Genomic DNA, 72,089 nt, shown 5'->3' on the forward strand with positions numbered 1-72,089 from the left:
TTTAAGCAGAGCTGCACATCATGCTGCATTGCATAAACCTCCTGAAACAGTAAAGGAAAAAATAGGAGTTTAACTTGGAGTCTGATGCAAGAGTACACCAGTAGGAAGCCAGACACACAATAATGGATGTAGAAGGTAAATATGCATGTTTATCAGGAACATTGAGAAATACACCTGCTAAAACATTAATGGCAATGTTCAACTGGGGCTCTGGTGGAGAAATACATCCATATAAAACCATTCACATAATGATGGATGTAAAAAAAGAATGTCACAACCTGTATGTGTGCACTTATATCTTGACAAATACACCTGCTGTAACAGTGACTCAGTAGTTCAGTCTGTTAAATGCTGTGCAATTAGTAACTTTTGCCACACACAGTCCTGGGTTCAAATCCAGTGGTGTGTAGCATATACATTACATTATTGTGAAGCCAGCAATTAATGACTGAGTCATGCACTCTTTATCCACACAATGTATTCCAAATTAAATATCTGCTTTTCACTGATGGAAGTCATAGACCTGCAGATAGGAACACACTTCACATATCCCTATAGCAACTCTATAAGTGCATAAAGTGTCAGATCATGCATTAATATGCATTCACAGAGGATTTTACTCAGATAATGCAAATGAGGCCCACTAATATCAGAGTACAGCACACAATCCTTTCATAATCACATTACAGATTAGTTCAGCTGTACAACTAACATACACATATGAAGCCCCTGCTAGTAAGAAGGACTGCCAGCATACATGTTCCAAATGAGTCCCACACTGTAACACATGGCCTGAAAGTTGCCCAAATGGTTGACATAATGTTATATTTACCTCTTATGCTGCTCAAAGACACAAACAATTTGCCTAGTATTCTGTTAGTGATACTGTTGCTTAATATACTTACCTTAAACACATGCCTTAATTTGGGTGGAAGTGGTACCCTCACTTTGGCTCTGCCTCTACAACAAGGCTAACACAGCTCCCACAGTTACTCTTACAGCTTGCTGTCCACTAAAGTATTCACACTCACTGCCTATGCCTATTGCCTGCAGTAGGAGCTGCAGCCTGTAGCACACACATCTGTATGTAAAAGTAGCTGTTACAGACCTGCCCTCTGTGATGACATAGTCTCTTAACCCCAGTAATATCTAGCACAACATATCAGAAAGAGCTACTAATCTACATGAAGGTCCTATATCTTGTGTAGTTGTTGCATGCCATTGGCTGATTATACTGTAGATCAGCTGTGTTGGCTGCAATTAGCATTTTAGAACCACAGATTGGTTAAGAGGCAATCACCTGGTAATGAGAAGCATGTTAAAAATGGGAATCAGCCCGTGTAAGACTTTCTTCAGACAGGAAATATATTGCCAGAAACTTTATATGTCTGCACATATCAACAGAGGAGTATTATACTCCATCAGGTATATAACCTTTCTGTTTACAACATGATGCATATGTGTGAATATACTTAAGGGGAATGGGGATTATGACATTAAGCTTTTCTCATTGCTGTGATAATGACATGTAATTGCTCTCCAGATTTGTTACACCTAAAGAGGATGTACAATACAGCAAGAGTGGAATACATTTTTTGTCAATGTGGAACACTGGTCTTGTGGGACTGTCCCTTTATAGTGGTTGTAATAGCACAATGCTATTTGTTTGGCACTGTTGTTTTGACATATTATCAGGAGGGTTGCCCCTAGGGGACACACTACAATGGATTTCAGTGTGGGGTGTATGACCATACAGCAGTATCTGTCATGATACACAAGGGAATAGGTGACTATCACTAGTATCTTAGTTGCATCTACACGCTTAGTATGTTTGCACACTGTGGAATATGACATGTTTGATCAAGCAGTAGATACTGACAGACATTATGTTCTTTGTGTATCTCTACATTATGTACTTCCACATATGTGATACTGACATGTGTTCCCATTTTGTTGTCTTTCAGGAAACATGTATCCTGGATGCCATGCTCCTCTCATGGATGCAGAGAATCATATAATACTGGAGGGCCTCCATCAACACTATGAACTCCTATTGTCCAGGGGGAAGCAAAACAAGGAATAGCAGGCAGCTTTGTGGATTGACCTTGTCCATGATGTGAATGCCACAGGTAATCAGAGCAGGATATATGAGCAGGTTCGACACCATGCAACAGACATGATTAATGCTGCATGCAGAAATGCAGCAGATGTAGCTTGGGATCAGGGTGTCACTGGTGGAAGTCCTGCAGCAGAGCAACCACTCTCAACCACGGAGGAATTCCTGGCAAATATAGCAACACACAACAGCTCACAGGCATCCATTACCCATCCATTGTTGATGTGGGTGCCACAGTTTCCATGCCAGTGGAGTGTAAAGGTAAGCTTACTTAGATCAGCATTGGAATAGTGTCGCATTCAGTTTGTCAAGGTGTACATACTTTTATGTGGGTGTCATGTCATTGTTCTTTGAGGGGAGAGGTTTAACTGCAGTTTGAATGTCATGCTCTGATTTTGACCACCATAACAGTTAACACAGCAGCTACTGTAAATGTGAGATATATGGACTTAATTACCTTGTTACAGTGCAACATGCAGTGGTACTTACATTACCTCCCCCTCAACTTTTCAAAGGTCCCTCAGGTATCAGTCAAGGCCATGGTCCTGCTCCTGGTAAGCATGACACTGTTTTGTTATAGATGTAGATTTACAGCAATGTATTCCCTAAAGTGTCATCACAGGCGTGCGGCATGGATTGCTGTACTGTCAGCATGATTGTCAACTGCACAGATATTTTCTGACTGTACACACATTAGAATCATACCTATGCCTTGTAGGTTTGACCACACTGATAGATGTGACAGTATTGTTAGGACATTACATATTGTCGTATGTGTTAACTGTACAGAGTCTTCACAAATGTCAACAGTGTACCTCATTGTTGCTGATGAGATTGCTGTGTAAAGAGGTTTTATTTACAAGTAACTACAGCTTTTTGTGGGAAAAATAATGTCGTGATGTCCTGCTATATGAGATAGGTTTTAAACAGGTCTGTATTAGTGACAACAGTGTATAGAGCTTTACATATATTGCAACATAGTACTATAGAGCATAATAGTGCAGGTATTAAGGTACTACTTTTTGCTTTCATATCACAGGTGACCGGGGCAGGGTTGGTCTCTGCCCTCAACACAATCTGATATCAGTGTCTCTTCCTACTCTGATGATGATGGTGGCCAGAGTGAGGCACAGCTGGGCATTTCAGAGGCTGAATTTGACCCAAAGATTGACATCCCTATTCTGTCCTCATTGTCACCAGACACTGTCAGTATGCCTACACATACACAGTCTCCAGAGGCCACAGATATTGGACAGTCAGAAGGTGGGGACATTGAACAGGAAAGTGTGGCAATTATGACTCCAGTAAGTGTAGACACTGTTCATAGCCAGAGAGCTGGCGAGGTTCCACACAGGCAGATTGATAGGGGTGCTCGTAGGATACCTGCTGCCCTTCCACTACCTGTTGCAGTTGTCACATCACGGGTCACTCGAAAGGAACTCCAGACATCTGCTCATGGTTATGGATACAGCACAGTCTGACATTTGTGACTACCTCAACTGCATTGGTGACATCCTGGATCGGTTCACTTATGCAGTGGAAAAAAGGTGGTCTGAGACAGCTCATAGAATATCTATCTTGGAACGCACATTCTCTGTGCTGGAATGTCTGGTTGGAGTTGAGTGTCAGACTCATGGACATAGATCAGCAACCCCATCTGCTGAGAGTCCTCATGGCCATGCAGAGTTATGGTCCCATAGTGGCAATACATCCAGCGTTCCAGAGGGGAGTGTGCTGTCCACACCAAGACATGGCAAGCCATGAACTCATGGACCTGGTTGTTCCTGTGGAGGGCATAGTCCCAGTAGACAGCAGTCACTGTCAGGTACTAACACCACTTCTGACCTTGGCCATGGAGGTGCCAGTCCAACTCCTGGCAGAGCCAGTTCCTGTGTTTGGGGGCAGAGACGGTGAACTGTTAACCCTACCATGCACAGTTCAAAGCTGTCCAACATACACACATGTAAGGCTAGCACTGAGCTTGACTGTGTTCACGTACACACTCACACACCACTGTCGAATTCAGGTCACCTGCAGACACACACGGCACATTTCCATGGTCCATCTTGCCTGATTCCTTTCCTGCCTCATACACATGCTTTCAACCTATTGTGTCCACCTAGGCCTCCTGCACTCCCACACAACACCCTGTGCAAGTGATGATATCTGTGCCATTTTCCCATCATCCTCATCATCAATGCAAGGAAATGAAGCTATGTGACTGATGCACAAAGTAACTATATAAATTAATGTGTATTTGTGTAATGCAGTGTTGCTTTGCCATGTCATTTGTACTGGTTACTGACAGATACTGTATGCTGGCATTTGTAATGAGTAAGCCACATAATTTTTTGTACCTTATGTTGTGTGATGTTGTATTGGCTGTATACTTATCCAATGAAAGGTGTGTCATGGACCTGTTTATGTTTGAGTTTCAGGAGTCTGTAGGGGACTCCTATGGATACACAGCAGCAATAAACCCATAGACGTCACAGCAAAGGATGGAATGTCAGCACAGAGGAAATATGTCTTCAGCAAGGTACAGCGCTATAGGTACATGGCTCCATAGGTTCACATGTGTATAACAGACAATCAAGGACAATGGCCTCATTCAGGCTACTCATGCATCCCTAATCTATGAAAAGGTCTGATGCCCTTGATAAGTGTTATCAGGGTTCAGGAGCTAACACATCTACAAGGTGTGATGATGGAGATGACCAGTCTACAAATTTCCTGTGTCCATTTCAGACATTTGTCCTACATCAGTTATGATTGTCTTGTTCTGAATCCCATTGTGTAACTTGCACATGATGTGTGTTACAGCAGATGTGTGCTTTACATGCATAGGGGACCTGTTACATATAGGGTGTAGTATCTGCATTACATACCTGTCTCTCCAGTATGTACTATTTATACCACAGTGAAAGTGTAGGTGTGTAGGACAGGTAAGACGTGTCAGTCTTGTCTTGGATATGTGGGAGTAGTGGGATCTGACATCTTCCTGTATGGCAGCCATATACATCCCCTCCAAAGTTTGTAGGACACAGACTACACATATACAGTCTTGACACATACCGCATAGGACATCTTATCTACTATGTGTATTGGTTTACCATGGAACCTGTGTCACTGCTACAGTTTTAAGATATACCTGTGTAGTGGCATAGCAAAGGTGCCATTGCACTCAGTGATAGGTGTGATGAGTGCCAAATACAGTATAACAGTGACAGTCTGGGATTTACTTGCCATACCTTTCTGTATAGGTTGTACAAAATTGAATGGATCCCCACATCTTACCAACCAGTGAAAGTCAAAGGCTATATTACTCTCTCTGTCCATAACTCCATGAGTAATGGCTCAACTGTGTGTGGTGTGCAGACACTACTTTGTTTTCCAGGGGTGTGTGACTTTCCAAAGGATAGTATTGTGCAGTTGACATTTACTATTTGTCAGTGGCTCTGTCAACAACTGAATGTGTATCACAGGCCATCCTGGATAATTGTTGGTTATGTGTGGGATTCAGTGACAGCTCCTAGTATGCAATCACCTGGTAATGTAGTCAGTCAGAGGTCACTAACAGTGACTGTGACTGCACAGAAGGGAATGGCTAAAAGCAGTACTCCATTAATGATGTCTGGGGAAATCCATTGGTGACTCGTGTCATTGCAAAGTAAGTCTCCCAATGCTATCTTTCCATATTATGATTATCAGACACTTGCCTATCCACCTGCTGACATATTACTCTATAAATAACCTACACAGTTTTCAGCAAAGCCTGCTGGCCTAATATTGTCAAACACCTTGTCAGGCCATGGTAGGTGGAGTGAGTCATATTCCCCTCATTCATTGCATAGTTTAACACGCAGTGAGGTTCACTGGTTAGGGTAGGTAGGCATGGTCTGGCCTTGAGCAAAACAAACAGTGCTTGGTCCAGTGTCAGTAGGTGTACGACATTGTTACTGTCCGTATCCATACTAACTCCTTTCATGGCATTTCATGTCACACAACTCAGAGATCTGAGGACACTGCTTGGCACTGTATGCTAGTTGTCCTTTATGCAACTAAGTATTGAAGTTACTTTCATCATGTTCCAAGAAGAGAGTCATCTAATGTGCCTGTACAGAGCACAAACATCTTTGGGAAGTGTAATATGTATACCCTGTGAAGGTAAAGTGGGGGTTTTACACAGGTATTCTGCAGTTGGACACTAGACAAGCAGTGTGAACTGGAAGGACATGATTACCTTGTGAAGACTGTGGAAAGCAGGAGAGTGCATGGAATTGCTTGTGCCTGGCAGCTACTAATGCTGGTCTCACCAAAACCACTCTCACATAGGATAACATGCTTAAATACATTGTCATCACACTCAAAACATTACTATGAAGCTTATGATGAGAAGCAGGACACAGCCTGTTTGTTCATCCACATAATTGTCCCACATCCTGAAAAGCTCTATAAGCTTTACATACCCTTCTCCAGGTAGATGCCTTGATTAGCAACCTGGACACTCAGTTGGCTTTTGCACGTATTATGCCTTCTGCTCCAGGGTTGGTGGTATGTCACAGGGAAAATTACAAGATGTTGATTGGGAGCACTGCTGCAGCATCACAGTATAATGTGCAATGACCAGTGACATGGATGTTAAGACTTGCTGAAACAAGCAGCACAGTGGCAGTGATCCATCGTAGGTGACAATTTCACAGCAAGTCATGCATCCTGCCCTTCAAGAGATTAATGGTGGATATCTGCACGATATGGCTGTGAGGCCTTCTGCAGTGGACTGGCCACTTTTGGCCAATGTGTGTCCACCTGCCACATGTCCTAGTCATGTCATACTGTGAAGTTATGTAACCAAAATATGTCTATGTTCCCACATCATGTCACACAACAACCAGTGTGCTGTGTGGTTGCTAGACAGGCATCACACACTTGTGAGGCCAATGTAATGTCAGCAAAGTTGAACAAGTCCTCTATGTATGCAAGGCCATCCACATTTTCACTGCAAGGAGTGCCTGCAAACACTGCATATCAGGCTGTTAATCTCAAGGGTGTGGCAGCATGACCCTAACTTTGCAAGACATGCTGACATGTGGAAAGTGTCCCCACCCTTCTATTCCTGTGACACACAAACACAATGTGTGATAGATGTGACTGCATTTTAAACCTTGCTTCCATGATGTCTCCAACAGCAGTCATTACATATGGCAATCAGCATTTTGCCAACATGCACAGTTCATATCCTGCACTGCCTACACCCACATCACAAATACCTGCATGAGTGCAGCTGCTTACCAGACACATTCCCAAACAGCAGATACCTCAGAAAATCCTGTCTCTAGAGACCGCAGTACACATAATACTGCATGCACCACTCTTTCACCGGTCAAACACCTGAGGCAAAACACAAAATCACACCTTTTAGTCATAGGTGGTTACATTGTGAGACACATTGATATCTGTGTCAACAGGCTACATATGGGATCACAGTTAGCTGTCTGTGGGTTGACACAATATGTCATACCACACTTTGCCAAAAATCAAGGAATATCAGTTAATATAATGTTGACATCATAGTTCTTGCAGGTGTGTAGGACTAGGGATATACATCACCGGACTATATGCAGACACATGAATGAGCATAGCCAGTCTGTGTCTCTCATGGGTATACAATTACCTTTCAGTTGCAGTTGACCCTCACCTAGGATGATGGCTCTATACACACAGATATTGATGGAAGTCAATGATTGCCTTAGCATGTGGTGTCATTGTAAGGAGATCTACTACATGTCTGCCTGGGATGTCTTGGTCAACAGACATCAATGCTTCACCAGTGATGGTCTTCATCTCTCACCCCTGAGATTTGGAGTAGTGACAAAGACTGCTGACTCCCCCACAATGCAAGTGATATGCACTGTCTGGAGAGAAAACTTTGCAATGAGAACACCATCTTTATACATCATTGTTATGCTGCTACATGGTGGGAATGGCAACACTGAACCCCACTCTGTGGAAGGTGTCCCCAACTTGGAATATTCAGACATGTGTGCAGTCAAGGACATCTGGTTCAAGGCTGTGGACAGCACCACAGCCATACCAGACTACACATCCTTCCACATGTTCAGACCTCAAAATGACAGTGTGCAAGATAATGTAGGTGGTGTATGCATACTCATTAAGGATAGATACACATCCAGATTTAGTGAAACATTGTGATTTCCCAGAGATACTGCAGGTGTCATTCACTACTGGAAGGGCACATAATCAAGCAATGTCTGGCTGCAGGAGCATCCAGACACCCACTGTGTGTATTTGGATGTGTGTGTGTGTGTGTGTGTGTGTGTGTGTGTGTGTGTGTGTGTGTGTGTGTGTGTGTGTGTGTGTGTGTCTATCACAATATAACATTATACCATGGTTTGGGGTGGCATTAAGTGTCCCTAACTGTGTTGCTTAGTTATGCTGCAGCTCACTTGCCCAAAGATTAGTCCACATCTTTAACTGCAATGCCCTGGTGCAGTGCCATTACATCCCCACAGGGGGAACCAATGTAATGCATCATGTGTTTACCAATATGGGTAACCACTGCAGCCCCCCTCTCCCCAATGTGAGGTCCTCCTTGGTGGGATCTGACCACAGATCAGTCTCATTATAACTACCAGAACTAATTCCCCTTGCAGACATTATAGACATATATTTCAACAAAGCAAATACCTCCTGTGGGATTGTTTACATAGCTTGATTGCACCTCCCCCCTCAGATAGGACAGACAAGTATGCAGAGCTCTCCACCCTTGCATTATCCAAGCAGCATTACAACTGCATGGACTTAGTTGCACCTGACAGGAGGATCACAGGCTCCTCATTGCTCAACAAATTTGCCTGGTAGACAACTGCCATTAGCAGGTTGTACAATAAGAGGTGGACATTGCTATGTGAAAGTTGGGGTGAGGGTGCCCCCTAAAATGGAGGCACAACCTCCTCAGCTAAAACAAACATATAGCGTTGTTGTGATGTCATGTAGGCACAGTAAGTGACAAAATTAGCCCCACAGAGCAGAACCACAATACACAGTGTAGTTACATGTGTAATCTCAAAGGACAGGCCCAGACTGTCTGTGAACTCGTACATAATGATGCCACATATAATGGGTCTGTACACATAGGTAACCTGTAGTCCCACAAGTTCTGTGTCAACTTCACTCCCCTTTCCTGACCACATGTGCCACATGACATTCCTACAACCTGTCCCATACCTTCCATCCTTCCATATCTACAGAGCAGGTCATAACTGGCATCTCTATGGGGATACACAGCATCTATTGGACATGTTAACATCCCAGACTGTGTCCTAAATGGGATCTGACAAGGATTACTAACACCAATGGGAACACCTTGCAATCATACTGAAACTACTGGCTGCACTCCAGCTGACTGGATAACAGCAACTGTTATACGCTTGCATAGAGGTGGTGCATCCACTGACCACCAGAACTATAGACCTCTTTGCCTGAGTGTCCATATCTGTATGCCGGTATGTTCAATCACCATGGAGCTGATTAGCACACATATATGTGATCTACACACAGTTGACTGTACAAAGTACATTTTTTATTTTTTATATTTTTTCCTTTAACAGATTTGTTTGTTTTTCAGTTGAATTGTACAGGTTATAGGTTACATTAAAGGTGGGAACAGTTTTGAAATGATTTATTTTGGTCTCATTTTTATATCAGAAAAACCCGGAATTTTAACAGAGGTGTGTAAACTTTTTATATCCACTGTACCTATCTAATGGTACACACTACAGATCACAGTACATGATCCCTGCAACACACCTCATGTCTGCTATTATTATCTCTTAGGACATATTATGCTTGATGACATCAGCAGGCCTAGTTGTGGTCAGGCATTTGGAGGTCCACATCACCTGCTACAAATAAAATACTGCAAAATCCTTCTTCTTTCTACGTTAGTGAGGTGATCATATTTATGCTGTACAGACAGGCACACACACCAAGTGGCCTGGAGTAAGATTATAACCCTTACCTAGTCTTACACACTGTAGATCACAGTACTTATCACACATGCCACATCTTCAGTCTGATATTACAATGGCAGCTGGTAATCTTAAGGTAGATGACATCATCAGGCCTTGTAGAAGAGGGCAGTTTGGAAGCCAGCAGCAACTTCCAGGGCCAAAAAGTGCAGAACCATTGCAATTTGATAGCCATTGAGGGATTCTCAGTTGTTTTGCAGGGGGGATACACATCCACACACCAAGTGGCTTGGAGTGAGATTAGAACCCCTACTTATCTAGTCTTACCCACTGTAGATCACAGTACTTATTGCATGTGCCATGGCTGATGTCTGTTTTATATATGATTGCCAGCAAACTACTTGTGGATTAACTCATTCAATCCAATGGAGCTCAGGAAATTTGCACGGTAACTTCCAATGGTCAGAGCCTAAGCCTTTTGACAGAATTAAATTAAGTCTTCACATTTCAAATTAATGTTCATATCTCTGGAACCATAGGAGTTATGAAAGAAGTATAAATGGCAAACTCTTCAGCAGAAACCATTTTATAGTGGTAGTGATCTTTAAGTTCTAGGTCTTAAACCATATTTTATAAGTCACGGTAAACACAGTAACTATAACATTTGTATTATTTTGTAAACAATTTACAATATTTCAGCAACCACTTAAGTTACATACACACTGTCAGCAACATTGTATTCATCTAGCTGAGAGCTTTCATATGAGGCTGAGGAGTTCTATCTATGTTACCTGGTTGTTGAGATATTTAGAAAAATATGAAAATTGTATCCATATAAATTAATATCATAAAAACAACAGTTAATATCTATTTACCTGCACTAGACTGAGGTCAAATATTAATGCAGTTGAGTTTGCCATTGTGTAAGTTTTAAGATGAAATCTTTTAAAACCTTGTGTATAGCATCATTTTGGAACTATTGATGCAAATATAAACAAGCAATATTTGACACCTATAGGCATCAGTAGGAGTTCACTACAGATGCACCTAGAGGTGACACTCAGATGTAATGAGTTAAACAAAACTAGGCTTGTATTGAACAGCATCTGTGTCCTGCACATTGATATTGCTTCATACTGTTATCTGCATCTAGCATCCTAGCAGTCAGATAACTTTTATTTATCCTAGCTATGTGTCTACAGTTAACCAGTATGGCCATACATGGCTGTTTGCACTTGGATGGGCAAGCCTGTAGGCAGGAACAATTTGCCATTTCCATGAGTGCATATACAACATTATACATTATACCACCTGCTCATCTGTTGCTGTATGTGAAGTGACATCTGGCAGGCACAGGAGTCTGTAGGTAAGTGCATTATGTACTGTTGAGCTGTTAATTTGGATCCTTTGAGTAGCATTATAGATGTGTGAAAGAGCAGCTTTACGTACCATTATTAGGGCATGTAGGACAATACAGACTCCACACACATATTTATGTATATAACATGGATGTATATATAAATGTAGCAGTGTGTGTGTGTGTATGATATGTGTATGTGTTATGTAGATATATGGGGAGAGAGTGAAATGTATGTATGTGTATATATATATATATATATATATATATATATATATATATATATATATATATATATATATATATGTATATATATATATATGTATATATATATATATATATATATATATATATATATATATATGTATATATATATATATATATATATATATATGGGTCTACCTGAAAACACCGACACACAAAAACAATGACAACGAGATAACCGACACCACAAAACCGAAAGTTCAAAAACACGAAATTTCACATGCCTGACAAACCACAATCCCGGCAATCAACAAAACAAAACAAATACCTTTTCCGTAAAACACACACACAACACAAGCACACCAAAAACCTTACAAACTTACACTAAACCTTACATACACAACTATCTATGCACTAACCTTAACCCTAACCCTAAGGTCCGTCACTATCGCACACTCACCTAACCCCCACCCTAACCCTAACTCACTTAACCTGCCCCTAACCCTAAAGTCTGTCACTATCGCACACTTACCTTACCTGCACCCTACCTTAAAGTCTGTCACTATCGCACACTTACCTTACCCGCCCTCTGACCCTAACGTCTGTCACTATCACACACTTACCTTAACATGTCAGTGTTCTCAGCGTCGGGATTTTCAATCGTCGGTCATCTCCGTTGTCGATCTTCCGGTGTCGGTTATCTCATTGTTGGCGTTGTCAGCATTCGGTGTTTTCAGGTAGACCCATATATATATATATATATATATATATATACACACACATATATATATATATATATATATATATATATATATATATATATATATATACACACACACACACACATATATATATATATATATATATATATATATATATAGGTATATATTTGTAAATACATAGAGATAGATAGTCTATCCATGTGAGAGAGAGATACTGACAGACAGATATGTATCATATATGTATGCATGTATACACATATCCATACTTTGCAAGTCATTTTGATCAAGGGGCAACAGAATTACGCTCAGTTTAATTAGGTGTATGAGCATGCCCAGTGAGACTGATAGTAGTTATGAAGTGACTCCAGCCCTTACCTACCTGTACTCCAGTCTGGGATTTTGTGTGTTACAGACAATGGCATCTGTCCCTGTTTCTTCAGTACTGCACTTCACTCAAATTGTCAATGGCATTCTCCAGCTGTCTGATGTAATTAATATGTGACAGAGGTTCAAGATCTTACACCACACACAGACTGACAGTCTGTAAATACACCGACATAATAATACCTCACATCCAAAAGATGTGAATACTTCCAGATATGAAGCATCAACACTATTACCCATACTAACTTCCCTAGTTCAGTGAGTCACACAAGCTGCCAGACAGAGAGGAGTCATTCATCACACAATCAACAGCATACATATGTATGTTGTTATTCTTGCATTAAGTTAAACATACAATGTTCATAGGTTCATAGGTTCATAGGTTCAATGTATGATCGATTTCTATGTTACTGCCCTGAGGTTGCTTGGACTGGTGATATTACCGTTGATAACTTACTGTTAAAGCAGTTATATGGGAACACTGCTGTGTTGGGGGTGGGGGAACAATACCACATGTTCTTCTGGGCTACTCAGTAATCCAAATATCATGTAACCCCACTGTTTAATGTCTCCCTTGACTGATGTAGTGAATATTCCAACCACGAATATTAATGAATATTACGGAACACATACTAGTGGACTGGGTATCTGTAGTCCCATGTGGATGTTACTTCTATCCAAACAGCCCACTATATTTATTTGCATAAACTCAGCAGATCCATACATACAATATGTGTCATAGTAATCCTTACAAGTACTCTGTAGGTTAGGGACGTACCTTGTGAATGCAGCAGTTGACAGAACTGTAGTTCAGGGTTGACTCTGTCTGATGCAAGCAGTACACAGCCAAAACATAGATAGGTACAGATTGTGTGGGCTGCTTGGCAACAATTCTAATATATCTATGTCAGTAGGAGTAAGATGTCATCCCCTAGGTCCCTAGGTTGTCAGTGTATGTGCTATGCATTGTCTCTTAGCCAAAGCCAGGCCATACTGAGCATGCCTATGTTTGTCTACAGGGACATTAGTAGGGGGTTCCTCCTCCGAGTCCTCCTGTGACTGTGTCTGTGGTGACTTAGGCACTGGTGGGGTACTGTGTATCCATTTTCCTTTGCTGATCCTGCTGCAGCTGTTTCTGCAGGATCATAATGTGTAGAATAGAACATACTGTGAACATATGTGCACATGTAGCTAGAGAGTAATGCAGGGCTCCACGATATATATATATATATATATATATATATATATATATATATATATATAATGAGGCACCAGAACTGTGATATCAGAAGCCCAAATACATGCTCTATGATGTTCTTAGTTTTTGAATGTGCCTCAGTATGGTGTTCCTCCATGGGTGTGTGTGCGTTTCTAATGGTTGTCATCATCCACAGTTCCTGTGCATAGCCAGCATCTCCCAGAAAATGGCCATGTGGGTGTCCCCCTAGCAAACATCATGTACAGCTGTGATGCATACCAGATATGGGAGTCAGGATAACTGCCAGAGCTGCCAGCACACACATTCATGATAATCCCCTGGGCATTTCATACAACCTGGCAGTTGATGGAGTGGCATCCCTTGCAGCTGATGCATATTCTACCCTCTTCTCTGTTTAGTGCCTTGATGTGTACATGAGTGCAATCTATGGCACCCAGTACTTCAGGGTAGTGTGCTACATGCTAGAAGTGTTGTGTATTGCTGGCCTTTGCCTCAGCGGTGAGGGAAAAAGTGCTCACTGGCATGTGGTAGCATGGCATCCAGGAAATGGTGGAGTATCCTGGATGCAGATGCCTGTGAAACCCCCATCATGTCCCCATTTCATCTTTGGAAATACCAGTAGCTAGTATCCTAAGGGCTACACATACCTTTGCTTCCAATAGGATGGGTTCCTCTCTGTTGGCTCTGGGTCTGAGTTGAGGGCAGCAGAGCTCAGTGAGTTCTTGTAGTATGTCCCTGTCCACCCTACAGCGCTGTACAATCTCTAACTGATGTAGCTCCTGGAAGGTTACCCTGGGCCTGAACACTCTTCTCCTTCTATGTCTAGACCTATTGTCAACAGCAGCAACATTGACTTCAGCATCTAGCACATATGGATGTAGCAGACCTGCAGCAGCCTCTAGCATTATTTCAGCTAAAATTCCCAAGGCTGTACTCTACTGGTCCAGATATTGGGGAAAAATCAGAATATAGGGTATGCATAGTTTATACAGCTCTGCTGTAGGTGCAGAATGTGTGGTTGGCTAACTATGATGCATTCCACCTGCCTACAACATAATTAATTTAATTTAATTGCCCTATTTCAGTATGCAACACCATGCACAGTGCTGCAGCGTGCAGCATATCTTAAACAAGGGTCAAAACTAATTGAATACATCTGGTTTTGAGACATGCTCAGCAAGGCGGTGTGCCATGAGAACTTGCACCAAAGCTTAGAGCTTAGAATTCAGTGGACACCCCCCCTGCTGTCAGCTACATCTTGTGCAACCATCAACATGGGTCTAAGCCTTCAGAAAGGGGATATGCAGACACAATTGCTCCTTTCTGCTATTCAGGAACTCCACATCATTTGCATACATATCCATGCTCACAGCCTGGAAACTACATGCTTCATAGCTCTACCACATTAGCAGCAGCACCAATGCACCATTATAGGGACCCCACACAAGGTCCTGTAATATATTTCTGTCACATAATATTCATTTCTTTTTTTTTTTCTTCAATTTTCAATTTTTTTTTATTTTTCTATAAAGCATGTTTGCACACTGTGGTGCACAGTGCAAATATTCTGAGACTATTAAAATAATTAATTGAACTTATTTCCTTTAATTTTTATGACATACAGGATAATAGTTTCACTCATATGTGTATGTGGTATTACATTTTCAGGGGATTGCTGTCTATATATCTACAGTTTTACGCCCCCTTTTGTCTGTCTACACTCCTGTACGTAGAAGTTTTCTGCATACATTATGGACATTAGCACAGAGTCTGAACAGATGCCTATCTGCATGTTAGATTGCCCTTCCTGCTTCATCTGCATGAGATTTATCTGCTTTTGAGGCCATTTGCATGCCACGGATGTTCTGTGTTTGCGGGTGCATGAGCGCCGCTCAGCAGTGCTTACTGAATCTCAAAATGTTCACGTCCATGTAAGCAGCATGGTGCAATGCCTACACGGAAAAAAGTGTAGGCTTTATTAAATTTCCCCCTAGTTTGCCCATTATTCACATATATATTTCCCCATATTTATTTAATATCCATATAGAACCGGTCTTCCTTCTTATAGTTCAATGTACTTTTCACTATCTTTTTGCAATAAGTAATATAAAGCCTACACTAATGGCCTTTGCTGGTGATGTAGAGATTTGCCCAAAAGTCAGCATTCTATTGAAGCATTTCAAAATATTCTAATTACAAACTTGACATGAATACATCATCTATTTTTTCTTTTAAACCAAAACTATAGCTTAATTAATTACTTTCCAAAGTCTTGAATTAAGTTAAATGACACTTTGAAATATTTGGGTACATTTCTTTGTCATGACCCAAAAAGGTTTTACCAGATTAACGTAATGAAACTTTGAACAATAATTGAACAGGATATCCTCAGATGGAACAAATTAAAATTCCCTCTATTGTAAAAGGTGGCTATTATTAAAATGAATATACTACCTAGATTACTACTTCAATTTATTGCAACTAATATAATAATACGTAAAAATTCAAAGCCTTAAATGTAAATCTTTCTAAATTTCTTTGGGAACCCAAATTGATCCATATTAGCTATCAAAATTCGGTTTATCCCAAAGAGATTGGTGCTTTGTGTCTCCAGGATTTTAAACTCTATTACAACATAATAAATGCTAGTAGAATTATAGCAGTATCTGATTATTCTTCAATTAAAACAAAATGAAGCCCTGTCCAGGTAAAAATATAGTATAATCTAGTAAATGGTTACAAAATCAAGCCTAAGGCCCTACCCTTCCTCACTTAAGAAAATATGGATAGAATCCAACTAAATAACTGCCTAAAGTATGATGACTGTCTTGCAAAATATTATCAAATCACTAAATCTAACAAGTCCTTTTAACATTTCCAACCACTTCACTTCAATCCAAATCTTAAATTAAATAACTCTATGTTAAACCTGAACAATTACCTCTGAACCAGAGAAATTAAAGTATTAGATATTTTTTTTACTAATGACATCAGAATTGCATTAAACCTTCATAAAACCTATCTCATTATACTAAGATAGATTAAAGAAATGACCTCAACCCTATTACAAGATCCAAAAATAGATTATAATAATATAAATCTCTGTAAGGATTTGTGGAATATGTTCACACTTAAAAAGAAAATGCTAACAAATACATGTAAATTAATTACAGCTATTAAATATCAAGATAATATATTATACTCAGACTATTGGCCCAGATGCAACCTGCAATTCAATGTAACCAGAAATCTCAATCAATTCATCTTTCTTTAAAACTAATCCCTTAAAAAAAAACTCATGTATACCCAATCAATGATAGTTAATAATGCGTATTTAACTCCTGTCAAACTCAATAAATATTATTCCACATCTTCCTCTAACTGTCTATACTGTCAGGACCAAAGAGCTGACATTTTGCATATATTCTGGAGCTGTAAATGTTCATATACATTATGGTGCTCACTATGGGCCAGACTTGAAAAAATGGGGTACAAAAAGACTATTGTGTCTTGGGAATTCACTATTTTACACAGTCCTCCTATGGATCTATCTAAACAAAAGCTGCTTATCCTAATTACCGTTTTTTTCATTAAGCCATATATCTCACAAAACTGGCTTGACAGATCAAATGTATCATGGGATGGATTTAAACATATGGTAATTAAATATGTAACGGCTCATAAATTAATAGTTAGCAACCAAAGTTGTTGTTGTTGTTGTTGTGTCTTTTGGCTTATCCTGGTTAGGGGTCGCCACAGCAGAACTCCGGTCCGCTAATGTTTGGTAGTGGATTTTTACGTGCCGAGTTACCAGCCCTGATGCACAACCTTCAACGAAGGCACGCTCATTCATGCATGCCTCCACACAGATAACGCTCTAGCTGAGAATCGTAAATGCTGTTATTATGCACAGTTGTGGAAACACTTTTTGACCACATATTTGAATAATCTCAACTAGACACATCTACTGTACATGTTAAGCTGAGTTAACAAAGATAAGTTTTATTACTATAGTAAATTCTTGTTTTTTTTTTTCCTTTCATTTTAATCTCTGAGATCATACTGTTATGCACTTTTGAAGAAGGAACGGTCAGTACAATGCAGTTTAGTTTGAGGTGTCTTGAGTGAGGGAGGTAACTGGGAAAAGTTGTGGAGGTTGTAGGGGTGGTGTTATTATGGAGTTTGGCTGCAAGAGGCAGGACGGGACATGGTTGAAGTAGTTTGAAAAGAAGAGACCCTAGGAGTAGCTCAACTCTGTAGATACTTGTAGCCACTTGGTTTTGAGTGAATAGTGCAGTGGAATTCCTGAGGGGGACTGAAAATGAATCTGACAATTTTGTTTTCAGTAGACTGTAGAGTGGATGAGTTTTTTAAAGGCTGTAACTTTGATGGCAAGACTGTATATTGTTAATCTTGGCATGCTTCTGAGAGAGATCACAGTAACATGAATATTGAATCCATGTAGGCAGTAGTGTAGTGTCCTGTGGTTGTGGATTGTCCAGGGAATTCCTGGACAGATGTTATGTATAGGAGAAGAATCCCTGTAATGTGCCCTGCTACTCCGGAAATATGTGTGAATTTTAATATGTTTTGTTTTATTTTTGTATTTATTTAAAATTTTTTAATGCCGGTTTGTGTGGCACAGTGTGGAGCACAGTAAAGCCAAGCCCAAGCTGTGCTTACACATTCACAGCTGACACTTGCCAGACATCTAAAAATAGAAACTGGACATAATGATTTATTTTGCTTTCTTTTAATGCCCATTTGAGCTGCATGGCACAGTGTATAGCAGTCCCAAGCTGCACTTATACATGCACAGGTGACATCTGCCAGACATCTAAAAATAGAAACCGGATGGAATTAATTATGTGGTTTTGTCTGTGTGTTTTTATTTTATACCACAAATGGCCATTTACACTGAGCAGCATGGTGCTTAGCAAAGCTAACAGGTAGCTTAGTAGTGTATGTGAATGTATACTGGTTTTCTTATTATCCACATAGCTAAATAGGTCGAGTCATGGCCCAGAGAGTTGTATGTCCTGAGTTTGATTCCTCATCAGTCATACCTTTTTGCATTTATTGCTATAGAAATATGTGAGGTGACCTAAAGGGTGGTTTAATGTAAAAGGAAAAATCCAACAAGAAAAAACGCTGGCAATAAAACGGAAAGAAGTTTAATCCACAAATACTCCAGAAGCCAAAACGATGCAAATTTCAACCACTACTGAGCGCTTTCATCTCTTTACAACACAGAGACTTCTTCAGACTGATGGTTGAATGCAAGTACTGAATATAAATACAAATTCATAAAAAGCATCAATTAAGACATTCAATTTAAGAAAACTTGACAATAAAAATTTAAAAAGACACGTATCACCATAGTTCTAATATTTGAGTCCCTTTCTTTTTAAATATGTTATAAATTCCTCTCTATTGTTGAGACCTGGGGGAAAACATGCATTTAATCTGACCTGCCAGCAATATTCAAGCCACCCCAATTCTTCTTCATTTATCTTTTTGACATTAGGGTGTATTGAATCAATAACCAAACACTTAAAATTGACCTTACATTTGCTTTCTACATAATGTTTGGCCATAGCATTCTTAACATCACCTTTGCTTATGGCATAGTGATGTTCATAAATTCTCCTATATAATTCTCTTCCAGTTCTACCAATATAAAAGGAACTACATTCTAAACATACTAATAAATAAACTACATTTCTAGACTTGCAAATAAATCTTCCTGGAATTTGTATCAGAGTTTTGCCTATTAAAATTTCATAACTATTAATATATAAATATTGACAATATTTGCAATAAAAACACTTTAACATTCCTCTTTTTTCTTCAACAGCCCTATTTTTATTTAACTTTTTTTGAAAAAAGTCTTTAAAATTTTTTGCTCTTTTTTGCACAAATTTGGGTTCATCTCCTAACTTCTGTAATAAGTCACTATTACCTTTAAAAATTCCCCATTTTTTCTCACTATATTTTTGATCACATTTGAATCAGTACTATTTTGTACTGCTAATGCTGTAGTAAAATCTGTATAAGATCTTGCTTTTGACTGATCAATCTTAAAATTATTCCTTTTTATAACTTCATCTTTCATAACCTTTTCTACCATCTCTTGGGGATACCCTCTATTAATCATCTTATCACAGACATTTTCAACTTCAATATGAAAAATGTGATCATCATCCGTCAAATTGCTAATTCTATTTATTTGACCTTTGACGATATTCCATTTAGTGTTGTTAGGATGTAGACTTGAATAATGTAAATACATATTATTTTGGAATTCTTTTTTATAAATTTTAGAGACTAATTTTCTATTCTTTTTATATATCGTAAGATCCAAAAAATTAATTTTTTCTTTGCTGAAATTATGTGTAAATTTAATATAAGAACACACACTATTAATATATTCCGAAAATGTTTTTAGTTCTTCACAAGTTCCACCCCAAATAATTAAAATATCGTCAATAAATCTCAACATTTTGATTATATTTTGACATATCCACTTTCTAAAATATAGGCTGTTTCCCATCCTTGCATAAATAAATTGACATAGCTAGGGGCTAAAGCAGCACCCATAGCTACGCCATTTCCCTGTAAAAATAATTCATCATAGAATTCTAAATAATTATAACTTAAAACAAGATCTATCCTTTCCATTAGTAGACTTGCAGTACTAGTAGAAAATTCTCTAGACTTTAGTAATTCCATTCTAACCATTTCCATACCTTCCTTATTGGGGATCATCATATAAAGAGAATTAATATCAAGTGTTAGGAGTATATCAGATTCAGAGACATTAATATTGTTGAGTTTGTTCATACAATCATAGCTGTCTTTTATATATGTAATACCTTTTGGCACAATTTTTTGTAGATGTTTATCTACTAAAATCGACATACCCTCAGACTTACTATCCCTGCTGACAACAATTGGTCTTAATGGGGGAGAATCAATATTTTTATGGATTTTAGGTATTCCAAAGATCCTACTGATCTTAGGATTATTATTAGTTATATTCCTTTTCATTTTCTCATCTATTCTCCCAGTATAGAACCACTCTTCTATACATGATTCTATTAATGAAAAGCCTTTCTTAATTTCTGTTATACCAACTGATCTATAAAAGTTGGAATCTGATAACATTTCTTTCATCTTTTTTTCATAATCTTCCCTATCCATCAAAACCATTGCCCCCCCCCCTTTGTCAGCCTTAAATAAGTATATTGTCATCTTTTAGTAGGGCATCAAGACTTTCTTTTTCTTTTTTTGTTAAGTTATAATATTTAAACTTAGTGCCATCTTCTAACATTTCTAACATCTGTATCTCACACACATTGAGAAACATTTCCCTTGTGGTTGAAATTTGGATCGTTTTGGCATCTGGAGTATTTGTGGATTAAACTTCTTTCCGTTTTACTGCCAGCGTTTTTTCTTGTTGAATTTTTGCTTTCGTTTGAAGCGTGCTGCTTTTTTATAGTGTGTTAATGTAAAAGGAAATTTGTTACATTTGAAAAAGATATGTGGTTCTAAGCACAGCTTAAACATGGTTAATAGTTACTCCTTTTGACGCATTGCTAAGCTTCACTGAAACATGGTTGTGCAAGTTTAGATGATGCTCAGCTCTGCTAAGGAGGTTTGCACAATGCTAAGCAATGTGACGCTTTTTTGAATGTTGCAGTATGGCATGTAAGGGTGGGAAAACAGCCTATATTAAGGCCAATAGGCGGGAATTCTGCAGCATTCATTGGAGTGCTATTAACCTGTCAATATGCCTGGTGGTGTTAGTGATAAAGCGTGCTTTTGGGTGCAGAGGTGGGGTCTGCAGGAGTCTAGAGTGTTTGTTGGACTCTTGGTCCACAGCTATGAAACCTGGCAGTTGCAGGGTGATTACCAGGGCTTAGAATGTAAAGCTGAAACCTGGGATCAGTTGGCCAGGGATCTTACCAGTGCTACTGGTATCCCTTGAACTAGTGAGCAGTGTTGTCACCACTATGATGACCTGAAGTGAAGGAAGACCTTGGACACCTGGGTCCAAGAGGCTATGGCTGGGCATGCCCCAGAGATATGTAAGTATGTTTGGCTCTACTTTACTAAAATACAAGCTGAATCTGTGCAAAACTGGTATGCATAATGGTGTGCTTTTCTTCCAACAGCTGCAGCTGAATGAGCTCGCAACATCCAGTCTCATGCCGGGCTCCTGGCCATTATGCATCTTGAGTGTGCTAAGTACGGATATTTTCTGATAACTGTAGTGCAATAACAATAAACAATACTAATAACAATAAGCAATAAGGTGTAAAGCAGGATTGTGGTTTGGTAACTAACGTGTTGAAATAAGTGCAAGAGGGCTGTATTCACTGCATGTCTATTCTAATGTTACTGCAGTCAACTGTAAAACTGAAATAAATAAAGGATGCAAAGGTAATTGCCTGATAAATGTATTGCACAACCCACAGTATGGTTCAGGGCTGTCTGCAGCCCACTTTCAGTCATATAATGCTCTCTATTCCTCCCACTCTGGGAACAAGGTATATGAGTAAGGTAGCCCACGTTCTGGACAGATATCATGTGTATACTTTACAGAGTCTAAGGAGCAATAGCAATAAAGTGCAAAGCAGGATTGTAGTTTCATAAGAATGTCTTAAAATAAGTGCAGTAGGGTGATATTCATTGCATGTCTGTTCTAATGTCACTGCAGTCAATTGTTAAATAATGTGCACATGTCCCCTGCAGTCACAGCTTTTGGGTTCTACTCCCATGCCTCCCAAATAAGCCATGATGGCTGTCTAGTCTACTTAATATACACAAACATACCTCTCAAGTGTCATGATTTTTTGTAATGTCATTACACCTGCCCAATCTGTCTGGCGCATTATTAACAGATAAATGATTACCTGGAATGCAATGTATTTGCAAATCCATTTACAGAACATCTTGGTAGTTAAATATGTGTACATTATGTTCATAAGTTCATAAGTGTTTTCTAGGCTACTGGCCACAAGGGCCTTTTTAAGCTTAGCCATGCATCCCAAATCTCTGAGAACTTCTGATACCATCGATAAGTGTAAGCATGGGCCTGGGAGATAAACCATTAACAGTTTACATGTGTCCATTACAGACATAGGTGCCAAACCAGGCATTAATTTCTAGTTTCCCACTCAATTGTCCAAGTTGCACTTGAATTGGGTTAAGGAGGAACTCTGCTTCACATGGATGGGGAGCCTGTTCCATAGATGGGGTAGTCTCTGGGGTACATAACTATCTCTCCAGCAAGTTCTATTTTTATCACAGGCAAGGTTTAAGTCTTTAGAATGGGTAATTCTGGTGAAGCTTATTTTGTGGATATGCAAGAGGTCCATCAGAGTGGGGTCTGACAATGCCCTGTATGCCAGGCATAGATCTCCTCTCAAAAGCTTGTAGGAGACACAATACAGGGATAGGGCCTTGAGGTGGTCTGCATAAGACATTTTACTTACACCGTGTATTCTTTTAGTGAGGAACATCTTTGGATGTTCAACTGTTGGATATGCCTGCTTAGGTACATACCAAAGAGGGCATTGTACTCAGTGATAGGTCTGATGAATGCCAAATATAGTGGAACAATGACTTGTTTGGGCCTAGATGCCATACCTTTGCTTATAAGTTGCACAACATAGAATGATTTCCTCACCACTGTAGACATGTGATGTTCAAAGGCTAGATTACTATCTACATGTGTCTCTAAGTCCCTGAATACTGGGGCAACTATAAAGGGTGTGCTGTCAATATGATAGTTACCAGGGATGGATGACTTCCCAAAGGATACTATTATGCATTTTTTGGCATTTAGTTTTAGTTCATGGCTCTGACACCAGTTGTTTGTCTGTGTCAGCCCCTCCTGGAGAATATTTGTGTCAGTGTGAGATTCAGTGATAGCTCCTAATTTGCAATCATCTGCAAATTTAGTCAGTCAGAGACCACTGACATTGGCCTTGACTTCTGAGAAGTAAATGACAAAAAGGAGCAGTCCAAGAACTGATCCCTGAGGGACTCCACTTGTGACTGGCCTCTTTGTAGAGGTGGACTCCCCAATTTTGACTTCCTGAGTCCTGTCTGTGAGCCAGTTGGCTATCCACCGGGTAACATATGGGTTTGTACCTAACTTCTTGAGTTTGTCAACAATACCCGAGTGGGGTATTGTGTCAAATGCCTTGGCCAGGTCAAGGAAGGCAGTGCAAATGATTTTGCCATCATCTATTGCTTTGGTGAGCTTCTCAAAGTAGTCCACCAAGTTAAGTAGGCATGATTTGCCCATGACGAAACCAAACTGGGTTGGGTCCAGTGTCAGGAGGTTCACTATATCTCTGTTGATCATCTCCATGAGAATTCTTTCCATGGCTTTACATATAAGACTAGTGAGACTTATGGGTCTGTAGTTTCCAGGGTCTGTAGATCTCCTACCTTTGTGCAGAGGGATGACAGTTGCCTTTCTCCATTCATGAGGTATGAAACCTGTTTGGAGTCTACAGTTAAATAGTAATTCCATAGGCCCTGATAGGTCATATTTCATGCTATTTAGAAGGCATCCTGGGACATTGTCTGGGGCCATTGATGCAATGTTCTTGGTCTTACAAAGAGAGCATTAAGAACATGTTCCCTAGTAATAGTATGGGAAGTTATATTTGATGATATCTCCTGAGGGAAGGTTGAGGGGGAGAGAGGGGTAAAGTTGGAGCTGAATTTATTATCCAGGAGGTTTGCTATATCTTCTGGCTCAGTATAGGTGGCTCCATTTACAATGAGTTCTGCACACAATTGTGTATTGCCTTTGAGGTTGTGAACATAGCTAAAGAATGCTTTGCAGTTGTCCTTGGCCTGGGAGGCCAAACTTACCTCAAATTTGGCTTTGGTAGACTTTATTTGTCCTCTGAGTTGTTTATTTACTTTGATGAGAGTGCTTTTATCCTGCTGGTTGCTGCACCTCCTAAACTTTGCCATGATTGTCTTCCTTCTGTTATACAGCCTACTGATTTTGTGATTACACCAGGTTGGCTTGTTTTTGAGTTAGTTCTGTACTTCTTCCTGGTGGGTAAAGCTGCCTCTATGCAGCTATTAACATGCTTGTACAGGGTATCTGTGAGCAGTTCTGCATAGGCAGCAGTGTTCCCAGGGTTTATGGGGACTTGAAATTTGGCCAGGTTCTCACGTAATAGCTGGAGGTTCATAGGTTCATAGGTAGGTACTAGGCTATTGGCCCAAGGGCCTACATAGGCCTAGCCAGCAAGGTTCCATAGCTTACGCCAGCCAAGAAAGTTATTTTTCTGTGCCACTGTCCAGCAGAGACACAGAAGTGATCCCCGGGGTGTATTTCCTATTTCCCATCCACTCATCAAGATTTTTCTTGAAGAGTGTTAATGAAGAACTTTGCTTGACATAGATGGGTAGCTTGTTCCAGAGTATAGGAAGTCTCTGGGACAGGAATCTATCCCTCCAGCGTGTCCTGTTTATTGTGGTGACAAGGTTTAGGTCCCTAGAGCATGTTTCTTGGACAGATTGGGATTTCTTTAGGTGTAGCATGTCCAACAGCTCTGGGTTTGACATAGCTTTATATGTTAGGCAGAGATCACCTCGGAGGAGGCAATATGCTACGGAGTAAAGCTGGAGTTTTTTGAGGTGGTCAGTGTAGGGCATTTGTTTTAGGCCAGTAATCCTCTTTGTGAGGTACTTCTGTGGCCTTTCCTGCTGCCGTAGATGTCTTGTGAGGTACATTCCAAAAGGGGCGTTGTACTCTATAATGGGTCTAATGAGTGATGAGTAGAGGGGAACAATGACCTCTTTTTTCCTGGATGAGAACCCTTTTATGATGAGGTGTGCCACATAGAAGGACTTCCTGACTACTGTGCGGATGTGACTATCAAAGGAGAGACTACTGTCCACCTGGGTCCCAAGGCCTCTTATCACATGTTTGCAAAATCATGGAATCTATGTGCATGCAGGTTTGGTGTCATATAGGATTCCCAGTTAATAGTGGGGTAATTAAAGTCACCCATGAATAAGGTATTGTTTTGGATGCTTAGTGTTTCTAATAAGTTTAAATACATGGTATGGGTTTCCTGGATCATAGATGGGACCTATAGCTTGCAAGGAAGTGGTACTTGGATTTTACCTATGGTGATTTGAACATGGAGCAGCTCAAGTGCATTGTCCTGTATTACCAGCCTTGAAGTATATTTATCTTTGATGTAAATAGAGGCACCTCCACCTTTAATCCCTGCCTGTGAAGTAGCTGGACCAAATGTGTGGATGGCATTATAACCTTGCACTGTTGGTGTGCTCTCCGCAGCTTTAAACTATGTCTCAGTGACCACACAGACATCAGCATTTTCTAAGGTAAAGAGAGCTTCTAGGGAGTGGAGTTTTTTGTTTAGATTCCTAGCATTGTGCAGTAATACCTTTAGATTTTCTTGGTTTTAATTTGCTATGTCAGAAGTACTTTCAGTTTGGCATTGCCAAAAAAAGGCACTATGGGGGAAGACAGTGTTTTAGCTTATATTCAAGGTGCAGACCATCCCTGGCAAAGCAGTGTGGTCTTTTGACCATCTTCTTCTAAGCTGACAAACATTACGCCCCCTTAGAATGACACCAGAAACAAACCAGTTATTAAAGTCAATCATCTTTTGTTCATATTGTGGCATAAGGCATTGGATAAGGCAGAATGCTGGTCAATGCTAGGCTCATACCAGCCTGAGACACATATTCTGAGAGCTCCATGATGTCTATCTTCCTATAGTCTAGAGAGGTACATCTCATGTTATTTACTCCCATATGGATTATGACTGAGTCATATTGGTAATTCTGGTCCAATGGCCTGAGTGTATGTGTAATGTGGCCAATCCTAGCCCCTGATAAGCAACTGACTGTAAATTTCTCCTTATTTAGCCTGGTGAGTGGGACATCAGTGTGCCTCACGATGGAGTCTCCAGTGATTAAAATGTTGGATTGTGTAGTGGCTTACCTTATGGGCTTCACACCTCTCAACCTCTTATAGCAAAAAATCTGGACAAAGCCTAAAATGATGGGGGGACAAATAGGGACAGATTTTAAATATTGCTCTTACAAAGTTAGAAAGTTGATAGAATAATAGGTTTTGCATTAGCATGACTTTTCTAAAGGATGTGGAGTCTTAAACTCAAATGTGTGTCATTATTTAATGACTTCAATCCTCAGCTATTTGCCAGAAAAGTACAGATTTTGGAGGGACACACCAAAAATATGAGGCTAAAATCTGGACATTCTGTGAAAATCTGTACAGCTGAGAGGTATGATGGGTTTAGAGGTAGAGGCTTCATGACATGTAGCTCTTTGTATTGATGTGGATGTTTTGAAAGAGTGCTGATGAGGGTATTTGTTATGTGTACTTCACCTAGGAGGTATTTGTGGTTTAGGAAGGTTACATGCAAGTGTCTCAGTATATGTGTGTCAATGTCTGTTTTGAATTGTACGTGATGGGTGCAGCATGTGTACTATTGACAAGCTTATTGACATTAAGAACACTTTTATGTGAGAGCCTTGCCTCCATTGACATTTTTTAAGTACATCTTTCACATACCATATCATTTTTTTGAGAATTAACTGGTTCTCAGTAAACATGAGGCAATTTCTACATTGTCTCAGGATGCCCATATCCACCATGCTGGCAACGGAGACAGTAGGAAAGTTCACATCCGTAGCAACATACCCTTTTTATTGATTAGACACTTGGGGTGAGAATATCAGTCACTGTCAAGAGTATCTGGTTTACAGCTATGTGGACAGTGCTTGTCACTGCAAGCTAGTCCTGTGTGCAACTAGGTATAGAAAAATTTTCAATTGTGCTTTTATAGGAAAAAATGTAACTCAAGGTGTCTGAGTCTTTACAAAGCACTGCCAAACACTTGCGGAGAAAGTAACACATAGACCCTGAAAATTTAAAGATGAAGTATTTAGGCAGATATTCTGAAGTTAGAAACAAGTCAAGCAGTACTTAATGAAAACAAAGAATTAGCTTGTCAAGAATGACGATAAGAGGGGAATCATATGAATGGGTACTGCGTGGCTACTACTAATGTCTCATGACAGCTTCACTCTGTTGGGATACAATGCTCCTTTGCTTCTTCTCTCACTAGAAGCAAAATGTTAGCACCAATCCCAAGAAGAGTAGCAGGCCACAGCCTGTTTGGTGATCCACAGTCTTGTACCAGATGATGCAGGGGTCTGTACGCTTGTAGCCTTTTGTCTGGTAGATGCCTCAAATAGCAACCAGACCAGTCAGGAACGTTAAGCACAGACACTCACTGTCCAAGCAGAGACAGTCAGGGTCAATGCATTCTGCTCCTTCTCTAATCAGGATCAGAATATAAGCACGGATTCCAAGCTGCCACCAATAAAGCAGTTATTACGCTTTCTGGTGATCAGCATACTCTAGGAAATAATGTACCTGTATGCCTTCTCTCACCAGGAGAAAACAGAGGCACTAATCCCAAGGTGATTACTGAAAGGCAGAATGTGGGCTCTCCAAAAACTGTTTGTCTTGCAATAGATGTTTAAATGTAAGATAAAAAATGGTTTATCCTAAACACTGCAGTGTGCACTATGCACTTGGATATGAAAGTGGGTAACTTAAGTTTTAGCTGTCTAAGTGGTGAGCCACTATTTTTAAAAGAGCAAGATACATTGAAAGGGGGTGGGCACATTTGTATTTTGGTACTATGGGATACAGTGGGATGGTCAATAAATGTAAATAGTTGAAGGGGAGTGATTTCACAAAATGATAATTTTGTGCTTATTCATGTAAAGGCAGTAAAAGGAGAGAGTGAAGGAGATATATAGTCAAATTAACATAAAGGGCAGGCAACTTGAAAGACAGTGGTCTTTAAGAACACAACAGTAACAGGGTGGGAAAAAACCTCTGTCTGACTCACAAGACACAGAGCTGTGGTTTCTTTTCAAGTTTTAGTATGCAATTACAAGCAGAATACAAGTAAAACACAGTGTAAAGAAAACAAATCACAGTACACAAAATAGAAAAAGGAATAAAGTAATACAAAATACAAGAAAACAAAAACAAACTAACCTTTCCTGCACAGCAAGCTGTGGCAGTGTCTGGGTAAGACTTTCCAGTAAAGCAGTTCCGTGTAGTTGTGTACCTGCATTTATTAGTGCTTGGCCCATACTGTCCCATGCTAACAGCTTGAGAGGTATCTACATGATACATCATCTACAGAATAATTTGAGTCACTGTACTCACAACTGACACTGCACACCTGTAGAAGTATGTATTACCAGTCTGTGTATTAATGTCATCTGCAACTTCACTAATGGTATATTTTTCTCTCTCTCCCCACCCCTTATCTTCTTTAATTTATTAATGCTTTTATTATTATGATTTAACATTAATATATTTTGTTAAACTATCTGTTTTGTTGGTGCGATGGGTTATTTCATTCTGGTTTGCTGTTAACATACTTACTGTTATGTTATTTAATGTTGTGTTCCACATAATATACCTTAATATGTATTTGGATTAATCAATGTTATGTTCCATTATGTTAATACTAACATTTGTTCAGTTATTACTAACCTTAAACTATTGTTTTAACTAATTTACTACAGTGCTGCAAGGAAGGCCGGTTCCAGGTGATCTGCATATCTTGGCTCCTCTGGCCATGGCACCAGGGTCCAGCACATCTGGGACTCAGCCTGGAGGGGCCCCCTCTGCTGCCCCTTGCCTGCGACATCAGGTAGTTCTGTCCCACAGGATGAGGATCGTCCCCCCCCTCTGGGAGCAGTGGTAGAGGGGTGTTGTCACCCACAATGAACTGCCAGGATTGGTGCACAGGATTGTGTTCCATGGTTTATAATGCAGCCTGCTCAGGATGGAGGGCATGTTGGCCACCCTGGTGTGGCTGCCTCACTCCGGAGTCCTGCCTCCACCATTGCCACCACAACACCCTCCTCATCCAAGTTTTTCACCCCTTTTTGTGTCACACACCACTCCTGTCTGATATCTTGTCTGTCTGCAAAAGCTTCCCCACCTTCTCAACTTACCTCCCCACATGTACCTATGCCCCATCCCTTACATTCTACTCTCACCTTAAAAAAAATGGGCACCTGTCCTAGAAAAAAAAATATTGTCCCGTACATATCTCTCCATTTTGCACACAGTTGTCCACTGGACACATGTAATTTGGTCAAATTGGCTTGAAAACTCAGTTATGTTGTCCTCACCCCTCTCTCTGGGGGTGACAGTCCAAATTCATCTACAACTTCTGTCGAAGTGCACAGTTGTTGCTGTACAAGAAATGGATAGCTATGGTTCTTCCTGCACATAACTACTGGCATTTTACTATGCTTTTCCCCCTTCTTGCACCCCATTTCACTACTGTCCTATCTCCCCATTTTTCTTTTCTGTAAAGATTTTTTGCATGACACTGCATTGTGGCTAAGGTCAGCTAAATGGAGTTATATTGATGTTTGCGTTTTAAATTATAATAAACATGTACAAAATAAACACCTGTCCCCTATTTCGAACTCGACCCCATCACACCTGCAGACCACTGCATTAACCTGCCATGTCACACAGCTGTTAATTAAAACAGGTGGTTTAAGCAAAACATAGTAATTGCAAGTTACTGTAATTAAGCTTGTGTAAGCAGAGCTGTGAATTGCGCTGTGTTGTGCAAACTTGCTGAAAAAGTAATGGAAAAACTGGGAGCATAATTTCGAGTCTGGTACTGGACTACACCACTAGAAAGCCAGACAAAAACTAATGAATGTAACTGAGGTCTCTAATAGCAGGTAAATGGGCACTTTTAACAGCAACATGTACAAGTAAATGTGCTAAAGACATTAATGGCAAAATACATGTTAATCTGGGACTCCTGTGGAAAAATACATCCCTATAAAGCCAGGCACATAATAATGGATGTAATGGAGGTATGTCACAGACTGTATGTGTGCACTTATACCTTCATAAATACACATGCTGTAGCAGTGACTCAGTAGCTCAGTCTGTTAAATGCTTTGCAAACAGTAAGTTTTGCCACACATAGTCCTGGGTTTAAATCCAGTGGTGTGTAGCATTTAAATTACATTATTGTGAAGCCATCAATGAATAACTGAGTCATGCACTCTATCCATATAATGCATTTCAAATGAAATGTCTGCTTTTCACTGATGGAAGTCACAGGTCTGCAGATAGGAACGCACTTGACATATCCCTATAGCAACACTATAAGTGCATAAAGTATCAGATCATGCATTAATATGCATTCACAGAGGATTTTAACTTGGGTAATAGAAATGAGGCCCACTAATATCAGAGTGCAGCACACAATCATTTTATATTGATATTACAGATTAACACAGGTGCATAACTAACATACTCATATGGAGGTCCAGCTAGTAACAAGGACTGCCAGCACACACATTCCAAATGACTACCATAATGTAACACATGGCCTGGCAGTTGCCCAAATGGTTGACATAATGGTATATTTACCCCCTATGTTGTTCAATGACACAGCAAACATATTGTCTAGTAATTTGCTACTGATACCATTGCGAAACATACTTACCTTAAACAAATGCCTTAATTTGCAGTGGAATGGGTACCCATACTCTCCCTGTCTCTACAAGGCTGCCACAGCTCCCACAGTTACTCTTACAGATTGCTGTCCTCGAAAGTGTTCACTGATATGCCTATGCCTATTTCCTACAGCATCAGCTGCAGCCTGTAGCACAGACATCTGTATGTAAAAGTAGCTGCTACAGACATACCATGTGCAATGACATAGTATCTTGACCCCAGGAATGTCGAGCACAACATATCAGAAAAGGCTTCTAATCTACACAAAGGCCTCATATCTTGTTCAATGGTTGTACTTGATTATACTGCAAATCAGCTGTAACATTTCAGAGCCACAGATTGGTTAAGAGCCAATCATCTGGTAATGAGAACCATGTTAAAAAGGCAAACAGCTGGCTAGAGGAACTAGTCTGTATGTGACTTTCTTCAGACAGTAAACGCTTTGCCAAAATTTTTTTATATATCTGCACATATCAATAGAGGACTATTGTACTCTATTAGGTATCTAAACTTGTTTACAAAATGATGCGTATGTGTAACTATACTTAGGGGGAATGGGGATTACAGCATTAAGCCTTTCTTAGAACTGTAATTTTGACATGTCATTGATCTCCAGATTTGTTACACCTACAGGGGACTTACAGTACATCGAGGGTGGATTGTTTTTTTTTTTTCAATGTGGCACATTGATCTTTTGGTAATGTCCCTTTATAGTGGTTGTAATACCATACTGCTATTTGTTTGGCACTGTTGTTTTGACACACTACAATGGACTCCTGTGTTGGGTGTATGCTCATACAGCTGTATCTGTCATGGCACATATGGAATAGCTGATGATTGCTAGTATCTTAGCTGTATCCACATGGTTAGTATGTTTTCACACTGTAGAATATGACATGTGTGATGAAGCAGTGGATAATGGCAGCCATTCTGTTCTTACTGTATTTCTACATAATATATTTCCACATATGTGATCCCAACATGTGTTCCCATTTTGTTGTCTTTCAGGAAACATGTATGCCAGACACTGTGCCCCTTTTATGGATGCCGAGAATGATATAATTCTGGAAGTCCTCCGTCACCACCATGAACTCCTAATGTCCATGGGGAGGCAAAACAGGGAACAGCGGGCAGCATTGTGGGCTGACCTTGTCCATGATGTTAACATCATAGGTCACCAGAGCAGGACATATGAGCAGGTTCAGCACTGTGCCACCGATATGATTAATGCTGCATGCAGAAGAGCAGCAGATGTGGCCAGGGATCATGGTGTTACCAGTGGAGGGCCTGCAGCAGAACATCCACTCTCAGCCACTGAGGAATTCCTGGCATCAGACAGTTTCATAGATTAGGGATGTATGAGTAGGCTGTGTGATGCTATTGCCCTTGTTAACCTGTTATACACATATGACCCTATGGAGCCATGCACCTATAGTGCTGTACTTTGCTGGAGACATAAGTCTTCTGTGCTGACATTTTTTAAGTATATAGCTATTACAACATCACACAACATAAGGTATACAAAATTATATGGCTTATTCATTACAGATGTCAGCATACAGTATCTGTCAGTGACCAGTATAAGTGGCATGGCAAAGCAACACTGCATTACACAGTTACATATTAATTTACATAGTCACCCTGTGCATCAGACACATAGTTTTGTTTCCCTGCATTGATAGTGAGGATGACATGGATGTGGCACAGGTACCATCACTTCCACAGGGTGTTGTGTGGGGGTGAGGAGGCCTAGGTTGACACAATAGGTTGAAAGAATGTGTGTGAGTCAGGAAGGGAAGCAAGCAAGCTGGACCATGGAAATGCGCTGGGTGTGTCTGTAGGTGACCTGAATTCGACAGTGGTGTGTGTGAGTGTGTGAACACAGTCACGTTCAGTGCTAGCCCTACATGTGTGTCTGTTGTACAGCTTTGAACCATGCATGGTAGAGCAGACAGTTCACTATCTCCAACCCCAAACATGGGAACTGGTTCTGCCAGGAGTCGCACTGAAATCTCTATGGCCAAGATCAGATGCAGTGCTAGTATCTGATGGTGACTGCTCTCTGCTGGGACCATGTCCTCCACTGGGAGGCCCTGGACCATGAGCCCATAGCCTGCCACATCTTGGTGTAGACAGCACACTCCCCTCTGGAGTGCTGGATGTCCTGCCACTATGGAAGCTGCACAGCCATGTGGGCTCTCAGCAGATGTAGTTGCTAACCTACGTTCAGTGATCCGACACGCAACTCCAACCAGATATTCCATCACAGACAATGTGTGTTCCAAGACAGATATTCTGCTATTTGTTTCAGACCACCTTCTTTCCACTGTATCAGTGAACTAATCCAGGGTATCACCAATGCAGTGGAGGCAATCACATATGTCAGACTGTGTTGCATCCATAACCCTGAGCATTCATCTGGAGTTCCTTTCAGAACATGCCTGTGCCTCCATGACAGCCCGAAACATTCACTGAGTGACTCATGATGAGACACCTACAACAGGTGGTGAAAGGACAGCAGACCTTCTACAATCACCCCTATCAATCTGCCTATGTGGAACCTCACCAGATCTCTGGCTATGGCCAGTGTCTACACTCATTCGAGCCATAGTTCCCACACTTTTCTCTTCAATGTCTTTATCCTCTTACTGTACAATATCTGTGGCCTCCAGGGACTGGGTATGTGTAGGCATACTGACTATGTGTGGTGATAATGATGGCAGAAGAGGGATGCAAGCCTCTAGGGCAGATTCAGCCCCTGAAACCCCCACCTGTACCACACTTTGGCCACCATCATCATCAGAGTCTGAAGAGACACTGACATCAGATTGTGTAGGGGATAGAGACCAACCCCCCAGTTACCTGTGTTAAGAAAGGGAAAAGCAGTGCATTAATACCTGCACTACTATGCTCTGCAGTACTTTGTTGCAATATAAGTAAAACTGTATACACTGTTATCACTATTACAAACCTGTCTAACCCCTAACCTCATATAGTAATCAGGAAATTACTTTTCCCACAAAAATCTGTAGTTACTTGTAAATAAAAGCTCTTTACACTGCAATCTCATCAGCAACAATAAAGTACACTCTTGGCATTAGTGAAGACTCTGCACAATTGACACATGGCAATCTGTAATGTCCTGACAATACTGTCACATCTATCAGTGTGGTCACAACTACAAGGCAGAGGTATGACTCTTAAAGTGTGTACAGTCAGAAGATATATGTGTAGTTGGCAATCATGCTGACAGTAGAGCAATCCAGCCAGCAGGCCACAGCCTGTTTATTCATCCACATGCTTGTCCCATGTCATGAAAGGCTCTGTAGGCTTCACATACCTCCTCCAGGTAGATGCCTTGATTAGCAACCTGAGCAATCAGTTGTTTTTTGCATGTATTATGCCTTCTGTACCAGGGTTGATGGTATGCCACTAGGGAACTGACCAGATGGTGACTAGGAACAAAGCTGCAGAGTCACCATATAATGTGCAATGTCCACTAACATAGATGTCCATGCTTGCTGAAACAAGCAGCACAGCAGTGATGATCCATCTTAGGTGTCTATTTCACAGCATTTCCTGCATGCTGCCCTTCAACAGATTAATGGTAGATATCTGCATGACATGGCTGTGAGGTCTACTCATAGGACTGGCCACCTTTGGCAAAATGTGCCCACCTGCCACATGTTCTAGGTATGTTATATTGGGACATGTCTATGTTCCCAAATCATATCACAAGAACCTGTTTGCTGTGTGCTTGCTTGACAGGCATTGTACGCTTGCAAAGCCAACGTAATGTCAGCAAAGTTGAACAAGTCCTCTGTGCATGCACAGGCATCCACATCTTCACTGCAAGGTGTGCCTACAAACACTGTGTTTCAGGCTGTCAACCCCAAGGATGTGGCAGGATGACCCTAACTTTGCAGGACTTGCACATTGTCACATTTGTAGGTATGTTATTGTAACCATGCCTAATTACAGGATTATGGTCAATCCAAGATCCCCATGTCTGGCAAAGCATTGTATGGCACTCTGTCAGGTGCTGTGTCACCTTAGGGGACCTACATTAAGGTGACATGTTACATTTCACCATCTGTTATGACACTGCCATATGATAGTGTGCTGTGACTTACACATAAGCATGACTGTATTGCTAATGGCACTATCATTGACGGCTGATCGGATGTAGAAAGTGTCCCCACCCTCTACTCCTATGCCACACAAATACAATGTGTGACAGATGTGACTGTACTTCAAACCTTGATTCCATGGTGTCTCACACAGAAGTCATTACATATGGAATGAGCATTTTGCCAACATGCGCAGCTCACCTCCTGCACCACTCACACCCACATCACACATACCTGCATGTGTGCAGCTCTTTACCAGATACATTCCCAAACAACAGACATCTCAGAAAATCATACCTCTGGAGAGCACAGTACACATAATAGTGCATGCACCACTCTCTCACTGGTCAAGCACCTGATGCAAAACACAAAAGCAAACCTATTATTCATAGGTGATTACATCTTGAGACACACTGATGTTCATGTCACCAGGCTACATATTGGAAACATCACAGTTAGCTGTGTGTGGGTTGACATGATGCTCTACATCACACATTGCCGCAACTCAAGGAATATCAGGTAACATAATGATGACATCATATTTCCTGCAGGTGTGTACGACTATAGACATACGTAACCGGAGTGTATGCAGACACATGACTGAGCTTAGACACTCTGTGTCTCTTGCGGGCATGCCCATAGCTTTCAGCTGCATTTGGCCCTCACCTAGGATGATGGCTCAATACACACAGAAAATGATCAACATCAATAATTGCCTTAGTGTGTGGTGTCATTGTAAGGGGATCAACTACATGTCTGACTGGGATGACTTGCTCAACAGACATCAAGGCTTTTCCAGAGATGGTCTTCATCTCTCAACTCTGGGATATTGAGTGCTGGCCAAGGCTGCTGACACCCCCACAGTGCATCTTGTAGGCACAATCTGGAGGGAAAACGTTCCAATGAGAATGCCATATTTATAAAACATCTCAGCTATGCTGCTACACTCTGGGAATGGCAGCACTAAACCCCACTCTGTGGAAGGTGTCCCCACCTTGGAATATGCAGATATTTGTGCAGTCAAAAAGACCTGGTTCAAGCTTGTGGACAGCACCACAGCCACAACAGACTACACATCCTTCAACATGTTCAGACTTCAAACTGACAGTGTGCAAGGTAATGCAGGTGGTATATACATATTCATTAAGGACAGATACACTTCCAGATTTAGTGAAACACTATGCTTTTCCAGAGACACTGCAGGTGCTATTCAGTGCTGGAAGGGCACCTAATCAAGCCATTGCAAGCTACAAGAGCAGCTTCATGAATCCAGACACCTATTGTGCTTATTTGAATGTATTGTGTCTATCGAGGTATATTAGTACACTACGGTTTGGGGTGGCATTAAATAACCACCAAGTGTGTTGCTTATTTGTGCTGAAGCTCACTTGCCCAAAGGTTAGTCCATGTCTTAACTACAATGTCCTGGACCAGTGGCATGACATCCCCACAAGAGGAGCCAATGTAGTGCTTCATGTGTTTCCCAATATGGGTAACCACTGCAGCCCCCCACTGTAAGGTCCACCCTGATGAGCTCTGACCACAGATCAGTCAAAATTAAAACTATCAAACCTAACCCTCTCTTGCAGGAAATACAGAAATATACTTCAACAAAGCAATATATTACCTCCTATATACATAGCGTTTACATAGCGTGACTGCAATTCCCCCCTCAGATGGTACACGCAAATATGCAGAGCTCTACAGCCATGCATTATGTAACCAGCAGTACAACTGCATAGACTCGGCTCTACCTGACAGGAGGAACATGAGCTCCTCATTCCACAGCAAACCTGTATGGTGGACAACTGCATTAGCAGGCTATACAATAAGAGGTGGAGATTGCTGTGTGACAGTTGGAGTGAGGGTGCCCCCTAAAATGGAGGCACAACCTCCTCAACTAAAACAAGCACATAGTGTTGTTGTAACATTGTGTAGAAATGGTATGTGACAGAATTAGCCTCCCCCACAAAACAGAATCACAATGCACAGTATAGTTACATGTGTAACCTCAGAGGACAGGTCCAGATTGTCAGTGAACTTGTACTTAATGGTACCACATATAATGGGTCTGTACTCATAGCTAACCTGTTGTCCCACAGGTTCTGTGTCAACTTCAGTCCCCTGTCCCCACCACATGTGCCATATGACATACCTACAACCTGTCTCATACCTTCCATATCTACAGAGCAGGTTGAAGCAGTCCTCTCTATGGGGTATACCCAGCATCTATTGGACATGCTAACATCACAGGCTGTGTCCTACATGGGATCCCCCAATGATTACTAACACCATTGAGAACTCCTTGCAGTCATACTGTATCATTGGCTGCATCCCAGCTGATGGACAACAGCAACTATTATCCCCTTGCACAGAGGTGGTGCATCCACCAACTACTTGAACTATAGATCTAATTTCCTGAGTAGCCATGTCTGTATGCCCATGGGGAAAATCATCATGGAGCTGATCAGCAAACATATATGTGATCTACAAACAGTTGAGTGTAACCAGTTTTGATTTTTGACTGGGAAATCATGGCTGCTAAATGTGGTGGACATGTCCGCTGTAGTCACCAAGGACCTGGGTGAGGGGACATCAGGGCATACAACCCCCTGGACTTAGCCAAGCTGTGTGACTCTATCCCCCACTCAGGCATCATTGCCAAAAGCACCCACTTAGGCATCCACTGTAATATCATTATAAAGGTCACTAAGTGGCTCGATGACACACATACTCTAAATAAGGAAATCCCCATCTAATAGCTGATCTGTAAGCAGCAGTGTTCAATAGGGCTCAGTCCTGGGTCCTGTACTGCTTGAAATCCATTTAACCATGATACAAGTGAATACTGAATGTCTGTGGCTAACAATGTTGGCTGATGCCTACAAACTGTGAGCACTCATAGGGTCTGTGAGTTGTGTCAGTATCTTACAAGAGGGTATTGATGAACAAATGCCTGTTGGCATACTAATGGCCATAAACTCCATGCAAATATATATGTTGTATAATTTCCATCAGTAACAACTATGTACCTACCTGGTAAGTAGCATATTAGTTGCAACATGTGATGCACATACTAAAGGGTGCTAGACCTGGGCACACAGGCCTGGCCACACAGGTTTACACATAATGTATCTGAAATCACCTTGTCTCCCCAGTGGTAAGATGGGAATCATATGTCATAACTGAGGGCACAGTCACCTGAAATCGACATACTCATAACCTCCATGTACTCTTCCCTCAGCATGCCGATATTTGAGTGCAATGACCATTTGGTAATGTACATTTCCAAGCATACTAGCAATTGCATACAACACGATGGTCCCTCACAAGGGTATTTCACGTCTTCAGTATCTGCTCAATGGAGTTCATCTGAAATTGGTGGTCATTGTAGCCTGTGGCATATAAACTACTCAGAGGTGATCTCTGCCTTGCATGCAGGGCAATGTGTGACCCTGCTTGACTGGAAATGCTGCATATCAGTAGGTGTCATGGTGCATGGATTACTCACTCTAATGACATTAACCTGGTATGTGACATTAGTAATACATGCCGGTGAGGGAGATCTGTCCAGCAGACTTTAACACACCTTTGAAACAGAATCCTGCCTAATGGCAAACAGAGCACCTTAGTGGACCTCATTGAATGCCATATATATGACTGGCTGGGTGACCATCATTTCATCATAGGGCTTCTGCCAGTGTCCCTCATGGGCAGGGGCAATTTGTGCTAATCATGTAATTAAGGGTATAAACTTGGCTAGGATTGCGAGGGCTGTAGGGCCATTATGCTACTAAAGTTCAAAGATCCTATGATTCCATAAGCTGATGTAAAATGCTCTAACAGCCACACACAAAAACCTGGCTACATTGAGGATAACACCACTTCCAATTACTTTTTACAGGACATGACACAGCACACACACACACACACACACACACACACACACACACACACACACACACACACACACACACACACACACACACACGCACACGCACACGCACACACACACACTGCAAGTAGGCTGCATGTAGATTAGAACACTTACTTATCTAATGGTATACACTACAGAGCACAACATGATGCACATGCTACACCTCAAGTTTGCTTTTGCTGTCGCTTTAGGACATCTTATGCTTGATGACATCAGCAGGCCTAGTTGTAGTCAGGCATTTGGAGGCCCACATCACCTGCTACAACCAAAATACTGCAAAACCGTACATCTTTCTGTTACTGAGGTGATCATATTTATGTTGTACAGAGATACACACACACACACACACACACACACACACACACACACACACACACACACACACACACACACACACACACTGAGTGGCCTGGAGTATACACATGCACACACACACACACACACACACACACACACACACACACACACACACAGACACACAGACACACACACACACACACACACACACACACACACACACACACACACACACACACACACACCAACTGGCCTCGAGTGAGATTAGAACCCCCTACCTAACTAGTCTTACACACTACAGAGTGCATTATTTATCTCACACACCATGGCTGATGTCTGTTTTAGACATGACTGCAGGAAAACTACTTGTGGATTATACAAACTAGGCTTGTATTGAACAGCATCTGTGGCATGCAGAGTGTAATTGCTTCATACTGTTATCTGCATCTAGTAGCCTAGCAGTCAGATAACTATTTATCCTAGCTATGTGGCTACAGTTACCAGTCTGGCCATATGTGGCTGTTTGAATTTGGATGGGCAAGCCTGTGGGCAAGAACAATGTGCCCGATCCATGCGTGCATAGACAACATTATACATGACACCACCTGCTCAGCTGTTGCTGTATGTGTGGTGACATCCAGGGGTCTGTAGCTAAGTGCAGTATGTACTGTTTAGCCATTACTGTGGATCCTTTGAGCAACATTGTACATGTGTGATATATATATATATATATATATATATATATATATATATATATATATATATATATATATATGTGTGTGCGTGTGTGTATGTGTGTGTGTATTACGTACGTATATGGGTAGGGACCTGAGATGTATATTTTTATATATATAGGTATATATCTATTTGTATATACATAGAGATAGATATACTATCTATGGGAGACAGCGGCAGTGACAAATATGTATACATATATGTATGTATGTATGTATGTATAGACATATCTATAAATAACAGGTCATTTTCAGCAAGGGGCAATAGAATTGTGCTCTGTTTAACTAAGTGTATGAGTATGCCCAGTGGGATTGTCAGTACTTATAAACTGACTCCAGGCCACACCTACTTGTACTTCAGTCTGAGATTTTGTGTATTACAGACAATGACATCTATCCTTGTTTCTGCAGTACTGCACTTCACTCAAATTTTCCATGGCATTCTTCAGCTTCATGATGTAATTAATATGTGAAAGAGATTAATAATGTTACATCACACGCAGACTGACAGTCTGTAAAAAAACAGCATAGTAATACCTCACATCCAAAAGATGTAGATACTTCCAGATTAGAGCCATCATCACCATCACCTCTGCTAACTTCCATAGCCCACTGAGCCACACAAGCTGCCAGACAGAGAGTAGTCATTCATCACACAATCAACAGCATAAATATGTATGTTTATTATTCCTGCATTAAGTGATACATGCACTGTATGATCATTTTATATGTTACTGCCCTGAGATTGCCTGGACTGCTGATATACCATTGATGAGTTACTGTTACAGCAGTTATATGGGAACACTGCTGTGTTTGGGGTGAGAGAACAACACTGCATGTTCTGCTTGGATACACAGTAGTCCGAATATCATGTAACCCCACTGTTTAATGCTTGCCTTGACTGATATAGTGAATTTGCCATTCACGAGGCTTAGGGACTATTAAAGGACACGATAGTGGACTGGGTATCTATATTTACCTTCATAAAAGCAGCAGATCCATACATACAATACCATATCATAGTAATCCTTACAAGTACTATGTAGGTTAAGGACTTACCTTGTGACTGCAGCAGTTGACAGAACTGTAGTTCAGGGCTGACTCTGTTTTATACGAGCAGTACACAGCCAATACATGGATAGTTATAGTTTATGTGGGTTACCTGGCATCAAGTTTAATATATATATATATATATATATATATATATATATATACATATATATGTATACATATATATATATATATATATATACACATATATATATATATATATATATATATATATATATACGTATATATATATATATATATATATGTGAGTAGGAGTAAGGTGTCAGTCTCTAGGTTGTCAGTGAATGTGCTATGTGTTGTCTGTTAGCCAAAGCCATTGCATACTGAGCACACCTATCTCTGCCTACAGGGTCATCAGCAGGAGGTTCCTCCTCCAAGTCCTCCTGCGACTGTGTCTCTGGTAACCTAGGCACTGGTGGGGGGCTGTGTATCCTTTCCCTTTGCTGTTCCTGCTGCAGCTGCTTCCACAAGATCAGATTGCATAGCATAGCGCATACTGTGAACATATGTGCAAATGTGGCTGGATCGCACTGCAGTTCTACACCAGCTATATTGAGGCACTGGAACCATGACTTCAAAAGCCCAAACACACACTCTATGACGTTCCTAGTTTGTGCATGTGCCTCATTATGGTGTTCTTCCATGGGTGTGCATTTCTGATGCGTGTCATCATCCACAGTTCCAGGGGGTAGCCAGCATCCCCCAGTAAATGGCCGTGTGGGATATCCCCACTAACAAACAACTGGTACAGCTGTGATGCATTCCAGATATGGGAGTCATGATAACTGCCAAGACTGCCAGCACACACATTCAGGAATCCCCTGGGCATTGCACTTGACCTAGTAGTTGATGGAATGGTACCCCTTGCAGTTGACATAGATTCTACCCTCTTCACCGGGTGATGCCTTGATGTGTACATGAGTGCAGTCTATTGCACCCAGTACTTCAGGGTAGTGTGCTACATGGTAGAAGTGTTGCACATGATGGCCTGGCCTCAGCAGTGAGGGGAAAAGATATGTGCTCACTGGCATGTGGTAGCATGGCATCCAAGAACTGGTGGAATATCCTGGATGCAGATGCCTGTGAAACCTCCATCATGTCCCCAGTTGGTCTTTGGAAAGTACCTGTAGCTAGTATCCTAAGGGCTACATATACCTTTGTTTCCACTGGGATGGGTTCCCCTCTGTTGGTTCTGGGTCTGAGTTGAGGGTGGCAGAGCTCAGTGAGTTCTTTTAGTATGTCCTTGTCCACCCTGTAGCACTCTACAATCTCCAGCTCATTTATCTCCTGTAAGATTACCCTGGGCCTGAACACTCATCTTCCCTGCCGAGGCCTATTGTCAGCACCACCAGCAGCATTGACTTCAGAGCCTAGCACATGAGGATCTAGCAGATCTGCAGCAGCCCCTAGCATTATCTCAGTTACAATTCCCAAGTCGGTAATCCAATGGTCCAGAGTTTTGGTGGAAAAACAGAATGTAGGGTGTATGCTTACTTTATACAGCTCTGCTGTAAGTGCAGAATGTGTGTTTGCCTAACTGTGATGCATTCCACCTACCTAAAATATAATTAACATCATTTAATGACTCTGTTTCAGTGTGTGATGCCACACACAGTGCTGCACCGCACAGCATACCTTATACAAACTTCAACATTTCTAATTGAATACATCTGGTTTTAAGAACATGGTCAGCCAGGCAGTGCTCCAGGGAAACATGCACACCTAAGCTTAAAAGAGATTAGAAGTGAGAGGAATCACACCCCTGATATCAGCCACATCCTGTGTAAACATCAACGTGATGTAAGAATGTTATGCGGACACGATTACTCCTTTCTGCTATTCAATAACTCCACCTCATTTGCATACTTATCAATATTGACAGCCTGGAAACTACACCCTTCAGAGCCCTATCACTTTAGCAAGAGCAACAATGCACCATTGTAGGGACCCCATGCAAGGTCTTACAATACATTTTTGTCACATGATATAAAATTATTTTTTTTTCCTATTTTTTTTTTTATATTATGAATGTTTGCACACTGCAGCATGTAGCACAAACATGCTGAGATTATTAATAAAAAAAAATTATACATTTATTCTCTTAATCTTTCTGACATACAGAATAATAGTTTTGCTCATATGTGTATGTGGTATTACATTTTCAGGGGATTTATGTCCACATTTCTACAGTTTTACACCCCCTTTTGTCTGTCTAGGCTCCTGTATGCGGAATTTTTCCATGTACACTATGGACACTGTCACAGGGTCTGAACAGATGTCTTTCTGCTTGTTGGATCACTCTACCTACCTCATTTGCATGAGATTCACCTGCTTATCAGGTGATCTGCATCTTCTTCTTCTTTCAGCTTTTCCCGGTAAGGGGTCACCAAAGTGGATCACCTGTCTGCTCATGATTGGCAGTAGAGTTTTACTGTGTTGAATTGCCAGCCCGGTGCCCAACCTTCCATGGAAAGCACACACATGCACGCACTCACACCTAGGGCCAATTTAGAGTGTCCAATCCCCCTACAGCTTGTCTTTGGGATGTGGGAGGAAACCGGAGCACCCAGAGGAAACCCATGTGACAACAGGGAAGACATGCAGACTCGACACAGAAGGCACCCCAGCCGAGGATCGAACCAGAGAACCTCTTGCTGTGAGGTGACAACACTAATCACTGCAGGTGATTTGCATGCCAAGTAATTTTCCATGTTTGAGAATGTTTGCTCAACGCTCAGCAGCACTTACTGAATCTAAATATGTTTGCGTCTGTGTAAGCATTGTGGTGTGATGCCTACACAAAAAAAAAAAAACTGTTGGCTTTATTAAATTCCCCCCAGGGAGATATTTTCCAGAACCAGAATAAAAGAGAACTGATCTTTTTTCTGGTGATTTCAGTGAGGTTTTGGAAGAGTTAAGTGACTGGTCTAGCCATACCCCTAAGTATTTAAAGACATGGTTGTTTCTATTGAGAGTTACTGAAATCAGCAATCTTGAGATTTATAGTAATTTTTCAGCTTTTGTGAGGTACCAAATATACCTCATAGTGGAAGATAGAATGAAGCTGGGTTTGAATAGCTGAATATGAAGGATTGGATTGAAGAATAGAAGAATAACCATGTTATCTGCATGAAGAGTGATATGAAGTCTAGGAAGATCAGAGGGCTGTTTGTAATAAAGACTGAAAACAACAGTAGGGTGAGTACGGGTCCCTGGAGCATTCCTCTGGTTTGGAGAGCTGGAGGTGATACAGATGAGTCTATTTTGACCTGAAATACCTATTTGTTAAGAAATGTTGGAACCAGATGACAGTGTTGAGGCTAACCCCAATTTCTTGGAAGGAGTGATGGAGCAGGAAGTAGTAAATAAGATTAAAAGCTTTGGTAAAGTCAATGAAGATAACTTATGAAAGGTTTCTTTTATCCATGTTGAGAATGATCTCCTAAGTGACCATAGTGCTGTCATTATGTACTGGCCACCCCAGAAGGCATGGTCCTTAAAAGGGAAGTGTTGGTACTGTTGCATGTAAGTACACAGCCAGCTGGTTGTAGATTAGTTTTTCATGTATTTTCCAAGGGATGACAGAGACTGGGTGAAAGTGGAAGACATTTTCTGAGAAGGTGATTATCAAGTGTAATTTCCATATTTCTGGTATTGTGTTTTGAGTTAAGCAGAGGTTATGGATTTGGAGAAGAAGTCTGGTAAGAAGGTCTTTGCAGAGTGATATATACCAAGGGAGTAGGTCACCTTCACCATGGGGTGCATCCAGGAGTATGTTTTCTAGTAGAGGGGGTTAATGTCTTTATGAATAATTTTCTTAAAATAGAACCGGGGGATTAAAAGAGGGGACTAGGTCAACTGGGGTAGAGGTTGCAGTACTAGGGAAGTGGTTAAACTAATTGAGAAAATCAGTGGTTAAAATTGGCTTTAAGCGGTCTGGATAGTGATAGAGGAGGAGGTAGGAATCTGGATTTTTGGCAGTGAGAAGATTCACTTTCTGACTTAAATATTTGAGTTTGCTTTGCACAACAAGTCATTTGTTTTGAAATAGTTGGTTTTGAACCTGCTTATGGCTTGCTTAACATGATTACATAAAGGGGTAAAGGGAATGTGATTTTCTTGTGAGTGGTCTGACTCCCTGAAGGCCACACATTGTCCCTATGTTTCAGCAGAGCTTTCAGTTTAGTGTTTAGCCATGGAGTGTTGTTGTATTTAAAAAGACACTGTATGAGATGAAAGAATTTCTCTTGAAGTTGAAGGAGGATATGTTTAAGAGCCGTAGCAGCTGAGTTGGGCTTTCTAATTGGTAATGTGAGAGCAGTAAAAAGTTGCTAAGTGTTTTTGAGGTTGTCTTTATTGATGGTGGATCTGGGTCTGAAGGTACTTAGTTTGGGGGACATTTTTAGAGACTAGTGGATAACTTAAAAGGTTATTGGAAGTGGTCACTGAATAAAGGTGAAAGATGATACTTTGGAGATGATGATGGGAGGGTTGTTAGTGATTAGCAGATCCAAGAGGGAGCAGTTGCTGGTTCAGAGATTTGGATGGGTAATAAATTTGACTAATTGCATAAGACTGAGACTGGCTAGCAAATTAGAAATGTCATTTCTCAGGAGAACTCAGTAGTTTAGGTTAAAATAACATAGAATAACAATGTTTGTATAGTTGTGGGCTGCTGAGGTGATTGTAAGAATAAGGGATTTAAATTTCTTAGGAGAGGTTGAAGGAGGAAGGCAAGTGACTACTATCGGAAGATGACTGTCTTTTCAGGATGGCATTTTTAGGACATCCAATTGGTTTCAGTATCTGAGGAAGCATTTGCTTCAGAAATGATTGCTAGTTTAAGGTTGATTTTATGAAGAATGAGAGTGGTCCAATTTTTTTCTATTGCCAGGTCTTGTTTCTTGCAGGTATTTTTAGGAGGGAAGCAGAATCTGAATATTAGAGTTGTTTTGTTTGAGTCATGCTTCAGTTACAGCTGTGATATTGGGTAAGTGGGTCGTAAGAAAGGTGTTTTTCTGGTCAAGATTATTGGAGATGCTTTGGGTGTTAATTAATGCACAGGAGATGGTGAAGATTGTGGGAAAAATATTTGTGTTATATGGTGAGAGGGACCTGGATTAGATTCATTCAGTATTGCTACTGAGGAGAAGTATGAGCAGGATATGGGTGAATTTATAAAGGTGTTTTGGAAATTTAGGGTTGGTTGTTGGGGCTTGGTATGTTTGGAGGAGATGAGGTAAAAAGAAAGTGAAGCTGGAGTTGCGTGTGAGTAATAGATTAAAATGGAGTTTGTTAAAGAGTGAGGTAGGTTTGGGGGTTCAAGTGAGTGATTGTGGAGCTTTGAGGTGGGCTAGTAAAGGGTAATTTGAGAGCTGGGAGAATAGATGGGGTTACTGGTGGTAAAGTAAGGAGGAGCATCATGATGAGGTAGAGAAGCATTGTGAAATGTAGAGGAAGAAAGGTAGGTCTGAGCATAAGTGGCAGGAATCTGTGATGACAGGACAAGACTAAAATGTGTATATATAAATATATATGGGAAGGTGATGGGATTGAGAATGATGTATTGTTTATCAGTAGATTTGTTTAAGAGTGGATGGAAATAAAACTGGATGAAAGTTTGGGATGGGAATATATCACATTAAGGTGGTTGAGTTAGTGGGATGTAGGTTTGCTGAAGCTGTGTGTCCCTTTAATAGGTAGCAGAAATAGATAGGAGAAGGGTGGAGACTGTGATGTATTAAATGGAGAGTCTGGGCAATGGCTAGGGAGTTGGATGTGGGAGGGGAACAAAGTGGGACGCACCTCCTCCCAGCTGGAATCAGTCTATTAAGATATACATGGTGGATGCAGGAGATATAGATGTCACACAGCCCAAGCACAGCAGTGGCGATTCATAAAAGGTTTTTGTCTATAACAAAGCCCCCTTAATGATTAAAGCTATGGGTGCTCTGGATCGGAATCAAGGTGCAAAGTGAGTGAGACAGGTCCCTACTCTGGGCCAGTAATTAAGGTGCTTAATCCTCACCACTGACATTGGTGAGAGCTGGCCACTAGGAGCAAAAATGAATTCACACAGTATTTTCAGATCCAGCTCTCTGTACCAAGCACAATTTCCCTGAAGAGCACACAGGGAACATACTCCCATCCTGGGGCTGGGTTTCTCTCTCTCTCACCATGCCCCAAATAAGCATCCACACTGACCACTCTGGAGCTGTGTGTCCCTGTTCCAAGTAGCTGACACACACACTTGGATATTTGATTTTCACACACACACACACACACACACACACACACACACACACACACACACACACACACACACACACACATGGGAAAGGATGGCACAGATTTACAAGCTGTGCTCCCTCTACCCAGACTATAAGGTAATTATGCTGCCACCAGTCAGCTACTATAAGGCTCTTAGAAGGTACCCAATTATAGAGTCTATATTAGAACATCAAAGTTTCAAAACATCGAATGTTCTAATATCGACCCCTGTTCAGTGAAAGCTGAAAACATCGAACATACAGAACAGCAAATTTTTTCCTAGGGAAAAAATTTGCTGCTCCAAAACACATACACACAACACAAGCACACCAAACAAACAGCAAGCCACACACATACACCTAAAATTTTACACCTTACCCTACACTAAACTATACACACACCACTAACTATCCACTTACCTTAACCCAAACCCTAACCCTAAGGTCCGTCACTATCGCACACTCACCTCACCCGTGCCCTAACCCTAACTCACCTATCTTGCCCTTACCCTCACATCCACACAATCGCACACTTACCTGACCCACGCCCTAACCCTAACCCGCCTTAACCCTCATGTCCACACAATCGCACACATACCTAACCCGCACCCTAACCCTAACTAACCTAACCCACACTCAATTGCACACTTACCGAAACCGACCCGTAACTTTCCACCACAGTGCTGAAAATACCAAAGCAACAGAAACGGACAACCAAATTATTTCCCTAGGAAAACATTTGGTTTTCTGTTGCTTCAATATTTTAAGCTTTCGCTGAATAGGGGTCGATATTAGAACATTCGAAGTTTTGAAACTTTTATGTTCTAATATAGACCCCAATTATACTTAGTAAATTTAACACTAATACAAATGGTACAGTTTGACCAAAGCAGCAAGGTGTTAAGGAGCGGCCACAGTGTCACTAAAATAAGCATAAGTACTCTTAAGATGTTAAAAGTATTCTCTAAAAGACCAGCCACAGTGAAAGGTATAGAAATATTTAATAATAAATAATAAAATAGAAAACATGAGAATACTGAATATCTAGTTCCAATAAATTCCAGAGTTTCAATCACTGGAGATATAAAAAACAGCACAGTTGGATAGATTCACACAGATGCAGAAAAGCAATACTTAAGCTAATCTGACTATATTTTCCTGACTGACTAAAGAATTACTGTTCCCTAGTTAAGTTACTTACTACAGCAAGGCAAGATGAGTGCTGAGTTGCTCAGTACATCAAGGCAAGATGCAGTGTGTGGTTGAGTGAGATATCTGCGAGAGATCTTTCCTTTCAGGTTCCAAAAAACAAAGTGCTGTTGCAAGAGTTCTGGAATATTTCTCACTACTATATAAAAAATCCTTTCAGTGCTGGTTATAGAATGACATGCCATCTGGTGACCTGACTGGTACAATACACACCCAGAGCTTTTCTAAGATCTGTTGCAGATCTGAAAGCCATAAAACAATTTCAAAAACTTCCACCCTTCCCGGGTAGCAATTAATTCACTCCAAAGGACAATACAGTAAGATTCCTAGCCCTGTTTTTTCCCAGATATGTTTGTCTCTGGCTGCAATCAGACATGTAAGATAATCTCTTTATGGCCTAAACCAACCCATTTAATTTTCAACCTGTTTTTCAAAATTAGCTGGACTGAGATTAACCTCTTCCCTTCCAGAATTCTCTGTTAAAACATATACAATTAATCAGTTATAATAATACTGCCTGACATACATGTATATCTCTTTTCTGTCCAGCAGGACCCACTGTTAATGCATTTTAAACACAAGCAACTTTACAAATAGATTTTTAACACAAGCATCTGTAATAATTAGTGTGATAGTCAAATGACATAAAATTCATTACAAAACTCCAGGAGGTTATGCTGGCATATGTTACATGCACTGCCCTACTCTCCCTGGCACAGATGGCACTACCATTACCAAATAGCAGCAGTGGCAAAGAAGATGAAGCGGTAGGCAGGTGATATTCTGCAAAACATTTATTCACATGGACTACACTAAAAGCACAATAAATAAAATAAATGTTTTGCAGAAAATGATCTGCCTACTGCTTCATCTTCTTTGCCACTGCTGCTATTTGGTAAATTTAGTTTGGTTTAGTTTTTGTATTCACAGATGGCACTACTTCATATCATCACACTGAGCTACGCATTAAACAACCTAATGAGACTGAGTCACCTTGCATGCACTTGAGTAAATGCAGCCTGTTTCCATGGTTAAGGAGTGTGCGATATTAAAATGTATATTTATTCTTCAAATGCAAGATACCCATTTAGGCCATCTGAGAATACACTACTGGTAAAAGCTTCATGTGTGATAACTATAGCCAAAAAGTCCTTAGCAAAAAATTCCCCCAGCTCTTTGGAACCATCCCCCCAAAATATTAGAGATGCCCCCTCACTGCTGTATTAAAACATTGCTTTAAACCATCTAAAACAAAGCCTGGAATGTGACTGCTATGACAACCCTAGCTAATCTTAAGACATTGTTTAGCCTTCTGTGCTATGAATGACCTAACACTCTTTGAATTCCCTCACTTAAATAGAATCAGTGGTAGAGCAAACAGCTTTACTAAAGCTCTAAACCTATACTATCACATTGACAACACCAAATGTAATGACTGATGCCTAGCCCACCATATACACTGCTCTTGGAATAGCTTGCGTATGCCTACCAAGTAGAGCACTTCTCAAGCAACCATTCTGGATGACTGGATGGGTGATTGCAAATTTACACCATATATATGTAGAGAAAGTCTTCTTAATGGGGACATTGCTAGTCTCCCACAATACTGGGTGATGTGGTGGAGCTTCTCATTGGTCTCCTTTGGTTGTAAGCTTAAATGTTATGAGTCTTTCAATTTAATCAACTTGCCACTAGCTCACCTCCTATTCAATTTACAACATAGAAACTAAATCTTTGACACAAAACTGTATGTAAATATGTATGTACGCTACACTCTTACCTTACCCACTCACCACACATATGACTAATACTGCTCTTTCTTTAATACACACTCTACTCTCTCCTTACCGACATGCCATATTACCTTGTATTTTCCCTTTCCTCCACCCACTCTGCCTTTCCAATTTGCTATTATAGATCACAACCAGTTTCAAAAGTTACCTTTTTACACTTTCCTCATAGCTTTTACCAACATCTTTATGCAAATAATATGTTTTCTGAACATAATACTAAAATGAAAGCCATGTACAGTGTATATAGCTCCACTGGTGCAATGCCTATAATGTTTTAACTAATATTTTATTTTTTACTATGTATATTTGTTTACTGTGTATGTAGCTTCTTTGGGACTATCTGCAGCATTATAAGTAATATTTATGTAGCATGCTAGTGACAACTCGAATTAAGTAAGTGTTTGGTGTACATGTTATTATCTGTGTCATTGTTTCAGTATTTTTGGATTCAAACTCTCCATTATTGTCTACATAACTACATCAGGCCAGTCATCACTACACTCACCAAAAAGCCACACCAATCACAGTAGTAGCACAGAAGCCCTACTTAATACAATGATGTAGACAGATAATGTACTTCCTTTTTATAGCCACCAGTTGCATGTTGACACTTCTCACCATCTAGATAAAATATCTCCTCAAATAGTTCTCCATAATCAAAGTATTCTTCCAACAAACTCTCCTTTTCAAACTCTTGAAACAATAGTTCTTACCCACCTTCCTAAATTAATATTTGATTATTTTACAGATTTCCCCAATGTTCCACTTACTCTTCTGTTAAGACTATAAATTTCCATTTGCAGGGAACTACTTCTTCAAAACTTTTATCTCATTCCCTTATACATTATGGCTATATGCCCTGAATTATTGGACAGTTGCAAGTCAACCAAACAGCACCTAACCCCACTTCTATGGGCTTTAAGTATATATTTAAGTGTTCTGTACCAACTATGATTAAAATGTATGCATTGAACCTGGACCACTGGGACTAATTTAAGTCTCCATATCTTTCATAGAATGCCATTGTACTCTTTTGGGCTGACATGCACCTCTTCTTTCACTGCTCATCTTGAAACAAGTTTCTCCATATAACTTCCATACTTTAGGAAAATTAAGTTCTTACAGAGTTGAATACATCTGGCATTTCCATCTTCCTTTTCACCACTAAGACCTCCTCTCATTATTTTTGCATCTTGAATTTTAGTTATATATTACTTATTTTTCAAAAAAAGTTTAATTCAAAATTTTATTTGCGTGTACCTATGTTATATCTCTATCACAAACTAATATTGTTTTAAAATCTTCCTACTCCATAAAGCATAGAATACCTTTTTCATATTTGGGTCCAAATTCATTTTCTAAAGTTCATTTTGGGTTTAGAATACATTGGACAGGACAATATTAACGGTGTAAAGTATTCACTTACCATGTCTTCACAAGTACAGGGTAGTACCCCATGATTTCTCTTACACCTTGATTCCATGATGTTCCTGTTATAGACTTCAAATTTGTATTTTATAAATTTATATGTTTTATGACTAAGCGACAATACATTCTGAAGGAAATTTGCCATATGTAATTATTCAATTGTTAGCACAGAATCTTGAGTATCTTCTCTTCTTTAATCTTCTGTTTTTGTTTCCTCTTCCAGTTTGTATTTGATTTCCTATTTTTTTTTCAAAAGGAAAATAGTATTTCCTTTGAGTTATTTCTTTAAACAGATAGTTTCTATGAAAGACAAGACCAAATCTGTACAGGGATGGAATAATTATCCTTTATCTATCCATTATATAGTCCCATTCCAATTACAGTATTCTTGGAGCACTTCACACAAAATTTGACTTACAACTAGCCTTTTATATTTTCAGTCTGTTTGCTATCACTTTCTTATTCACTACTAAATTAGCATGGGATAATGTAAATTAGTATTTCAAATTCAGACTTGTGTAATGATCTTCTGAGTTTTACTAGATAATATATTATCTCATAAACGTTTGGATTTTTTTTTCTCCTGGAAATATAGGCACTGTACTCTGTCTTAAGTCTTTTTTTTTTATTCTGAATCCTGGTATTAGAGGTAATATACTATGATTTCCACAATCTTTACTGAACTTGAGTGATACTTGTTTTATCTAATTGCATTTTCATATATTTCAAATATTATGCCCATCCAGAATTTGATGAGAAAACTATTCCCATATACTTATGTTTATCTGCTTGTTCAATTTTGTTAATCTCTGCATGTAAATTTTATTTGGCATTTCTTTCTCTATTAAAAAAACATTAACTTTGTTTTGCTGTGAAAAAAATGAAATTGAATTGTTATTTCTAAGGAATGGATCAATGCCATCAGTATAAGCAATTACTGGATACCTAACAATTGTTATTTTTGATACATCCATATTGAGTTGTACTAATATTCTTGTAGTTTAATCTGGCTATACCAGAAATATATGCAGTTAGTAAGCAACACTAACTTACTCATTTTCCAATTCTAAACATTTCTCTCTAGTAGTCCTTACTAGATGGATAATAAGTCATATCTTGCATCAATGCCAAGTTAAAAGTTTCACTTTCTTTAAAGACAATGAACTAGAGCCTTGGCATTTGCCTTCAATGGCTCTAAACATCACCAATGATTACCTGCTTTCATAATTTAATTAAATAATCAAATGACGTTATAACATTTAAAATATATATTTAACGTTGCATCACAATGAATATTCCATTATTAGCTCACTATTAAGACCTTTTTGAAATGTATCAATCTTAAAATATATACCAAATATCTTTTTGCAACACTAAATCTGGTACTTTCACATATAAACTATGATTTTTTTCATGCATACAGTACAAAAAAAAATAAGGAACTGTCTGAAGAATATTCTTTTTGAAAATGCATGGCAACTGGACTTTTATTAGTCTGATATTTAATATCTCTTAGATGTTCCAAAACTCATTCACTTATCAAACAAATTGTCCGATAAGGTAAGGCAGTATACTACGGCCTTAATATCGCAATTTATAATTGTTAATGGAAAACAGTTCTGCCCATTAACACTATGAGACAGGACCTATCCAGGTATTTACAAACACTGCAACCTTTGCAGTCTCCTATTACACTACTAGTTAAGTGAGCATCTACCAACATATCCATTTACCCAGAAGAATTCCTATCAGATTTTTTTAACATAAAATCCAGTTTTGTACCAAAGACACTGACCAACTCAAGTGCCTATGCTCCTGTAAAATATGAGTTACTCCCTCCACAAAAAGAACATACTGGTTTGCAAAGTACACCTCATCACTGCTATTCAATACATTTGTTTTATCCTTCTTAACTTAACTTATCTTACCCATCTTTTACTAGATTGCAAGACTATAGCCCAATTTCCACAATGCAACTCACTTATTACCTTTATAAGACTGTTAAATATTCCTTTCTGTAGCATCATCTACCATAGCATAGTCCTATCTATATTATCAAAAAACTTTCCCAAGTTTTACTAAGACTATGATGAACTTTCTTTTCTTTAAATATATATATATATATATATATATATATATATATATATATATATATATATCTAAGAAAAAGTTGCAATATAACACGTGTCAGTATCTGATAGATTAACAATGTATGTATATTACATTTTGAAAGAGCTAACAGTGACTGTTCCCACTTTAGTTCTAATATGAGCATGAATATTTTTATGATGTGTCCAGCAATGTTATGCAATGCTACACTGCAGGAGCTTTCTTTTTTCTGAATAATGAGACCACTATACTCTCTTTCCATGACACTTATTATTTATTTCCTTATCATGTTATTTGAAAATAATAAAAATATTCTTGCATGTACTTTTCTATGCTTTTTAAATAATTAATTTGGAACATCTGGTCCTGGAGCCTTTTTTGATTTTTTTGACACTTTCAGACTTATGTCATTTCTTTGGTGGTCAAACGTCCTCTCAAAAACTATAATATTCTAATTCATTTTTTTTTCTTTTTTCCTTGTCAAAAATTCTCCTTGTAGTGTGTTAGCCAGTCTTTATTACTTACATGAAAATCTTTACTCCTGGGATTTTTTTATTTTATCCATGTGACAATTTTCCATGATTCAGTCTCATTTTTTATGATAAATTTGAAAAATTATTCCTAATTATGTTCCATTTGAAGGACTTTATCTTCTCTTATTAGAGTTCTGTATTCATTTTTGCTGCATTATATTCTGACAATTCCCTCTCCAGTCTAGGTTTCATTCAGTTACTTCAACAAAGTAACTATTAACTTTTCTGCCACTGACATTTTTTTCAAAACATTCAATCTGTCTCACTGCATTTACTTCTAATAATCCAACTTTTATTTAGCATAAATAACACCTATGCTTTCTTTGAGTTCTTTAGGCAATTCTTAAGCCTGATTTGGGTTTTCTGATACTCAAATTCTAATACTTGAATTTGCTTTCTCAGGCTTACTTTAGTCCTTCTCGTATTACTATTCTCTCTATATATTCTTTGATACAACCTATTTTTATGTTGATCAATAGATTAATAATGGTAAAAGTAGGTAATTTTTTTGTTTTTGTAAAACAGAATCAATGTAATCCACTGTGGTCTTTTCATTTAAGATAATATAGTCAATCAAATAGCAAACTTTCCCAGTTACATATGCTATACCTCCTTTTCTCAGCCTTTCATCTCCATTTATTATTTTAAGATTATGCTTCGCAAACATTTTAACAAAGTTTGTCTATTGGTATTAACTCTCTTTGGAATTTTCCCTCTTTTCATCTCTAGATAATCTGAACTTTCGATATACTTCCATCTGCATGCATAAATGTCATCAATAATGACTTACTCTTAATTGTCTGTAAGTGATAAAGTAATCCTTATGATGTCGTTCAACATTTCTAATTTATTTGCTTTCTCATTTTACTCCTTATTCATTAGTACAATCTAAACTGTCACTACTATTTTTTCTAGCCTTTATATTTGTGATGTTTATAAAAAAAATTTCACTGATTTTTGAGACAAAATATAGAAAATAATGTGTGCGACAATTAAGCCTTGTATAACATGTAGCAGGCATACTAGGAATATATAATTTAAACTGCAAAACAAGTGTTCCTCTGTGACATAAGAACAAATTTGAACTTGTGAAACTGTGTTATAATATAAAAGGAAAAAATGTAAAGTTTGTAATTAAAGGCTGCATGGTCCTGTTGACTTTCTCTGGACCAGGAAGCTAACAAGTTGTAAAAAATCAATTAGAAAATTCTTTAAAGAGATAGCAAGCCAAGAAAAAGTAAAAGAAAAAAACAAAACAAAACAAAACAAAAACTTATTGGTCTGTAAATGGGAAACTTTGCTCAATTGCATTTTTGTTCTGTGAGGAAATACATAATGTAAATAAGAAATAAGAGAAGAAGAAGAAGAGGAAGAAAAAGAAGTATAGCAGGAAGCATGCAAGTGTGTTTGCATTTATGTCTCTGTCTAATGTTTTATGAAGATTTAGTCAGCTTTAATTAGATCAGCAATGCTTTTATTTCAGAAACTAGCTAAAGGAAGTCTCAATTTGTTTGTGTCTTTCGGCTTATCCCGGTTAGGGGTCGCCACAGTGGAACTCCGGTCCGCTAATGATTGGTAGTGGATTTTTACGTACCGGGTTACCAGCCCTGACGCACAACCTTCAACGAAGGCACCCCCCATTCACGTATGCCTCCACACAGAAGACGCTGTAGCTGAGAATCGAATGGGACAACGTCTTGCTATGAGGCGACACGCTACCGCAGCACCACCACATTTATTTGCTTTATTGTATTCTATTTGCTCAAAAGGATTATTTTCCATTTCCATGTCAATTTATTATAGGATCATAGGATCATAGGAGGTTACTAGGTTATTGGCCCTAAGGCTTCTACAAGCCTAACCATGTTATACCCATGTCCCCTTATGGACCAAGATATACAGTCTATGTTTGCATGCAAATCTAAGATCAGCACTGGCTGCCCCTGTCTAACAGGAACATAGGTGAAACCCCCTGTGTAAACTTACTGTTTCCCATCCAATTGTCCAGGTTATGTTTAAATAGGGTGTGATGCCCAGCAATCAAGGAGCCTCAATCCTCACCACTAACACCAGAGAGGGTATCTCATATGAGAGGAGAGGATAACAAATACACACAGTAAAGTGCAATTTCTCTTAAGAGCACACAAAGATCACAGTCAGTCCAGGGCTGGTTGCTCCCTTGCTCCCCAGGTCCCCAATAAGACTCCCCATTGGCACAGCTATAGGGTCCAGATCTCAGCCTAGCTGGTCAAGCTAAAATCTCTAGCACCCTCTCTGTCCAACCAGTGCTACGTGCCCCTGCCCAAGTAGCTGACACACCCACAATTTGAGATAAGCATTTACACAATCATACAGACACTTCTGGGGAAGGCTGGCACAGGTTCTCCCCACTGTGCCCCTTTTACCCAGATTATATGGTAGTAATTACTGCCACCACCCAGCTAATATTTATCAGCTACTCAAAGGCCCTTAAAAGGGTGTCCAATTATTACTGTGCAATATTATTATTCAGTTGGTAGATATGACTAATCAGTCAAAGCCTATTTGGAGTGACTTGAACAGTAAACTCTATAAATATGCAATGTACTGTAGAGCTTAAATTATCCCTACACAAACCAGCCACAGTTAAAAGGTTTTAAAATATTTAATAATAAATAAAACCACAAGACAATACTTTCTACTACATAGTCAGTGCTAGTCAAGAGTTCAGAGATCACACAGACATACTTAAAATAATTCAGTAGTGCAGTTCTGACATCACAGAAAAAAACTTAGTCTAATCTTTCTAGCTTTAGCTATCTCTAAAAGAAAACACACGTCTAAGATAACTTTCATGTGAGCGATGCAGTGCTGTGAGTTGGATGATCAAGACAAAATGCTTAATGCCTTCTGATTCTCTCTGTTTAAATTGCTATTGCAGTTCTGATTCTGAGCATTACATCATCTTTTTCCACTTTCCTGGAGTTTCCAGGCTGCACATTAACTGCATTTGCATTCTTAACATCTCCGTTTTATTATCTTGCAGCTGGTCAGGAACAGAGCAATAAAATACATTTGCATGTTTAAATCTAGCAATTTAGCTTTTGGTTAAAACAATAGAAATGCTTTCTTCATCTAGACTTTTTGGCACCACTGTCTACTTCAAAGGGTCACCACATGCTTTACTTTGGTCAGTAGAGTGCACTGTTGTCACATTTATTTCCAGTTCCACATGTAACAGTATTTCTTTACATTTAAGACAACAAACCCGTAGTTTACATTCATATTTACAAATGACAGAATTATCTGCAAAATTCTATCTGGCTAGGCTGGTAGCCTTCACCCTTCTCTACCAGTCTTCACATAGGGTCACTGAGAATCTCTGTTTTACATGAATTGGGAGCTTGTTCCAGAGGAGTGGCAACCTCTGGGAAACAAATCTGTCTCTCCAGCATATTCTATTAATATTGCAGGCTAGGTTAAGATCCCTAGAGTGAACGAATCTTGTCCCATTGGATTTGTGGATGTGCAACAGCTTCATCAAGACAGAGTCTGAGACTGCTGTGTAGCCCAGGTACAAGTCACCTCTAAGCACTCTATATGATACTGAGTAAAGTGATATGGCCTTCAGTCTGTCTGTGTAGGTCATGTGTTGTAGGCCCTGAATTTTCTTGGTAAGAAACCTCTGAGGTCTCTCCAGTTGCTGCACATGTCTGGTGAGGTACATACAGAAGGGAGTACTGTACTCTATTATTGGTCTGATGAGAGTTGAGCAGAGACAAGTTATAAATTCCTTAGCTTTGTAGTCTATACCTTTGCTTATGAGGTGTGCAACATAGAAGGCCTTACTTACTATTGTGGATATGCAATCAAAATTAAGGCTGCTATCAACTTGCATTCCTAAATCTCTTACCACTGGGTTTGAACTTAGGGGATATTATTAATGTTGTAATTAGCAGGTGTTTCTCCTTTGCCAAAGGGATGATAATGCATTTTTTTGCATTTAGTTTAAGTCTGTGGCTTTGACACCAATCATTTGTCTTTGTAAGTCCATTTTGTAGTATGTTGACATCTTTGAGGGATTCAATGACTGCACACAGATTGCAGTCATCAGCAAACATGGTAAGGCATAGGCCATATATTTTTGTCCAGACTTCTGAAAAAATAGATACCAAACAGTAGGGGGCCTAGCACAGATCTCTGTGGAACACCACTGGTAACAGTTCTGCTAGCAGAGTTGGCATCCCCAATTTTGACTGCATGTGTTCTGTTTGTGAGCCATTTGGCAAGCCATCTAGTGATGTAAGGGTTAATCATCAGCTGGGTGAGTTTCTCAATGATGCCTGAGTGAAGGATTGTGTCAAAGGCCTTAGCTAGGTTGAGATAGACAGTGTGAACTGCTTTGCCTTCATCATGGGCCTTGGTGACATTCTTAAAGAAATTCTACAGGTTCAGCAGGCAAGATCTGCCCTTAACAAAGCCAAACTGGGTCAGGTCAAGAGTTTGACGGTCATCTATATCCTTGTTGATAATATCTATGATGATTCTCTCCATGGCCTTGTAGATAAGGGTGGATAGGCTTATGGATCTATATTTCCCAGGGTCGGTTGTTGTGCAAGGGGATTATGGTTGCTGTTTTCCACTCAGCTGGAACAAAGCCAGGGCTTAGACTGAGATTGAAGTGTGTGCTCAGTGGTTCCTCTAACTCTTGTTTTAGACCATTTAATAGGCAGCCTGGGATGTTGTCCTATCCCATAGAGGCTGTGTTTTTGACCTTCAAGAATGTGGATATGCTCTGCTCTCTGGATATACTAGGCAGAGGACTGTTGACAGGTATGTTATGGGGTATGATTGGTGGGGACAGGGGGTGAAGTTTTCACCAAACCTGTCCACTAGCAGGTTGGCAATGTCCTCAAGATCAGTATAAGTGGTACCATCCACAGCTAGTTCAGCACAAGCTAGGCCTTTCCTTTTAGATTTTGGACATAGCTAAAGAATGCTTTGTGATTTACCTTAGATAGGGATGCTAATTTAGTTTTGTAATTAGCTTTAGAGGACTTTACAAGATGTCTGATCTGCTTGTTTATGCTTTGGCAGGAGTTTTTCCATTGCTGGGACTGTTCACTCTTGTTTTTTAATGACATTTCTTTCTGTTATTGTATAACCTGTGTATGCTGCATGTCCACCAGGGGAGCATATTTCTTCTTGTGAGGATCTTGATTTGATCCATTCCAGTACAGCTGAGTCTATACATTTATATAGGCATTTATACAGGACATTTGTGTAAACCTCAGTATAGGGGTCATTGCTGTCAGTGTTGGCAGGGGGTCTGAAACTATTTATTCCATCACTCAGTAGGCTATAATTTGCTTTGGATAAAAATGTTAAGCTTTTTACTCCTGAGGGAGGGTCAGGTACAATAGTTACTTTGAATGAGACTGATTTATGATCAGACTTTGCCAGGGAGTGCCCCACACATGGGGTGGTACAGCAATCCCCATGTTGATGAGCACTACATCAAGGATGTTAGAGCACCTTGTGGGGGTGCTGACTATCCGCTCCAGAGCATTTGTGTTAACAAGTCCAGGAAACTTTGGGCAAGTGCATTTGTGCTCATAAATGTTAGCTAATTGATGGAAGGATGGATGCAGTCACCCATGACCAGGGTATTTGGCTGTACTGAGAGCGACTCAAGTAGGTACAGGTAGGCTATGTGGTTTTCTTGGTTCATGGTGGGGGACCTATAGCTAACAATCACATGGAGGCGAGGGTCTTTCCTACAGTTATTTGGACTCGGAGTAACTCTAGGGAGTTGTACTGTTTATCTACCTGTATATTTAATTATGTGTACTGCTTAATCCAGTCTTTGTTAAGTAAAGTATTTTTATTTATTAACTCTTAAGCAGTTTGTGGCCTGTCATCCATTTATTTATATATTAATTAATAACAGGTTATTTATGGATAACTGGTGACATCTGCTGAGATCCACTTCTAAATGACCAGACTGAACAACACATTAACATTTACACTTATAATCATTTGGCTTACTAAAAAAGTGAAACAGTAACAGTGAAATCACTATCTGGCAAACTGCTGTGATGACAGTTTACAACCACGAACCAGGACAGAAATTTCTAGCACTAGAGGAATCCACCAACATCTCCTGGAGATTGATGTGTGTGTTTGTGTGTGAATGTAAGAGTTTATTCAAAATACACTTCCTCTGAGAAAGTAAGCTTTGAAAAGCATTGAAACCCAGAGAAAATGGCAACAGAGGGGTCTTGGGAACTAATACAGAGGCAATGCCTGGGAAGTGGTCAGTGTGAAGGCTATTATTTTGTGTAGATGTTATAAACCCATCAGCAGAGCAATAGTGCATATTTTCTGTATGAATTCTGTTTAGGCTGCATATGAGAAGTTGTTTAGTGACTCATCCTTGCTTGCCTTTTTTATACCTTAATATATTTAGGACCAGAGTTGCTACTCAAGATATTAATCCCCAGGTGAGGGAGCCATCTGATTTAAGACTTTTAAACCATTTTAGATTAAAAGATTTAAGTTTATTCAAGAACATTGTGGCAGTCACAGTTCCATAGGCTGTCTCCACCATCCTTCTACTTTACTGAGTGGTGATGTGAATATTGAGTTGGACTTATTTAACCTGCAAGTCATTTTTTATCATTGAAGGTGTGTGAACCCATGTATCCATGAGGTAAATTTACAGTAGACTGAATGACAGTTATTTTATTTTTATTTAGAATAAGCTTTAGGAGATGGGTGGAAATGAGCTCTGAACAGTACACCAAAATTCACAGATTCATAGATTATTACTAGGCTAATGACCCAGGCTGGGCCTTTCTAAGCCTAGCCAAGTCTTCCCAAAATAATAATGATGTCCTCTATCCAAACAGGACATTGAGGGCCACGTGTTTATAAGTTACCTCTGTCCATAAGGAATATGGGCACCTGGCTCAGTATAAATTTTCTGTACCATAGCCACTGGTCTATGTTGTGCTTTGGTTAATAAAGAAACTCAGCTTCACATGGATGGGAGCCTGTTCTGTAGGAGAGACAGCCTCTGGGATACATAGCTGTCTCTCCCACATGTTCTGTTTAAGTCACAGACAAAATTCAGGTTTCTAGACCTTGTATTTCTGGTACTGTTTGACTTACATTGTGCATGAGATTCATAAGTGTAGGGTATGCAGATGCCTTGTAAGCCAGACATAAATCTTCCCTGTGTGTGCCTTGTATTCTTTTTGTAAGGAACCTTTGAGATTGCTTTAGTTGCAACATATGTCTGGTCAGGTACATACCATAGACAGCATTGTTCTCTATGATTGGTCTGCTAAGGGCAGAGTATAGTGGGATAATGACTTCTTTGGACCTAGATGCCATGCCCTTACTTATAGGTTGTGTAACATGAAAGTGTTTCCTTACCACTGTGGCCACGTGGTGGTTGAAGGTAAGGCTACTGTCTAGGTGCAAACCCAGATCCCTGACCACTAGGCTGACACTTAGGGGTATATTATCAACATGGTAATTAGCTGGGATGGTTAACTTCATGAAGAGTACAATTATGCATTTCTTAGCATTGAGTTTAAGACAATGGCTTTGGCACTATTTGTTAGTCAGACCTTCTTGAGGAATAGGTCTGTAGGGGAGTCGATGATAACCCCCAGGTTACAATCATCTGCAAACTTAGTCAACCATAACTCTTCAGTGTCTGCTTCCACTTCAGATAAATAGATGCCTAAAAGGGGCGGGCCCAGTACCAAAGGCCAGGGGGACTCCTCTAGTGACTGGCCTCTTTGTGGAGGTGGCCTCACCTGTTTTGACCTCCTGGTGTTCACTTAGCCAGCTGTGCATCCAGAAGGTGATGAAAGGGTTTATACCTAACTTAGTGAGCTTGTCTATGATACCTGACTGGGGTATTGCATCAAAAATCTTGGCCAGGTCATGGTAAGCTGTGTGTACAGTCTTGCCCTCATCCAATGTTTTGATGATCCTCTCAAAGAAGTCCACCAGATTTAATTGGCATGACCTTCCTTTAACAAAGTTGAACTGTGATGGTTCCAGCATTTGCAGGTTACCTATGTCCTAATTTATCATGTCTTTGATGATTCTTTCCATGGCCTTACATATGAGGCTGGTCAGGCATATTGGCCTGTAATTACTAGATCAGTGGTTGGCCCTCCTTTGTGCAGGGGAATGACTGTATCCATCTTCCATTCCTTGGTCACAAAACCTGACTGTAGGCTCCAGATGAAAAGGGACTTAAGTGGACCAGATAGGCCATGTTCCATACTATTTACTAAGCATTGTAGTAAAAACAGACAAACCAAGAATCCACACTTGTGCTTACTGCTCTGTTATTATTTGTGCAAGTGAGTTTAAGGTTAGGACTGGAACATACAAAGTTGAGGGGAAACATAATTGTTGTGCCAAAAATATGATTTATATGCCATTATCTAAATCATGTCCTGCCTTCTATGTAGGGAAGACCTCTCAGAGGTTTAAAAATCGTGTTTCTAAATACTTACATGACATTAAAAAACAGAAAAACACCATTGCTCTGTATAGGCACTTGAGTAATAATGTGGATCATATTTTTGGCTTTTTAATTATTATAAAAATAGACAAAGATATGCAAGGCAGAATTGTTGAGGAACATCTTGACCTGTGTGAATTAAAGTGGCAAATAAAATTGAATACCACTCAATATCCAAGGCTCAATGAGGCAGTTTCAGTTAGTTCTTACCTAAAATTGAAGCAATTGAAATTTAAATAGTTTTATTGGTTCATATGGTGGCTGTGTTGGATGGTCTAACATATTTAATGACTTGTATTTTATGAAATGTTAGTTCTGAAGAAATTCCTATGGGAATGAAAGCAGTTAACTCAGTTTTATGTGTGCATTATAATAAAATGTTTTAAATGGATTGCCAAGTGATTTTTTTGAGCTTTCTGGTTCTTGGTGTCACTTTGGCAAGAATTTGGGGATATTTAGTAAGTATCCTGGGATGTTATTGGGACCCAGTGAAGCAATGCTTTTGGCCTTGGAAAGTGCATTGATGACCTGTTCCCTAGTAATGGTTGGGGGGATTATGGTATATGGTATTTCCTTTGGACTATCTGGGAGAGTGGGGGGAAGAAATTTGAGCTGAACCTGTCAGTCAAAAGGTTGGCAATGGCCTCTGGCTCAGTGTGGGTGATGATGTTTACAGTAAGTTCTGTTATTTGTTGCATATATTTATTGAGGTTATGGACATAGATGTGGAAAGCTTTGTGGTTGCCCTTTGCCTGAGAAACAATTTTTGCTTCAAATTTAGCCTTTGAAGGATTAAATCACACAGATTTAGATTGGTCAGGAGGCTTTTAGTATGTTGTGCTTTATTCCTCCTATGCTTGGCCAAGATTTGTTTTCTTTTTTTTTGTATAACCAATTAATATTGTTATTTCATCAGGGAGGCTTGTCTTTTGAGTTTGTCTTATTCTTACTACAAGTGCGCACAGCTCGCTCTATACAGTTATCAATATGGCAGTGTTGCCCCAACCTAGTTTGGTTAAAAACTACTTATTTACCCTCTTAACAGAAACTGGACAATATAAAACCAAGCTAGGTGGGGGGATGGGAGGGAGAAGAAGAGGCACCGGTAGTTATATATATATATATATATATATATATATATATATATATATATATATATATATATATATATATATATATATATATATAGGTCTACTTGTGCAGACCACATTTTCACTTACTCGAATTTTATTTTACTGAGAAGATAATAGCAAACTGTCAGTAAACTGAAACTACATACTACTGAAATTTTTAACTGGGAAATGAGACACTTGGCCAACAATAAAACTGAACATTCACTGCACTATGTCAAACCCACCCAGTTAGTGCCTACATCTCCACAACCCCCCTAATTAAATATACCAAGTCCAGGATCATACTACAGTGGGAAAAAAAAGGGCAAATTTCACCGTGCTGGCAAAGTGTCTTGTGAGTTCTGACCCTGTTTCTTGTACAATGAAAACATTAACTTTACAAACTTCTAAGTCCTTGACAAACTCCACAGCTTAACAGTCTCGCTGTCTTATTTTAAAAAATAACAGTCAGCAGTTTGAAAAAGTTATTTTTCCTGTCAATTAGCTGTTCAAATAGTCACCTAACAACCAGGAACATTCTAATGACATCACCTACTCTTCAGCTGTTCTCCACAGTACTTTAGAATGTCCCTCACAAAAGTGCAATGAGAAATGTATCAAAACACTGGCAGTTTCTTTGAACATTCTGTGTAAACACGGAGATACTCAACACTTTAAAAACATATTTACATTTTCACAATTAGACATGCTGCCATACAATACAAGTTAATCTAAGAATATACACAAATCTCTTGCCAGACATGCTAACTCTCTGGAACAGTGTTTTCAGTTTCTTCACACCCCCCACTTATGACTCAATCATGATTTTCAAGTGACCCTTGAAAACTGATGCTTGAGAAAAATGGGACTACCTGGGAATATTAACCCACTCTTTTCCTGTACAATCCATCCACATTGGCATTATTAACCCCACTGCGATGTTGTATGGTCATATCATATGATTGCAGTTCTAGACTCCACCTCTGTAACTTGACATTTTGCTTACTGATCCTATTAAGCCATGTTAAAGGGTCATGATCTATGAGTACAGTGAATTTTCTTCTATAAAGAAAGTTGCAGTTGTAATGCTCACACTATGGCCAAACACTCTTTCTCCATGGCTGCATAACACTCTTCTCTACGTTGGAGTCTACGGCTCAGATACAGCACTGGGTGCTCTTCTCCTTCTGTGTAAACTTGGCTGAGCACACCCCCTGCCCCATAATTTGAAGCATCTACCTGTACAATAAATTCCTTATTGTAATCTGGGATGGTAAACACAGGGGGCCCTCCCAAAATCTCTTTTAGTTTTTGGAATGCTTGTTCACAATTTGTGGTCCACACTACCTTGTCCAGTTTATTCTTCCTAGTTTGGTCAGTAAAGGTTGTAGCTATGGTACAGTAATTGGGCACAGATTTCCTATAGTACCCCTCTGTCCCTAATAATGCTCTCACTTGTTTCTTAGTAAAGGGAAATGGCCACACTTGGATAGCTTCCACCTTGACAGGTTCTGGTCCAATTTTACTACTTCCCATTCTGTGTCCAAAGTCATTGACCTCTACCATACCCACTTGGCACTTACTGGGTTTAATGGTTAATTCTGCCCTACTTAATTTATCCAAGACCTCCCTCACATGTTGGTCAGCAAATGCCTGTAGCATAGTCTTCAATGTAGACTTTAATCTCTCCACAAAACCATTAGTCTGGAGTTAATAGAGAGTGTTCCTTAAATGTTTCACCCCACAAAATTTCCACAGACAAGTCAGTAGGTCTGACATGAAGTTGGCACCTTGGTCAGTTAGTATTTTCTGCGAAAAACCTACTCTGCTGAAGTCTTTGAGCAAAGCATTTGCCACCTTTTCTATATCAATATCACTTGCAAAAGGACTTTAGCTAGAAGTGGCAGATGGTAGACTCTAGGGTCTACCAACTGCTGCATTACCTCACCTTCCAGCCCTCCTTTAGGAGTCCACTTTCTATACAACAAACCTTCCTTCTCTGCCTTAATATCCCCTTCCCAATGAATGTCAGAGACTACAGCTAGAAGTGGCAGACTATAGGCTCTAGGCTCTACCAGCTGCTGCATTAACTCACCTTTCAGCCCTCCCTTAGGAGTCCACTATTTATACAGCAAACCTTTCTTCTCTGCCTCAGTATCCCCTGCACAAGAAACCTTTGGGACTACAGCTAGAAGTGGCAGATGGTAGGCTCTAGGCTCTGCCAACTGACGCAATTCCTCACCTTCCAGCCCTTTCGTAGGAGTCCACTTTTTAAACAACAAACCTTTGTTCCCATGCACAAACTCCCCTCTTCCTTGAGACTCAGGTGCTTTCTTAGCCATCTCTCTCAAGTTTTGTACTGTAGGGTCCTTAAGTTGAGTCTATCTCAACTGTACATTTGTGATTCTCCCAAGCTCACTTCCACAGGAAGTCTAGTATCTTCCAACAGCTGTACCTCACTGTCAATCTGAGTGCTATCACTTACCTCCATCCTTGCAGTCACCATGTCCAAGGAAACATCAGTACCTCCCAGCAGCTGTGGCTCACTTTCAGACGTACTGTCACAGGATAGCTCCTTTTCTGAAATAGGCACCACACTAGTCCCACCTTCAGGAATATTCTCAAATGCAAGCTCCACTTCCACAGGAAGCCTAGTCACTTCTGACAGCTGTACCTCTCTGTCAGTCTGAGTACCACCACTCACCTCCATCCTCACAGTTATCATGTCCAAGGGAACATCAGTACCTGTACCCACCAGCAGCTGTGGCTCACATTCATACTTACTATTACCAGACATCACCTTCTCTGAAACAGCCACCACACCTATCCCAGCTTCAGATATGAGATCTTTCTGGGTTTCTCCCAGACTACCAGACCTACATACCTTTCTCCAAGCCTGACTGTGTGTCGCTGCATGTATACAAGGTACTGCATCATCAAAGTCATTCCCTATCAGGATATCTGCAGGAATATCCTCTAACACACCTGCTTGCTTGATTCCTCTTCCACCCTACCAGTCAAGATGAACCCTAGACTAAATTATTTGGAATGGGGATCCTTCTGGTCTGACTTGAGTGGACTGCCCAAGCAAGTACTGGTCTTCTCTAACCACTGCAGGTCTCACAATGGTTATATCAGAAGCTGTGTCCCTCTTAACAGTTAACTCTTTACCATCTACTAAGAAAGGATATAAATTTTGGTGATAATTTTGCACCCCAGTTGTTTCTGAACAACTTATCACTGGCAGTTTGTCATCACCACTTGCTGGCTCCCTTACCTTTTGTTTCTCACCTTGCCTTGATGGACATTTGACTGCTATGTGTCCCCTCTGGTTACACTTGAATCATCTAATCCTTAACCATGTACTTGGATTAGTAGTCTCCCCCACTACTGGTGTACTCTCATGGAGTGGTTTACTGCTCTCATGGGTTCCCTTATGTCCATGTACAACACTTGGTATCCATTTCCTTTGCAGTAGTGCTCTGCTTGCCAAGTAGAGATCCCTTTTCTTTCCAAATCCTCTGCAGAGTTGCACTCATGGCCTGCTAACCAGACTCTTGTGCCATCAGGCAAAGGCTTGTTCCCTCACCAAAAAGTCTGCCAGTCCCTCAAAAGTGGTGAGCTGACACCCACTTACCCATATGTGAATGTAAGTACTTAAGTCTGCAATATAATCATGTACACTTTCATCTGCCTTGCGTCTAGGTTCACAAAACTTTTTTCTATAAGCTTCAAGTGTTAGTTTAAAACAGTCTAGAAGACAGCTCTTAACTTTAACATAATTCAAACAATCTACATCAGAGAATTTTGACATGGCCTGAACAGCTTTGCCATGGAGTAAAAGAGTCAAGAGCTGAACCCAGAGCTCATGGTCAACATCATATTGTCTACATACCTTCTCAAAGATATGAATAAAACTATCAATCATCCACATCCCTGTACTGAGGAAAACGTTTGATGATCTGTACAGGTTCTGCAGTCCATTTATTCCCTTCCCCATTACCTCCATGACCCTCTCAAAGGGTTTGTAACTCCATTTCATGATGGTGCTGTCTCTCGTTTTCCTCGGCTTCTAAACATTGGACCTCCAGTTCATGTTGGCACTGCTTCTCCCATTCCCCAGTCTCCCATCATTGGGCTTCTCCTCATTCTCTAGATGTTGGGTCTCCAGGCACAGTTTCTCCTCAGTTTTCAGTCATTTGGTCTCCAGGCACAGTTTCTTTGCTGATTCCACTTCAAGATGTTTGGCCTCCAGGTGCAGTCTCTCCAACTCTAGATGAATTTTCAGGTCCTCTAATGAAAATGTGCACTGTCCCATATTGTCAGGCTGCACATCACCAACGCCACACTGGATATCCTCTGAACAGCTGGTCTGAGCTGTGGCTGCAACATTGGCTAAAATCATTGGTTCCTTGGTCAGATTGGCATGCACCAATCTTCTGGATTCACACTCCTTAGCCAACTGGATCTTTGTCAGCTTGCTAAAATCTTCTGCTGACATCATTGCCTGCTATCCCTGGCCATCTAACTAAAATAAATAAATAAATAAATATATAAAACTGGTGCATTGAAATTCTGAATGTTTACCTTGTGGGTGTCAAGAGTGCACACCTACCCACAGGCTACTGGAATCCTATAAAAAATCCCACACCAGTACCACCAATAAATGTGACATCTGGATATATCCCACCAGACTGCCAACAAATAAATGTGATGTCCAGCCAATATCCCACCAGACTGAAACCACTTAATGTGACTTCCCTTACTATCCTGGACTGTATACTTCTGTCCACCCCTAATGTATCTCCTTATTGCACATTTCAGAGCAATGTGTCCCAATTTAAGATCTCTGATACACTCTCACTCAAAGTAAATTTAAATCTCACACATCCAAACAATTCTAGGAAAGCCTGACACAGATTTTCAGCTGTGTCCCTTCCCCAAAATAATATGGTAATGCTGCTACCAATCAGTGTGTCTTCATGTCCTTCTAAAGGTTCCAATTATGCAAATTAAATATGAAAGTAAATGATAGCTATGATCAGAATAGCCAGGCCTTCAAGGGTTTGTGGAGTATCAAACAGGTATAAACACTCTCTAATCTTTAAAGAAAAACATGTATTTCCAGCCTCAATGTAAGGTAATGAAAAACATTTAATAAAAAGTAAATTTATTATAAGAGTGTAAATCAATAGCTTTTAATAAACACCAGAATTCAATCACCAGAAATGTAAAATTAAACTGTAGGATAGAAATCCATCATTCTAGAAAAATTCTATCTGAATAACTAAACTTTCCTAATCTAACTGGAGAATACTGTCCCTGATCTAATCTAACACATAACAGCAAGGCAAAGGCAGGCTTACAGTTTTTGATGAGTTCTCTTTTTCCTGGGTATCACTGCAACTCTTCACAAACTGCAGTTCTTCACAAACTGCTCAGTACTTCACAAACTGCACAGCTTAACAGCCTCAGTGGTCTTATTTTAAAAATAACAGCTGTTTAAATAATCACCTAGCAACCAGGAACATTCCAGTGATATCACCTACTGTTCACTTGTTTCTCCACAATACTTTAGAATGTCCCTCACAAACATGTGCAGTTAGAAATGTGTCAAAACACTAACAGATTCTTTGAACATTGTGTGTAAACAGGGAGATACTCAACACTTTAAAAACGCATTTACATTTTCACAATTAGACATACTGGTATGGAATACAAGATATTCTGAGAATATATCAAAATCTCCTGCCAGACATGCTAACACAGAGGACAGTGTTTTCAGTTTCTTCACATGCTTCATTAGGCAATCTGTCAGCAAATTCTGAAGACTAATGGAAGTAGTCATTCTGGGCCTTGTGCTACATTCTCCATAAGGACAGTCAGGTCTCTCTTCAGCTCCTCTCTTTCTATCCTGATATTGCTCCTCTGTTTTCCCCATTCTACCCTTTTTCCCCCAGTATGACATCTTCCCCTTGGTTTCCTATGTGAAGGCTTTGGTAAAATATTTATTCCATTTCTCCTTTCCATTCTTCTGTGATCTCCCTTCCGGCTTTGTGAAGCCTAAACATTTATTCCTCTCACTGTTTGTGCCTACCTAAAAAGGTATTTATTAATTTCTCAATTCCTTCTGCTAAATTTCTTTCAACATTTGTCTTTGCTGCCATCACTATGTGTAGCCTTTCTGCTAACCTCCTTGTGTTGTGCCTCCTTCAACTCCAATCTCTGACTTTCTATTTCTGTTAATTCATTATTTTCCCTGATTGCTAGCCTCGTATCCCTACATAGCTTCATTGACCTTACTCACATTTTGACATTTTACTTCTTCCTCACACCCGTTTTCTTAACCCTGAGAACCTCATTTTTGACCATTCCCATAGCCAGTTAACTCCATCTGTTTGTTCCAAGATTTCTTGCTAATTTGCTCTCTTCCCTAGTACAGCACAATTTACTGTCCTAAAATTCAACATCATTATTTCTGTCTTTGTATTTTTACCCTCCTCTACTCTAAGCCACTATTGCATAGTGGTGCCTAATCTGAATAATCATAGCAGGCCTTGCATTTGTTAGGACCACTTAAAGAACTCTATCCTTTCTAGTATAGTACTGCTCCAGCTGGCTAAACCACGCATGGACCAAGAACTCAATCAACTCCTGATCTGCCTCTATCCTGGAGCTCATAATTTCTTAGTTTTCTCCTAGCAGATTGAGATATCCCAAGAAAACTGTTCTCTGCTTCCTAACTCATTCCTCATTTCTCTCCATCAGTCTGTCATGCTCACCCCTTGATGTATCTCTGGGATGATACTCTCTGTCAGTCCACCAGCTTTCCAACATCCTCCACCTTAAAAGTCAGAACATTTAACCCTAACCAGTCATTTGCACTGCATGAGAGGTTATGCTCTTCTTCCTTCATTTATAGAGTGACACTCAAACCCTGAACAAGCTATACTTAGGTGCTTCTATATTCCAGCTCATGCTGTCACTTGTCCAGGTCTCTGGAATAACTGCAATGCCTACCTTGCATCACTACTTTTAGGTTTTTCATCTTGCTACCCAGACTTTTTGCATTGCAAGTAGCCAAAGAAAAGAGAATCCTTACATTGCAGAGTAATACTATCCATGCATGGTTTGAGTAAATCTCGATTCTTCCTTTGCTATATACATGTCTTACCTACTATGTACACATACAGGCAATGTAAACTGGCTAATCATATTGCCAAGTACCTCTGCTTTAAATATTTTCCTTGCTCATAAAGGCTGTCACATCATGGTTAAAAAATATGAAAAGATAATTGAGTTTATGGAACGCCAG

Source organism: Protopterus annectens, chromosome 4.part0 (genome assembly GCF_019279795.1).
Source record: "Protopterus annectens isolate FY-2018-M chromosome 4.part0, PAN1.0, whole genome shotgun sequence".
NCBI lineage: Eukaryota > Metazoa > Chordata > Ceratodontiformes > Protopteridae > Protopterus > Protopterus annectens.